The sequence below is a fragment of the Lactuca sativa genome, chromosome 4 (assembly GCF_002870075.4).
Source record: "Lactuca sativa cultivar Salinas chromosome 4, Lsat_Salinas_v11, whole genome shotgun sequence".
Taxonomy (NCBI): domain Eukaryota; kingdom Viridiplantae; phylum Streptophyta; class Magnoliopsida; order Asterales; family Asteraceae; genus Lactuca; species Lactuca sativa.
Window position 1 is genome coordinate 199,997,084 of NC_056626.2, and position 72,089 is coordinate 200,069,172.

The window sequence follows — 72,089 nt, forward strand, 5'->3', positions numbered from 1 at the left end:
CTTGAAGTAAGCTTGGATCTGGGAGTTTTGCATCCTTCTCCATCATTAGAAGGTATACAATTCATACCTTGACGACTTGTTTGCTAGATCTCATTTTTTGGTGTTTTTATGTTACTTTTTGGTCCTAAAAGTCTCATCTTGTACATGGTCTGTTCTTGTCGATTAGATTTGTCCTTTCAGACCCCCTCCTTGGTCCTAAGCCATAAAAATGAGGTCCCATTTGTTAGATTTGCTTTATGCATCATTTAGAAATTCTTAATGGATTAAGACCTTTTGTTAAGCACTTTTTTGACTTGTAAAGTCATAAAGTTGGATACTTTATGACTTTAGAGTATATTTGGACCTTAAATCTGAAATATAGACTTAAGTGCTTAAGACATTAAGCACTTAATAGAGTTTAGAGGCTGTGAGGGTACGCCCCGCATACATAGGAGTAGGTCCCGTATGCTCGATCAACCACCCCGATGACTGGTAAACTGCAAGGCTTCGTGTATGCCATACGTACCTCTGGAGTATGACCGCATACTCGCACTAGGTCGGCCTTGTTGAGTTGACTTGATAGGGTTGACTCAGTTGACTTAGTAGGTTTGACTAGTTGACTTTGACCAAGTTCAGCGTTGAGGGTATTTTGGGTATTTTAGGATTTTGATGGAATTGGTCACTCGGTGGAAACATGTATTGATCAGAGAGCTGGGATTTGGTGTCAGACCTCATCAGTTATGTTCAGTTTGCGAGGTGATTTTTCCTCACTATACTCTCGGGTGGAAGGCAGCAAGGACGGCCCCTTTCGATTGTTATCCTGGTTTATCTCATAATTGTTTGTTGTAGTGATCTGTTAAATATGTATCCTGGTATATAGGATGATGTTATGCTTAGTGGTTTGTTAGATCTGTATGACTGTCTGTATATGCTAGCTAGGGTTTGATATGATATATGTTGATATGTTGGATTGAGGCGGTCCTACTATGTGTTGAAGGCCGAGAGACCCAGGGCGTCCCAGATAGACCGCATGCCCGAGAGGCGTAACAATCAGGCCAAAGAGCCGGAGAATGTTCGAGATAGGCTGAAGGCCCAGTGAGGTGTATAGGTCACGCTGAAGGTTCTGTGGGCATACCAGGTAGACTGTAGGCTAGTGGGACATTTCAGTTAGACTTAAGTCTCAGTATACATGTTGTTTGTTGTTGTTATTATGATTGTGTGTTGTGTCGGTACTTTGGGGGAACTCACTAAGCGTTGGTTTACAATTTTGGGTTATGTTTCAGGTACTTCAGAGGATCGCAGGAAAGCTAAGGCGTGATCGTACACATCCTCATGTTTTGGACTTATGATTTTGGGAAACTCTAATATAGAACATGTTTTGAAAACTATGTTGTAAACAATTTATGATTTTGTGTTGGTTTTTAAAAGTTTAAAATTTTCATGATTTTTATGGATGTCACAGATTGCATCACATACACCACATTGTTCCATATTTTGTTGAACTCTGATGTAACCGGATGATTATTGATATACTCTGATTTATTTATGGTTTTTATGAAACGGTTTGGAAGATGGTTTTATTATAAAAATGAAATTTTGGTCTTAAATTTTGGGATGTTACAATAATTTTCTTGGCATTGATGAAGAGTCTTTTATGAGTCGTGGTATACCAAGAGCTTAGTAATATATATATATATATATATATATATATATATATATATATATATATATATATATATATATATATATCAAATAAAATGGGAGCTTGATATGTGGAACATTTCTATTGATAATTTGTTTTGTAGGAAATTAGGTGATGGGAAGAATGTTTTCTTTTAGAAGGATAAAGGGCGTTGTGATGTTATTCTTAACAATGGTTTTCTAGAATTGTATCAAATTGAGTGTGACGAGAATTGCAAGGTTTTGGATAGGTTGGTTATAGAAAATTGGGGATGTTTTTTCACGGATGTGGAAAAAGGAATTTGAGGAGAGGTAAGGAGGATGCTGAATTGGAGGGGCTGTCAAGTTTGGTGGCTGGTATTGCCTTTTCCTGTAGAGCCGATTTGTAGGAGCGGAAGGCTGGAAACATGAAGATTTTTTCTGTTAGATCTTTAAGAGAGTTGATGGCAAATAGTATTGAGGTTAATCGGATGATGTGCGATTTCATTTGGGCGATTTGGATAACGATTAAGGTTAACTGTTTTTTGTGGCGAGCTCTTTGTAATAGGATTCCGGTGGCGTGTAATCTAGTGGAGAAGGGGGGGGAAGATTGGTCTCAAATTTATGTCAATTTTCTGGGGAGGTGGAGAAATCAATTGATCACATCTTTTTAAATGTTCTTTTGTTGTTTAGATTTAGGCTTGTATGCATAGAAGGGGTTCCTTACTTACTTCGGTTCCTAATTCATGGATCTTGTAAAGGTCTAGTGTTCCATGGGTGCTGATTAGATGAAATAAAAGCTCATTTTGTTGTTGATTTACTTAGTCTTGTGGGGTACATGTAGAGCTCGTAACGATTAATACTACTAGAAAAACAGCCTTTTACGACGCACAATTAATGACACACACTGACAGACGACGCACATTTGTGTGCGCCTTAAAACTCAATGTCAGTTTTCCAAAATTTGGGGATAGAGGGCACGCATTTGTGCGTGCCCTAAAATTAATGTCAAACAAAAAAAAATTAAAAACACGGAGGTCGCTTATTTTAAATGTGTGTCGTCTACAAATGTTGCTTTATATTTTTTTTAACTAAATGCGCGTTTTTAGAGAGGGATCCTCTAAAATTCTCAAATTCTCAAATTTTGAATACCCCGCTTTTCCACTCTCTCCTTTGGATCGCCTTATCTCTCGTAAAATCGCACATAGCTATTCTCTCCCTCCTCTCTCTTTCTAACCCTAGACACAGCCACTGGCCATTCACGACAATGTCTTCTTACCCTTTCCTTCTTCCTTGCTACATATTTTTGACCTTCATTGGGGCTATCTTCTTCTCCCCTGCCGCCACCAACAAACCACAACCTTATTCATTACCCTAAAAACCAGACTAATATCTCACCTCTCATAATCTCTCTCATAACACTTAGGTTTTTGGCAATGAAAAAAATCGCTCTACTGTTGACTCTCTTGTTTATGTATTGCTATGGTCTTCTCAAATCAGATTTTCCTTGAGTGAGCTCACATTCAATTCTATGACTTGCCTTTCCTCTTATCTACAGACCTAATTACGACATCGAGATGTACGAATCGCTCTACTGTTGACTCAAATTTCTCGAATTTCTTTTGAATTTTTATATTGTTGAGCAGAACGAGAAGGAAGTAGAAATTACTGAGCATGATTTGTCATGATTTTTTGTTCTGCTTACAAGCCCTAGGTCCAATTTCAAGAAATATCTCATTCTATTCATGAAGCAGGTCCGATTCTTCTCTTCTGGTTGACTAAGGTATTTCGTGCTTCCCATTATTCATCTACTTTCTTTCCTTCCACAGCAGCTATTACCTGTAACTAGTTGGGGCATAGTTGATGAATAGTGGAAAGAATGGTATGAGGTATAACGGTCAATTCCATGTAAGAACATATGCACACAACGCATTTGATCAAATGTCTCTTTGAAGTTGTAACTTTGTTGGTTATAATATTGTGATTATCGAATTATCTAAAGTAATTCTTCTTATGTATGTTGCAGGAATTAGGTATTAACAAGATACTAATTGTTGATTGGGATGTTCATCATGGAAATGGTACTTAAAAGGCCTTCTATAAGGACTCCCAAGTGTTGTTCTTCTCTATACACAGGTAAATGATTAGTTGCCAATATTAATAATAATCTCTTATTAAAAATTTTGTGGTATAAAAAGCTATAAATAAGCAGGGATGAGTATGGAACTTTTTATCTGTGTGGTGATGATGGATCATATGACATGAAGGGTGAGGGAGAAGTTGAAGGGCACAATGTAAATGTTCCATGGGAGAATGAAAAATGTGGTGATGCAGATTATATTGCAGCATGGGACCATATAGTGATCCTTATTGCAAGAGAATTTAAACCTGATATAATTCTAGTTTCAACAGGATTTGATGCAGGTTAGTTCTACTTCTACTAACTCTCGGTGTTCATAAAGTTATGTTTTTGGGACTATAAATTTTCATTTTTGTATTTTTAAACATCTATTGGTGATCCTCTTGGAGGTTGTTGTATCACACCACATGGTTTTGCTATATTGTTGAAGAACGTTAGCACCGTGTTCTGAAAAATAAGTCAGAAAATTTCACTAATTGGACTCAAATTCAGACAAGTAACTGAAAAAAAAAATGTACTATGCTTAAATTTCTATAAGTTCAAATCACTTTATCGGATGCTGATTATCTTTCTCTGTTTCTTTTCAGTGCTCAAATAGCGGAGTTCAAGAGCTTGCACGAGTTATGATGGAGAAGAAAGGTGTTCCTGATATAATTGGTAATAGAATATTGAATTTTCAATCGCCATTGTTCCAATTGAATTCCGATTACCATATTTAGCTAATAAAAACGTATTTGCAATAAATAATGCAGACACCATTAACAAAAACAACAGACTATGGGAGGTTCCAGAAGAGGAATTCAATGTTGTGATAGATACTAATATGAAAGGAATAGCAAATATGTTACGCCACTTCATTCCTCTTATGATTGAGAAAAAACAAGGGATTCTTGTTAATATGTCGTCTGGGTAAGGAAGATCTGCTGCAGCACAGGTAAAATTTTAAACCAATAAAACATTTTTTTTCCTATTAAGTCTTTCTGTCTGGATAAAGTGTTGTATACACAAAGTCTTTCTTTTCTAGAATGAATAAACCATATGAATCATACTAAATGACCATTTTATCCTTAAATTCCAAAAACAAGATCAAAATATTCATCAATTTTAACATGAGAGACATTTGTAGGAAAAGGGTTAGTATCTCAATACATTAAGTCGGGTTATTTCGCTTAACCCATTAAGACAATTAAGTAAAAAAGAAACAACCCCTAGGGATGTTGTTGATAATAAGGGCATTTATGTCTTTTTGCAACAAGTGACCCCTTATTGTGCTTCAAAATGGGTGGTTGAAGGGTTGACCAAGTCAGTGGCAAAAAAGCTTCCAGCTGGCATGGCAATTGTTGCACTTAATCTCGGCATAATGAACACTCAGATGCTTCAATCTTGCTTTGGTAGTTCCTCTGGCATGTACCAGGCACCTGATTCATGGTAAGTTTTTTTTTTTGGCAAATTGAAAGAAAGCTTTTGTCTTTTAGGCTCTGTCACATTTGATATTTACATTTGCTAGCTCTTTATTTATACACCAACTATATTTAGATATTAGATTTATTTTAGGCTTTGCCAAATAAAAATATAAAAATTAATAATATGTCAAAAGTAAAAAAGCTTTTGTTTAATCGCTGAGAAAGGATTATATTTCTAAGATGTTAATGGGCTTATATGCTTTCATAAACAAAAGTATCATTTTGTCCAATGTTTTGTATTTTCTATTAACTTCGTGTATTATTTTACTAATAATCATACTGATACTATAGATAAATTAAGAGACTGAAATATTGGGGCAAAAGAGTCTTTTGCATACACTTACCACTTTACCATATCTCAAATATGAAATAGAATACAGAAACTTAATAAACGTCCACTGTTGGATATAGGGTTTTGGCACCGTAGAACAACAAAGTTTGGCAAATTTATATATTTAGTCACTCAAGTATTATTTAATGGTGGTAAATGATGGAGTTTAGCAATGGAAAGATAGTTATGGCATTGGAGGGACGATACAATCTCAACTCAATAGCAAATTCAGTACTTTCTTGTGAACAAGTTCTATTAGAAGACAAACATATTTTGAACCCTCTGACATTTATCCATTTGAATCAACTTGGAGAGTAATCACAGAGGTAAGTAAACATATTAATCTGAAATTTTGTTTAATCTTTTTCTGAATTTGAGAAATTTTCATTTTTTTATTATATGTGTTCAGGTGCCTGAGGAATTGAGTGCATATTGGGCGATACTTGCAGAGAAGTTACTTGAGAAGTTAACCAATAAAGTAACACCTCTAGTTAAGGTAACTCAACCCTCTTTTTTTTGTCTTTTTTGTAGTGTGTTTATTGATTTGAGTTGAGGTCGTGTATGATATATGTTGTAATAAAATGGTTACCAGTTATCTGTTCCAATAAGTTGAACATACTTACAGTGGCTGATCTAGTATACTGGAAGTGAGGTGCGTGGACCCGACTCAGAAGTGGGTCCCACCAACAATATTATAGAAAAAATGAATGCCAGGTCGGATTCTCAAGTACGCATGTGCAACAAGTTTTTTGCACCCTCATCAACGATATTATAGAAAAAAATTGCTTCGTACCATGTCTACCGATCTACCATACAATACCATCATCTATGTTTTTGTTATTATTCTTTGAGCCTCTTTGTATTGCTTTCAAAACACTACATGTACACACACACACGCTGACCTATGTATTTATATACTTTTATTTTTCTTTTAGGTTTTCATAATGTTTTTGGTTTTAGGCGATCTTGGTTCATGGGTTTCAACTGGTTGATATATGGGTTCACCACTCAACAGGCAACACCACAAATTCCAAGATATCAAAGCTTTTAGATATGTCGGCAGCAAGCAAGATCAAGAGTCTTTGATTTTTATCATTCTATTATGTTGATTCACATTGACTTGTTAACTAAATCTTGTGAATGGATGTGTGCAGGTTCACCTGTCCCGGATGTTGACTTGTCAAACATAATTGCCATGGTTGAAACCGTTCGTGAAGTCCTTCCCCGTGTCCCTAATGAATTAATATTGCGGGTACCTATCCTCTCTCTCTCTCTCTAATCCTTTTTATTTAATTTTTTAAATTGGACATGGACATGAACAAGATATGATAAAAAGAAAGGCAAGGGTGGTGGTCTAGTCAGTGGTCATTAGTCATTGGAGGGAGGTTGTGTGCTGACATCAGCCACCAAAACACACACAATGTCCTGTAAGATTTCAGAGCTATAGTTTTTTTGTATATAGGAAAAAATAAGTTAGACAAAAATGTTGATCAAATTATAGCCCCCCTCTCTCCACCTGATTGAGCTTTTAGGGAAAAATGAAAAACAAATTTGTTGTATGTATTATTGATTGAGATTATGTATGTGACTGATTCACAGGTTTGCATTTCTTGTTTTGTAATAATAATCAATTTAATGAAAGGGGTCTATTATGTGCGGCAAGGATAGGGAGAATGGAGATGGTCAAGTGAGATCCCGTTGCTTTTATTGGGGTCTAGTGTTTATATTTGGGACTTGATAATAAGTAGGAAAATGGCTTTTTGTATCGTATATCTTCAACCTATCTGGCTTCAAATGGTAGAAGTATGCTTCCAATTATTTTATTATATTTTTCCAAATTCATGAATCTATCTTATAAGATTTTGATGATTGGGATGTGATGTGAACAGAGCTGTGGAAGATTTTGATGATTGGACTAATAGGCTTATGTATAAAGTTGGAGTTGGAGTGAAAGGAGGCAATAGTTGGGAATCCTGTTTTAGCATTTACCCTATACAAATGCCTTCTCCATTGGAAATATTTTGAAGAAGAAAAAACAAGCTTATTTGATCAAATTGTTCAGATTATTATTTCAGCAACTGAGGCAATTCCTTAGACAACGGTGAACAAAGAACTATCTAAGACTAAGGTTGATCATGCTACATGGCCAATAATGATCTCTAGGGTCTGCTAGAAGGATTAAAGATTGCAGTTAAGCGTCTATCTAAGACTTCACGCCAAGGACTTGATGAATTTAAGCTAGCAATGTTTTACTTGATTTGGACATAAACCTTAAGATATCATATTTTGGCATGGCTAGAAGCTTTGGAGGAAAGGAAACTTAAGCAAAAGCAAACACACAAAGAGTTCTTGGCACATAGTAAGCAAGATAATGCAACTGTATATAAATTATGCTTCTCTTGAGTTCATTTTTTTATTAGATTTACTCAATATTGGAATAATTATTTGTATTTGACATATTAGTGAAATGAATTATCTTTGTTATTAATGGTATTTTATTTTGTATTATAAGATTTTTAATGTGTTATTTAATTTGAAAATTACTAAATCTCTTAAAATATATAATTTTTAAAACATTTAACTTTATGACACGCAAAAACGTGTGTCGTCCCTATTTATGACTGGGGCTTTAATTATACACAATGCGTGTCCTAAACGCGCATCGTAAGGTTAGACACGCAAATGCATATCATCTTCATTTATGACAGGGACTTCCTTGACATACATTGCGTGTCATAAACATGTGTCGTAAATGTGCGTCGTAAATAGAAGACGTGTAAAAGCGTGTCGTCTCTCGTAGGGGTGGCAAATCGGGCCATCGTGTCGTGTTTTTGTCTGACACGACATGACACTACAAAGTTTTATGTAACACGAACACGACACGACATGATGTTGTGTTTTTTTTAACTAACACGAAAACGAACCGATTAAAAAACAACAAACATGACACGACACGACAAAGGTAACATAATAAATAAATAGTTTATTTAATTAATATTTTAATCATACATAACACAAAAAATACAACAAACACGAAAAACACGACAAATAAATGCTAAATCGTGTCAATTTCGTGTCGAGTTTTAAACACGAACACGACACGACACGGCATCGTGTTTTTTACACTTAACACGAACACGACACGAACACGAATTTGAATTTTAGTTTCGTCCCAATTTCGTTTCGTGTCGTGTATTTTTGTCATGTCGTGTCAACAATTGTCACCCCTAGTCTCTCGTTATGATAAGGCCTTCCTTGACACGCATTTGTGTGTCATCTGAGTGTTTTACGACACATATTGCGAGTCGTAAAAGACTGTTTTTTCAAGAAGAAGAAAATATCTCCTTATAGAGAGACAAATGATATTCAATTGCTTTGTTTAATCGGTTAAAAATATATCTAAATTTAATTTTCTCTCTTGGCTCAATTGGTGTGTTTCTCTTTTTTTAATGGTTATAATCTGTAACTCTTGTTGTATTGCTTTTTTTCCCGCAAGCTTGTAGCTGACTTTAATGCATTTGCTGTTAAAAAAAAGTCCCTAAACATTTTTTCTGATTTGATCCTTTTGGGCTTTGGTTCGCTATTGTTGGTTAAATGATTATTTTAAAATAATTGAGTAAATGTTTGAAACCGTTTGTTTTGATGGTAAAAATTTGTTTCGATCCCAACTTTTCTTTTTGTGCTTGCATTATATATATGGAATTCTTTTATTGTGACTTTCATCCCAAATATATTTACCTTATTTATTTCTTTTTTCATTTATTTTTTATTAATATTTTAAATAAATAATGATTAATAAAACATTTGGGTCCCACCAGTCCACCATTTTCTCTCCCCAATCGACACCACCATCATCACCATCTGCACATCCAGCCGAACACCAAAAATCGTGTTTAAACTAGATATTTAATATCACCATCACCACTACAACGAAATCAATACATGATACTAAAATTTGAAACCTTGAATTAGGTTTGCAAACCATTTCTTATTAACATAGTGATTGTGTTTATTGATGACATATTCGATCCCCCGTATGTAACGCAAGAGATATTTGGGTAAAATATTTAAAGTACTCAAAAGCAAAGGAGTCAAGAGTACAAACATAGAAATATTAGGGGTGTCATGGATAAGATGCTATACATGAACTATAAGGGGTGTCATGGATAAGATGCTATACGTTTCAGACCGTTTTTAGATTCATTTAGGATTCATGTCCCGATCTTAGGGTTGGTTTAGACCTAAGGTAAAGTCTATATAGACTATGTAATTTGAAGATGAGATGTTTAGTGGATAGTGCTATCACCAATAGTTTATATATGAATACTTAGTGCTATCACCAATAGTTTATATATAAATACTTTTTAGGGTGTATGTAAAAACCAATATTTGATAGAATGCGGAATTTTCTTTAAAAATATGTACATATGTTTAAATATTTTTCTCATCTACAAGGTCCGAAGATATAACTAAAAGAAACCTTCTATTGGCAAACTACGATGGAAGTGCATGGATCAAAGAAATTAAAAACAATGGGTGCTTTAGATCAAGTTTCCAATCATTAAAGTTAATATGTAAATCTATCATCGATCATTAGTCAAACTTATAAGAATTTTAAGGTGAATTCCTTTTTTTCTATAAATAATAATATACCTAAACCAGTCACAACAAAGTGACTTTGAATGAATATAGCATAGATTTCCCGAATTGCTCTATACTTAAACAACGAGATAATGACTTAGAAGGATAATAAGGTTTCCAGTTTGTCCGTATTAGGTCACTAAGATTTTTTTTTTGTGCGTATTAGATCAATATGGTTGTTATTACCGTTTAGAAATAGTCATTTTTACCAGTTAAAACCGGTAAAAGGACTATTTGTAAGCGGTAATAACAACCATATTGGTCTAATATGCACAAAAAAACCTTAGTGATCTAATACGGACAAAAAAACATTAGTGATCTAATACGGACAAACTGGAAGCCTAATTACCCTCCTAAGTCATTAACCCTAATTATTTAGAAAACATCATTACTAATCAATGTGAGGGACTTGTTTGACTGAAAATAGTTGCTTCCATTTAAACTTATCTCACAACCTTTCCAGAACTTCTAAGTCTAAAAACTCATATGATTGATGATCTTCATTACATAAATATGCAACATTTTATCAGTAACTTTTTTTTTTGTCATTTAAACGTTTACATGAACACATCCATATGTACCAACAATCTCACTTTGATACCTCCCATCAATGTCTACATTTGATAACGAATGAAAATGTAAAACAAAGAGGGACTTGCAGAGGATGCATATTATCAATTATTTTATAAAAACAAGCCACAACATGAACTAAGAAACCGAAGTTGCAAAATGAATAAAAAATCAGCACATAAACAAACACATACAGACTATATACAACACATAAATGGAAGTTTATAAAGCATGAAACTTAATGACAGGAAAAGTAAAAAACTTAAAGGAGACTTTATAGAAAGAAAGATCACCCTTACTTGCCACAAATTGTTGAAGACATCAACAAGAAGATCAATATAATCATGGAATCCACATGTTGTCTGATCATGACTTCAGTAGATGAACTACTGAAACGTAAGAATTGCAATTGAACTCTATTAGCATTTGAAAAGGGAATTAGGGTTCTAGAGAAGACGAAGAAGGGTTTAAAATTTTTTTTGGACCATTTCTCGATTTGTGCGTGTCATCCTTGCGCAGGGGTCACGCTAATCTTCTCTGTATCGTTCCAATTTTATTGGATGTCTCCAAAGGGACGAATATAGATAAAGAGCTTCACCATATAAAGGAGTACCATGTTATATAGGATGACGCGAGTTCTAAGCGAACTAGTTTACTGTTCATGGTCATATATTCTCAATGTCTTTAAAATTAGGGTTAATGACTTAGAAGGGTAATTAGATTTCCAGTTTGTCCGTATTAGGTCACTAAGGTTTTTTTTGTGCGTATTACACCAATATGGTTGTTATTACCGTTTACAAATAGTCATTTTTACTGGTTAAAACTGGTAAAATGACTATTTCTAAACGGTAATAACAATCATATTGGTCTAATACGCACAAAAAAAACTATAGTGACCTAATACGGACAAACTAGAAACCTAATTACCCTCCTAAGTCATTATCCCCTTAAACAACCTGTGGGAGACTTGTTGGTAACGTTTGGTATATAGACTTTTGACGTTTCACTACACCAACCGGTGATAGCAACCTAAACTACAAAAAGGAAATTAAATAGTAATTTTGTGGGATAAATTTTCATGTAAGAATTCAAATGTACATATTCGCTCTTATCTAAGTTAAGAAAATTAACACGATTCTTACACGAAACCATAAGAAAAAGTGACATCCGTTCCAAATTTGATAATTTGTTTTATGGACATCTAATTCATAAAATATGTTTGTCAATGAATACAATTTATATATTTAGTCAACAAAAAATTTATATGATTATGAGACCTGAAATAATTATTCTTAAAAAAATTCCAAATGTTACTCGTGTGTGTATATTAGGTGATGAGCATGGGTGTATACAAATTCGATTAAGAGAAATATATGTTATATGTATAAACATATGTTTCGGTCATTTCTATCCAATGCAAAATCAAAGTAAAAAGTATATACGAAATGTATACTAATATAACTTATTGATCCATTTTCAGAACCTCACATTATTTGACCTCTATGACTATAGAGATTCGCATTCAATGACTTCAAGAGATGAAACATGGCCTCGCATTACATTACATTATGAAATGAAATTTGTTACTTTATACTAAATTACTCAAAACACCCTTTGAACACCTGAAGCAATTAGTAAATGTCTTCACCTTTGAGTACCACAAAGAGACGTTTGAATTCTATTTAACATATGCAAAACATACGTAGTATATTATTGCACTTGTTATTTGTTAAAATTTTCCTTTTACGGATAATAATCATAAAATCCACTAGGGGAATATACCAATGAAAATAAAAGCATCAGCCGATCATGACCGTTCATAAAAAGTCATCATATACTGCGGCTACGATCTGGTAGGATGTACGATGGTTCCACCTTATTAATTAGTCCTCACCACAGCTCCGTGAACACTCGCTCCACGGAATCTTTACCCAGCCTTCTCCAACATCCCCACCTACGATTCTAACTACTTAAAGTCCTTCCTGGCCCTCAAACACAGCTCTCTTACTTCTCTTCGTTGTTCTTCTCAGAAGATCAGGAGCTACTTTGAATATAGGTACGTATATACGTATACGCTTTCTGTATCTATTGCCACAATTTCTGTATCATTACTTTGTGAATCACAGATCTAGAAGTTATCGCATCAACTTTTCGATTTAATGCCTAGTAATTTTACGAATTTTGATTTTCCCCTGTCTATGTAGCTTCAAGAACGTGTTTTTTTTCTTTTTAATCCTTAATTTCAGACGATAATCCATCGTAATTTTGACGCTACTGGTGTTTTACTTGCTATGAATTGTGCGTTTTACCTACTTAGAACAAGTAAGGTGATTTGGCAAATGGCAATGTAATCAGTCATCTAATGATCGAGTGATAACATTAATCGGGCTTCCTTGATGATCTTATTTTTGTGTGACATTTATGTTTGTTGGACATTTAATTGCTACCACTGGTACATTTATCATCAGATTTAATCGATTTACTTGTCATGCTCATGAAATTTCCACTGAATTAAATCGTTGTATTACATATTTGATTCACAATTTTGGTTTCAGGGTATCAAATGGCAGCTACATCAGCAAATTCCCTTTCGATCAGATCAAAAACTCGTTCACTTCCACAATCAAACCCTCATGGAATCAAATTCAATTCACAAAACCATCTACACTACAACTTCAAATCATCCTTCTTAGGCTACAAAATCACCACAACCCATCAACAAACTCTCACCCAAACACAATCAAAAACCCTTAAAGTCAACGCATCATTCAAAGTCGCCATTCTTGGAGCTGCAGGAGGCATAGGTCAACCATTATCACTTCTAATAAAAATGTCCCCTTTAGTTTCAGACCTCCATTTATACGACATAGCAAACGTCAAAGGAGTAGCAGCCGATCTCAGCCATTGCAACACTCCCTCTAAAGTTCAAGATTTCACTGGAAATAACGAATTATCAAACTGTTTAAAAGATATAGACATTGTCGTCATTCCAGCTGGCATCCCAAGGAAACCAGGTATGACACGTGATGATCTTTTCAACATCAACGCGAACATAGTAAAAAGTTTAGTCGAAGCTGTAGCGGATAATTCCCCAAATGCTTTCATCCACATCATAAGCAACCCTGTCAACTCAACAGTTCCAATTGCAGCTGAGATTTTGAAACAGAAAGGCGTGTATAATCGCAAGAAGCTTTTCGGTGTTACAACACTCGATGTTGTAAGAGCGAATACTTTTGTAGCTCAAAAAAAGAACCTAAAGTTAATTGACGTGGATGTCCCTGTGATCGGAGGTCATGCTGGAATTACGATTTTACCCTTGTTGTCGAAAATGAAACCGAATGTTTCGTTTACTGATGATGAAATTGAGGAGTTGAGTGTTAGGATACAGAATGGTGGGACGGAGGTGGTGGAGGCTAAGGCTGGGGCAGGGTCAGCGACACTGTCTATGGCTTACGCAGCTGCCCGATTTGTGGAGTCGTGTCTTCGGGCACTTGATGGAGATAGTGATGTTTATGAGTGTGCGTTTGTGGAGTCGGAAATTACGGAATTGCCCTTTTTTGCATCGAGGGTTAAGATTGGGAGAGAAGGGGTTGAGGGTGTGGTGTCGAGTGATCTTGAAGGGTTGAGTGAATATGAGAAGAAAGGTTTGGAAGCTCTTAAGGGTGAATTGAAAGGAAGCATAGAGAAGGGGGTTGCATTTGCTAATAAGGAAAAGTGAGGGGTTGAAAATTGAAATGAAATTTAGGATAGAAGAGGTGCTATAATAATAACTATTAAAGTAAATAATAAAGTTGCTGTGAAAAAGAAAGCATCTTCGGTTTTGTCGACTTTTTTTTTTGAGGAGTGGGATATTCAATTATTCATGTTCGATTGGTATTGTTGTACAATTTTGTTGAGAGAGCAATGGGGAATAGAAATATATAATAACTTTGCTATGTTAAAATGTTGGTTTTGTGTTACTTGGAATGTTTGGGATTTGGTGGATTTGAGTATTCTATCCTAAAGTCAAGTGAGTGAATTCCTAACTTCTATCGATGAAATGTTTGGTTCACTGATTTTGATGGAGTTGGATTGAATAAGAATTCAATGGTTGAGATTTAATCTTAAAAATGTAATAAAATAAAATAAATAAATAATAAAAAAACAGTCACATTTTTGTTAAAGTAACCTTTTGTTCATTTTCCAGCATGGACAAAACTATTTAGGGGTATGATAGTCAAATCAGGTTATGAATATTGTATTCATTTTCTGTTTTAAGTTGTCATCTCTATCTTGTTATTTTTATCATTCGGTGTTTAAGTTTTTTGTTTATGTTTTTCAAAATATAACATTATTAGCTCAATATCCGAAACAAAAAAATAATGTTTCAAAAGAAATATGTACAAGAGCTTTGGAACAAATGGGAAAATCTTGAATCATACACATTTCCTCGGGCATGTTTATGTGGGCTTTCACTTGAGAGTGATGTCTTGCGTAGAATTAGATGGTTTTAGTTGGTTCTAATTAACAATTATCCAACAATCATCATTTTAATGATGCAATCGCAAGGTGATTTTAATGCCAAAAGTGATGGGTTTTATACAAACAATCCTATGTGTACATGAAACCCTAGATTTGGATCTATGTTTTCTCTATTAGATACACAACTTTATGAACACAAGAAGAACCCTAACATGCACCTAGGTATTTCGAAATCTATGTAGTAGAATGAATTACATACCTCTTGTTGTTCAATTGTAATAACAACACAAATCTTCAATCTCTTTGTCTTGGAAAGCAAGTACCACAAGTGTAGTACCTCTAATGGCTCACAAACACCACAAGCAAATGGAGAGGCAGGAGAGAGAGAGAGAGAGAGAGAGAGAGAGAGAGAGAGAGAGAGAGAGAGAGAGAGAGAGAGAGAGAGAGAGGGAGAGGCAAAAATCGGCTCTAGGTCTTCTAGGGATCAAGTGGCCGATTTTCTAAGGCCTAATGGGTCTTTATATAGGGTAGAGATTAGGGTTTCAGTCCTTATCCTTATCTGGTTACTTACCCACCAAGCAGCCCATAAGATAAGCCTTGAATCCTTATCATGGACGAATTCTAAGGCCTTATCACCTTGAATTCGTCCACCCCTTCCTTGGGGCAACCAATGCCCTATTTTGCAACTATCACATAATTACAATTCAGCCCCTCTAGTTTAATTAATTACATTTGATCACATAATTAATTCTTAATTAATTATTGACCAATATTAATTAAACAAATATGATTTCTCCTTTAATATATTATTCTTATAATATAGTAATAAAGCATAATAACCTCTTTCTCTATTATTTCTCCAGTCAAGTTGCTTTGGTGAAGGCAACCCAAAAGGACCATGCACAACCGGGTCAAGTACTTACCAAGTATGGTTACGGGCTTAGACACTAATCCAGTAGTCTCCCACTTGGATAAGTTTAGTAACCACAAATGTAAGTATAACTCGATTAGCAATCGTAGCTCTCAAAGACTTTGTCGAACTCTGATCTTATCAGCAACTTGTCCTTTAGATAAGGGATCGTACAGTACTCTGTTTTAGATATCGTGCGGACAATCTCATGGAACATAGTCATACTTATTGTCCACCAGCTTGTTTCTCGATCTCAGATTCATTTGACATAGAACTTAATTGAACACATCAACTCAATCCTAACCGGGCCCGACACATAAGTCAAATCAAATCATCGAGGGGCCCTGATATCGCTTTTACCCTCTTAGGATAAAAGAAACATATAAACTTCGACTTATATGCATTTACTACTCACTAATCAAATTATACACAACAATGCGTTTTATGACATCAATCTAATGATGCGGTTTCGTATTATCAATGCACAATCAATTAGCAAACAATAAACCATATATCTTGGTTTTAAGACCATATGATATTATCGTCTTGCGATCACTCGTGATAAATTCCATGAAGTGATTCCAGGAAGCGCGGGTTTATTCCAATGCTCAAAACTTATTCATAAGCACTCATGAATGTTGTAATACACCTTTGTTATGTCTAATACCTTTTAGACAATCTACACACTAATTCATGACAGTCTTCACTCATACCTACTTCCAACATATGAACGACTGTAGACCGTTTGAATAATTCGATTATTCTCAATTAACTCAATTATTCAGGAAGTCAAAACATGCAAAGCAAAATAATAGTTAACCAATCAACATAAGACAATAACTGTACTAATAAATAATACTCCTTTATTTAATCATTAAATGTCAATTAAAATTATCTATTACACGTTTCTAAACTTTCTAATCCAAACTAACATCGTCCTTCAGCCCAATGCTCCTAGCGTGCTGCAAGTGCTTAACCCTACTCAATCCCTTCGTAAGCGGATCTGCTGGGTTATCCTCTGACAATATCCACTTGACTACGAAGAGTCCTTCTTCTACCCGATGTCTAATAAAGTGATATTTTCTGTCAATATGTCGAGATCTACCATGATCGCTCAGTTCCTTGGTCAAGGCAACCGCTCCTTCATTATCATAGAAAATTTCTACAGGCTCCTTTATGGCAGGTACAACTCCAAGGTCTCCAATGAAGTTCTTCAACCATATTGCCTCCTTTGACGCTTCACTCACTGCAATGTACTCTGATTCGCACGTTGAATCAGCTACGGTTTCTTGCTTGGAACTTTTCCAAGTCACTGCTCCTCCATTAAGGGTAAAGACCTAACCTGACTGTGAACGGTAGTTGTCCCTATCGGTCTGGAAACTGGCGTCTCTATACCCTCGCACCTTTAAGTTGTCACTCCCTCCGAGGACTAGAAACCATTCTGTGGTCCTCCGAAGGTACTTAAGGATATTCTTGACTGCGGTCCAATGTGCTCTGCCAGGGTTCCCTTGATATCTACTGACCATGCTCAAAGTGAAGGCCACATCAGGGCGAGTACAAGTCATAGCATACATTATTGAGCCAACTGTGGAAGCGTAAGGTACTCGGATCATCTTTGCTATCTCGGCTTCGGTACTCGGACTTTGAGTCCTACTCAACTTGGCATTACTTTGGATCGGTAATTGTGACAACCCAAGTTGTTTCGTTACATTTCCCCGTTACCGTTAACGGAGTATTCCAGTTATAAAAGTTCCGTTAATTAGAGGTCATCAATTTAATAAACGTTTCATTTGCTTACATTTAATATGCCGTTAAGTCGTGATAAATGGGAATAAAAACACATAACACACATTTCCATTTAATTGGAAAATGTTAAGTTTTATTATTACGACCACTAAATCGGTTGCGACCAAAAGCCCCGTCTGACGGCAGTATCGGGTAGAATTCCACTGAGCTCCAACTCCTACCCATATATAAGGGGGAGTAAACTCCATTTGAGCTCTTTCCACCCTCTCTCTCTATACTCTCTCTAGACTCGTATTCGCCCCGAATCCGCAACCAAACGCTTCCAAATTGTAAGTCCGCTTACCCTAGCTTGTTCTAAACATTACTAGCTGTAGTTATACCCCAAAAATCGTCCAACAAGGCAAGGAGTAAGGAGTTTACGGCCCAAGAACACTCTAGGGCCGTAAACCCCTAAAATGATGCCAAACTTGCCTTAAAACTCACCCTTAAGCTTGGAAACTAATTGGGGATTTAGCCTAGGAGTGTTTAAACATCAAAACATAAAGTTTTAGGGCATAAAAGAGAGTTTACGGCCCAAGCACATGCTTAGGCCGTAAACACCTCTAAACCTTGTCAAAATGCCCCAAAAACACTCCCAAATCACCCTAGGGCTTAACACATAAATTAGGGGCTTATCCTCTTGGGTTTAGATCACTTAAACGTTAAGATTTGGTTGATTAAAAGGAGTTTACGGCCCAGACATGTGTCAAGGCCGTAAACTCCCCAAACCAAGCCAAAATGTTGGTTTTTGTTCCCCAAATGGCCTTAGACATTTACCATAAAATACTAGGATTGAAACAAGGGCTTAAACTCAAAGAATGGAGGGTGTATGAGAGTTCACGGCCAAGCCATAGAGCTTACGGCCATAAACTCTCAAAGATTGGTCATTTGGACCATAAACTCTAAAGGAATGCACCCATGGAACCCCAAACACCCCTATAGCCTTGAATAAATTACTAGAAGTGATATAAGGGCTTGAAACTTCACAAAACTCAAAGAATGAGAGTTTACGGCCGTAAACTCCCTTAGGAGTGTCCCTAGGCCGTAAACTCCCTAATGAAGCCCTTAGAAGCCTCAAACTCACTCATGCCTTTTTGGAAAAGTACTTAGAAAAATCCCATGAACAAGCTAGAAGCCTTAAGCACCCTAGAACCCTTCACCATAAGTTTACGGCTGTAAACTCATGGTGAGATGTCCATGGGTCGTAAACACAACTTTGGGAGTTTACTCTCGGATAATAAACTCCATTCCTAAGCCATACACACCTTTAGACGCTACCCGGGACACCCAAACACTTATCCAAAGTGTTTTCCGCTCCTTTGAGCACCTATATTTGTTTAATTAGTATTAAATATACTAATTGTATGTGAACATATGTTATCATATGTTAAATAGGTCATTGTGTGTGTTCGAGTCCTTGCGTGACACCGAACGCCCGAACGGCACCTTCGTCGGACCTACTTACACCAGGTGAGTTCATACCCCTGAATGAACCTTTTAAATGTTTTTACATGTTTTATAGGGGGGAATACAAGTTAAACATGCCAGTTATCATATCAATCACATGTGATTGATAACCCGCATGCACAAGATTTTACCACTGTACACTATTTTACCGAGTAGGACACTATAAATGACTTTCAACAAGGGTTTTCACTTGTTCAAGTTCTTAATTTTATTGCTTTATCAAAGTTCCATTTTCAAACTGATTTATGAAAGATTCCCAAATATTTCTAAAGGTTTTCACACTTATTTTACCAAAGAATACAAATGCAATTTTTCTGAGTATAAAGGTTTTTCCAAGGTTTTCATGTATACTTTTACTTGTTAGTTACTGCTGCTTCACTTATACTTATTTTTAAACTCCTACTTGATAACGCTTTCACTTTGTGATGCGTTTATACTTGGTATTGTCTCTATTTCGCTTATACTTGTAGTCGCTTATACTTGATAGACGCTCTTACTTCACTTATCGTCGTTTCCACTTCGTGATACACCTACACTTGGTACACTTATACTTCACGATTCGATTATCCCACTCTGTACGCTTATACTTCATGACTCGGATGCTCCACTGTACGCTTATACTTCACGACTCAGATTCAAACGTCCCAAAAATACGACCCGAAAATTTCATTTTTTAATATAACCAAAAATCATAAAATGGAGTATCATATAATAAAACCATACGCTGCGTATCTCAAACCATACTAAAATTCTGTGAGAAAACTATGTCACAACTGTATCAAAACATATCTAAGTAAACTGAATCAACTCCTAGGACAAAAACTGAAGCTGTGGTGTGTGCGATGCCATCATCCCGAGCTCTTCCCTTTACTTGCGGAAGTACCTGAAACCAAAAACTGAAACCGTAAGCACGAAGCTTAGTGGGCTCCCCCAAACTACCACATACCATACAATAACAAATAAAGCACATACTGGGCCTTGCCCACTGCATCAGACCGAAGTCCGGAACTAGCTGCATCGGACCGAAGTCCGGAACTGACTGCATCGGACCGAAGTCCAGAACTGACTGCATCGGACCAAAGTCCGGAACTAGCTGCATCGGACCGAAGTCCGGAACTGACTGGGACCTTGTCCCCTGCATCGGACTGGAGTCCGGAACTAACTGCATCGGACCGAAGTTCGGAACTGTCTGAACATAGCATATCATAAACACGTATTTGCTAACATAACACATATACTGCATTAGACCAAAGTCCGGAACACATAACACAAAACATGCTTGAATCACAAAGACATCAAGAACTCTAACTACTGCATCGGACTAAAGTCCGGAACTACTGTTAACTAAACGGGCCGACATTGTAGCCGTAGACCCGTTCCTACTGGAAGGAAACTCACCTCGTGAACTGGCTGCTGTGTGTATGGATTTGGAAGCTATCTGCTGCTGCTCCGGTATCTCCCCGGATACAATTCCATAATCACACTCAATCAAATACTAGTCACTGCATTGGGGTAAAATGACTCTCTTACCCCTGGTCAAAGTCAACTCTCCCGGTCAAAGTCAACCTACAGTTGACCTGACTCGCCGAGTTGGGCCGCCAACTCGCCGAGTCTCTATTCTCACTTCTCAACCCTACTCGTGGCTACTCGTCGAGTATAGCATCAACTCGACGAGTTCCCTTTTGATTCTAAAACTCAGGCAATCTGCATCCGACTCGCCGAGTCGTATGAACAACTCGACGAGTTGTTCTTCGAGCTAAGAAGATTGCCTTGGACTCGCCGAGTTGTATGAACAACTCGTCGAGTCCCTCCATTACTGAGTCTGACCTCCAACTCAATGAGTCCACTCTACTACTCACTGGTCCCCACTCGGCATCACTCGAAAAGAGGAAAATCGGGGACTCGCGACTCGACTCGCCGAGTCGTTCTTCCGACTCGCCGAGTCGATTGCATGCAGCTACTCTAAACTCGATTATGCTTGAATCCAGCGTATAAAACTTATAGATCTGGGCTCCCTTAGCTCAATTAGCACGTAAAGATTCTATCTTTACGTGCCCATAAGTATCCATGAAGATTATAAGGCTCAAAAGGCATAATAAAGGCTAGATCTAGGGTTCTCATGCAAAGCATCTTCAAAAAGGCAATAGATCCGGGCTCTACAACTCCTAAATGACCAGATCTAGGGATATCTTGACCTATTAAGGCATCCATTCGACTATAAGGTTTGAAAACTACATTAAAGTAGCCCTAGAAGTGTTCTAATGGAGGTTTTGAGCATAAAACAGAAGGATTCCGAGAAATACCTCAATGAACTTTGATTTTGACCTTGGATCCTTGCTCTACACCTCTTCTCTTTGATCCTTTCTTCTTTTTCTTCTTCAAGCCTTCAAGAATTCACACAAAACACATTAAATCAATCAAGGGATGGTTTACGGTTTCTCACAGCTCTCTGAGGGTGAAGGAGGCGAGTTTGGGGCACAATAACATGCCTTAAATAGTGAGCAACCCGGGGATTTAGGGTTTCTTCCTGGCAGGCAGACTCGCCGAGTCCCGAATATGGACTCGCCGAGTCGCCAACTTAAACGTGCTCGAAATCGCGTCCCTACTCGACGAGTCGGGCTATAGACTCACTGAGTCCCTCTTGAAAACTTCTAAATAAACATCATGGAAGCAACATACCAGAGACGGGTCATTACAATTCTCCCTCGCTTTACTCAGACTTTGTCCTCGAAGTCTGCTACGACTGAATCTGCAAATAACTCCGGGTAGTGCTCTCTCATCTCCTCCTCAGCCTCCCACGTCCACCCAGACCCCTTCCGGTGCTGCCACTGCGCCTTCACTAACTAAATTACCTTGTTCCTCAAGGTCTTTGTCTTCCGGTCCAGAATCGCGACCGACCTCTCAATATAATTCAGGCTGCTATCAACCTGAATATCTTCTAAGGGAACAACTCCTGACTCGTCCACCAAACACTTCCTCAACTGAGACACATGGAAAGTGTTGTGGATCTGGCTAAGCTTTGCTGGAAGATCCAACCGATAAGCAACCTGACCCACTCGGGCCAAAAACCTGAAAGGACCAATGAACCTGGGACCCAGCTTGCCCCTCTTTCGAAACCTGATGACACCCTTCCAAGGTGAGACCTTCAGAAGGACCATATCGCCCACCCGAAACTCCAAGTCTGAACGCCTCCTATCGGCGTAGCTCTTCTGCCGACTCTGCGCAGTCTACAGTCTACTACGAACCTGCTGAATCAACTCGGTCATCTTGAGCACCACCTCTGTGCTCCCAATGACCCGCTAACCGACCTCGCCCCAACAAATCGAGGTCCTACACTTCCTCCCATAAAGCATCTCAAAGGGAGGTCGATTAATGCTCGCATGATAACTGTTGTTATACGAAAATTCCGCTAACAGAAGATACGTATCCCAACTGCCACCGAAATCTAGGACACATGCCCGGAGCATGTCCTCGAGAGTCTGAATCGTCCTCTCGCTCTACCCGTCCGTCTGCGGGTGGAAAGCGGTGCTAAAATGGAGACGAGTACCCATCTCGTCGTGAAACCGCTTCCAGAATCTAAATGTAAAACGGACGTCCCGGTCTGACACCACCAATACCGGTATTCCATGACGTGCCACTACCTCCCGCACATAGATATCGGCTAACTTTTCTGCCGATATGCTCTCCTGGATCGGTATGAAATGAGCACTCTTCGTCAACCGATCCACTATTACCCAAATCGAATCTACCCCACGTGCGGTCCTGGGAAGCTTGGTGATAAAATCCAATGTGATGTCCTCCCATTTCCACACGGGAATGTCTAACAGCTGCATCTTGCCGTGAGGCCTCTGGTGCTCTGCCTTGACCTTCCTGCAGGTCAGACACCTTTCTACATACCAGGCGACATCCCGCTTCATGTAGGGCCACCAGTAGTCGGGTCGAAGATCTCTATACATCTTCGTCACCCCTGGGTGGATAGAAAATCGAGACTTATGAGCCTCGTCCATCAACACCTGCCGTACTCCGCCCCAGTACGGTACCCACACTCTCCCATGAAGGGTCAACAATCCTCGACTATCATAATCAAACGAAGCTACTCGACCCACTATCCTCTCACACTTCTGTCTCTCTTCTTTGATGCCCTCAACCTGAGCCTCCCTGATCCGTTCCAACAATGGAGTAATCACTGTCATCCTCAGACATAAGTCTCTGATAGGGGCTACTGACACCTTGCGGCTTAGGGCGTCGGCCACTATGTTGGCCTTCCCTGGATGGTAAAGGATTTCACAATCATAATCCTTCAGCACATCCAACCACCTCCTCTGTCTCATGTTCAGATTCGGCTGATCCATTAGGTACCTCAAACTCTTGTGATCTGTGTAGATGGTACAACGGACCCCATAAAGGTAATGTCTCCAAATCTTGAGGGAAAACACAACCGCCCCCAGCTCTAAATCATGAGTAGGATAGTTAGCCTCGTGAGGCTTCAACTGTCTCGAGGCATAAGCTATCACATGGCCTCGCTGCATCAATACTGCTCCCATACCTGTGATTGAGGCATCACAGTAGACTACAAAATCCTCTACTCCCTCTGGTAGGGTAAGGATCGGAGCCTCGCATAACCTCCGCCTGAGGGTCTCAAATGCTGTCTGCTGCTCAGGCCCCCAACGAAACACCACCGACTTCTTGGTCAGTCGGGTGAGCGGCACTGCTATCTTGGAGAAATCCTGAATGAATCTCCGGTAATACCCTGCCAACACTAGGAAGCTCCGAATCTCGGATGGAGACTTCGGGACCTCCCACTGCATCACGGCCTCTATCTTGGCCGGATCTACTAAAATGCCTTTCTGGTTGACGAGGTGACCAAGGAACTACACCTCGCGCAACCAGAACTCGCACTTGAAGAACTTTGCGAAAAGTCTCTCCCTCCTCAAAACTTCTAGCACCTCCCTCAGGTTCTCTTCGTGCTGCTCCTGCGTCTTGGAATACACCAAGATATCATCTATGAATACTATCACAGACCGATCCAGCATCGGCCTGCACACGCGATTCATGAGGTCCATGAACACGGCTGGAGCGTTGGTGAGCCCAAATGGCATCACCACAAACTCATAATGACCATACCTGGTCCTGAAAGCAGTCTTCTGCACATCCTCATCTCTGACTCGCATCTGATGATACTCGGAACGTAAATCAATCTTGGAAAACCAAGACACTCCCTGAAGCTGGTCAAACAAATCATCTATCCTCGGGAGTGGGTAACGGTTCTTCACCGTTACCTTATTCAACTCCCGGTAATCTATACACATACGGTGCGACCCGTCCTTTTTCTTCACAAACAAAATCGGAGCTCCCCAAGGCGAACTACTCGGTTTGATGAAACCTTTGTCTAGCAGTTCCTGCAACTGTGTAGACAACTCCTGCATCTCAGGGGGAGCTAATCGATACGGGGCCTTAGATATCGGCGCCGCACCCGGAATCAGATCAATCCTGAACTCTACCTGCCTCTCTGGAGGTATTCCAGGAAAATCCTTTGGGAATACATTAGGGTAGTCTCGCACTACCGGAACATCTTCTACTGTCACCTTACCCTTCTCCCGGGCATCTACAACATAAGCTATATATCCGGCGCAACCCTGCTGAAAATAGCGCCTCGCTCTCGCGGCTGAACAAAAAGCTGGTCCGCGTTGTGGCCTCTCGCCCTGAATCACTAACTCTCCCCCACTGGGAGTGCGAACTCTCACTAGCTGCAGCTCGCAATCAATCACCGCCCCATTGGGACTCAACCAATCCATGCCTACTATAACCTTATTCCCTCTCAGGGGAATAGGGACCAAGTCCACCGAAAACTGCTCGTCGAACAACTGAAGAGAACATCCTCTATGCACTCTGGCGACCCTCACGGTCCTGTCATCTGCTATCTCAACCTCTAGTGGACAATCCAGCTCCCCAGGAGCTCTACTGAATCTCTTGCTAAGCGCTAGCGATACAAACGATCGGGTAGCCCCCGAATCAAATAATACTGTAGCAGAAATGCCGTTCATAGAGAACAACCTTATACAAAATATATAATCATAAGCAATAAACAATGAATAATAATATAGAGATGAAGGGAAGATACATACCCGTCACCACATCAGGAGTCGCTCGTGCCTCCTCTGCTGTCATCTGAAAAGCTCTACTCTTCGCCACTGGCGCCTCGGCTCGGCCCTGCCGGCCATCTGTAATCCTCAAAGTAGCAGGGGTAGGTGCAGTCACCTTCCCTGCTGCAGCTAAACTCGGACACTGGGACTTTTTATGTCCCCTCTGATTGCACTGAAAGCAAATCAGATCTGATGCTACAATGGCGGTAGCAGGGGCCGTACAATCCTTGCTCAAATGCCCAGTCCGACCACACTTGTAGCAGCCGGAACTCCCTGCCTTGCACACCCCATCGTGCAATCTCCCACACTTTCCACATCAACCGTGGCTCTGCTGACTCCTGGATCTGTGATCTGAAACCTTGGGCTTTTTGCCCGAACTACCTGTACCCGAAACCGCCTCCGGTTTCCTCTTCTTCTCCATCTCAAGGTCAATCTCCCTCTCCCTAGCAATCATGTCATCCAGCGTTTTATAGCTGGACCGGCTCACAAACTGGCGGATATCGCTCCGCAACATCTCATGATAATGGGCCTTCTTCATCTCCTCATCGGCTGCATACTGAGGAACAAGAAGAGCCCTCTCCCTAAACTTGGCGGTGATCTCCGCCATGGTCTCTGTAGTCTAGGTGAGGTCCTGAAACTCTCTAGCTAACTGCTACACCTCAATAACCGGTGCAAACTCCGCCCTGAACCTGGTAGAGAAATCAGCCCAGGTCATGGCATCTAGCGCTGCATCATCTCCAATGGTATTTCCGACCTCTTCCCACCAATCCCGTGCCCTGTCCTTCAGAAGACAGGACGCCAATCTAACCTTGTCCCCCTTGGGACACCTGCTCGTACGGAAAGCGTTGGCCACATCTGCCAACCATCTAATACTCGCTATGGGGTCCCGCGCTCTGTGGTAATCTGGAGCTCCACATGCCCTGAACTCCCTGAAAGTAAGTGTGCGCGACCCCATCATGGCCGCCACCTCGGCACGGAAGGTGCCCAATCTCTCATCCATCAGCTCTAGGATACCCTCCTTGATCAAAGCGAAGATCACAAGAGTCTGCTCCAGTATGATACGAGTAATCTCTGAAGAAAGAAACTCTCTGGTTTGCTCATCCATACGCTCGGCCCCCGAGCCTGATCCTGATCCCTCCCCGGCACCAGTACTGCCGTCTGCTAGCCTCGAACGTAAAACCACCATTCTGAAACACATCATGGCAACATCAGAAAACTGAAATATCTCAAGGGATCATTGATACTACTACTAGCTTCCTGGTCTTGCCTCAGCCTTCCTTGATTCGAGTACGGATCCTCTGCTTTCAGTAGTACGGGCCCATACTACCTTCCACATCTATCCGTACTTTCCTCAAGAACTGCCTTGACTCCACCAAGTCACTACTACTACTACTACTGATCTCTGCTACTCTCATCCTAGGCTTGCCCTAGGGAAATCTCTGACTCCACTCAAACCAGTCCTCAGCTGCTGAAGGCCTCCTTATAATGCTAATTAGCCATCACTTGAATACCATCACATGTGATGAGGCTCAGATAATCCTTCGAGTAAAAAGCTCGTCCCTACAACGGTTGGACTCAAACAAGAGCTGCGCAATAGGGCCAAATCCAACACTCTGAGATTATTCAACCCTGATTACATGTGACATGATGTATTCACCTAATGGCTAACTCCCATCACTCGGAGTCCCACAAAGCACAAAGCAAGCAACATTCGAACACTAGAAACTACTCAAGCAATTCTATCCTCATAACGAGAAAACTGTACTAGCATACAATGCTAAACTCATACTATCAGGCATAACCTAAACAGGCTATCCTACTGCTGTCTACTCAATACTAGCATGCAATTCTCATAAAGCTGAAACACATATAGCAGGCACATAAGGAATCCTCCTAGATCCTTTGTCCTATACTAGCATGCTGTTCTACTGAAACTGAAACTGAAACTGGAACTAAAACTAAAACTGAACTAATAAACTTGTATGGGTAATTTGGGAGTACTTACTTGAGCTCGGCTGATCGCATGCACCACACCCTTATCTCGTTTAAAAATTCTTTTCTTTCTAAGTGATTTTCAAAATTCTTTCGAAAACATTTTCCTTTTGAAAATCATTTTATTTTTCCCTTAGTTTGAGTTCAGATACACCCGGAAGTGTATCCGAATCCCTCAAACCATGGCTCTGATACCAACTTGAAACGTCCCAAAAATACGACCCGAAAATTTCATTTTTTAATATAACCAAAAATCATAAAACGGAGTATCATATAATAAAACCATACGCTGTGTATCTCAAACCATACTAAAATACTATGAGAAAACTGTGTCACATCTGTATCAAAACATATCTAAGTAAACTGAATCAACTCCCAGGACAAAAACTGAAGCTGTGGTGTGTGTGATGCCATCATCCCGAGCTCTTCCCTTTACTTACGGAAGTACCTGAAACCAAAAACTAAAACCGTAAGCACGAAGCTTAGTGAGCTCCCCCAAACTACCACATACCACACAATAACAAATAAAGCACATACTGGGCCTTGCCCACTACATCGGACCGAAGTCCAGAACTAGCTGCATCGGACCGAAGTCCGGAACTGACTGCATCGGACCGAAGTCCGGAACTGACTGCATCAGACCAAAGTCCGGAACTAGCTGCATCGGACCGAAGTCTGGAACTGACTGGGACCTTGTCCCCTGCATCGGACCGGAGTCCGGAACTAACTGCATCGGACCGAAGTCCAGAACTGTCTGAACATAGCATATCATAAACACGTATTTGCTAACATAAAACATATACTGCATCGGACCAAAGTCCGGAACACATAACACAAAACATGCTTGAATCACAAAGACATCAAGCACTCTAACTACTGCATCGGACTAAAGTCCGGAACTACTGTTAACTAAACGGGCCGACATTGTGGCCGTAGACCCCTTCCTACTGGAAGGAAACTCACCTCCTGAACTGGCTGTTGTGTGTATGGCTCTGGAAGCTATATGCTGCTACTCCGGTATCTCCCCGGCTACAATTCCATAAACACACTCAATCAAATACTAGTCACTGCATTGGGGTAAAATGACTCTTTACCCCTGGTCAAAGTCAACTCTCCCGGTCAAAGTCAACCTACAGTTGACCTGACTCGCCGAGTTGGGACGCTAACTCGCTGAGTCTCTATTCTCACTTCTCAACCCTACTCGTGGCTACTCGTCGAGTATAGCATCAACTCGACGAGTTCCCTTTTGATTCTAAAACTCAGGCAATCTGCATCCGACTCGCCGAGTCGTATGAACAACTCGACGAGTTGTTCTTCGAGCTAAGAAGATTGCCTTGGACTCGCCGAGTTGTATGAACAACTCGTCGAGTCCCTCCATTACTAAGTCTGACCTCCAACTCACTGAGTCCACTCTACTACTCACTGGTCCTTGCTCTACAGAAGGATTCCGAGAAATACCTCAAAGAACTCTAATTTTGACCTTGGATCCTTGCTCTACACCTCTTCTCTTTGATCCTTTCTTCTTTTTCTTCTTCAAGCCTTCAAGAATTCACACAAAACAGATTAAATCAATCAAGGGATGGTTTAGGGTTTCTCACAGCTCTCTGAGGGTGAAGGAGGCGAGTTTGGGGCACAATAACATTGCTTAAATAGTGAGTAACCCGGGGATTTAGGGTTCTTCCTGGCAGGCAGACTCGCCGAGTCCCGAATATGGACTCGCCGACTTACACGTGCTCGAAATCCCGTCCCTACTCGACGAGTCGGTCTATAGACTCGCCGAGTCCCTCTTGAAAACTTCTAAATAAACATCATGGAAGCAACATACCAGAGACGGGTCGTTACACAGATATTTCACTTATACTTCAAAAGTCGGTTATTCCACACTGTACACTTATACTTCACTGTATGATACCACTTGATACACACTCAAGCGTAGTTAGATGTATGTTTGTGCTTGTATAGATGCATATAAATAATGATTGAAGGACTTAGGAAGGCTTGTCCGCCCTATTTCCTTTTCTTCGTTGAGATGTGGTCTGGTGGGATCGGATGTCCATCCGAAGGTCGTTTGATTCATTAGTTATATATTATGTACACAAGCATAGACATACGGGTTTTCTTCAATCAATTCAGTTAAGAGTCTCTACCTCTAGGTCAACACTTACATTAGAAACCCACTACCCACTGTTGGGAGTCATTACCCACTATTTGGGATGCATCTTCGGGACACGGTCTTCTCCGTCGTCTAGTTGGTAACCAGAGTCTCCTGTAGGGAGAGCGGACATTGTGTGTATAGATCTATACGGGATTGACACCCCTGCACCCTGACTGCTAGCTACAGTCCACGGCTCACCAAGCCAAGGGGTGACAAATGTCACATTATATAGACGCTTGTAGGGCGTCTGGTACTCTAGTGTCGGTTAGTATGGTTACGAGTATTCCGGGTTACCTTATAATTCATGGCCTTAAGGTAACGGAATTTCGCCAACAATTTACACTGTATGCTGGTAATTCATGTTCAGAGTCACACTGTTTTGACCTTACAAGACGTATCTTTCATTTGATGTTGTCTGGGGTCTGTCTCCTCTGTTTTGACCTTACAAGACGTATCTCTCATTTGATGCTGTCTGGGGTCTGTATCCACTGTATTCACAGTATTCACTGTGTTCACTGTTTTAGACCTTGCTAGACATATCTTACATTTGATATTGTCTGCGGTCTGTATTCACTGTTTTGGAGCTTACCAGCTGTACCTTTCATTTGGTACCTTCTTGGGTCTTGGGTCTGTAATATGTCATCGACAACCAATACGAGGAAGCTAACTATACTCCCACTGGCTTTGACATACACACATGATTCATCTTCGCTTCGTACAAATCCAAACTCTTTGACTTTCTCATCGAAGCAAAGATTCCATCTGCGAGATGCTTGTTTAAGTCCATAAATGGACTTCTCAAGCTTGCACACTCTATTCGGATGCTTCGTATCAACAAAACCCTCTGATTGAGCCATGTAAACATCCTCATCCAACTTCCCATTAAGGAAAGCGGTTTTGACATCCATTTTCCATATTTCATAATCATGAAATGCAACAATGGTAGCATCACCCTAATAGACTTTATTTTAGCAACTGGTGAGAAGGTCTCATTATAGTCAACTCCAGGAGTTTGAGTAAAGCCCTTCGCAACCAATCGTGCATTATACGTGTGCACATTCCCATCCATGTCTGTCTTCTTCTTGAAGATCCACTTGCACCCAACCGTCTTACGTCCGGGCACATGGTCAACCAAATTCCAAACTTGGTTGTCATACATGGACTGAATCTCGCTGTCCATCGCCTCTTTCCATTTCGTAGACTTCGGGCCTGCCATGGCTTCCTTATAGCTATTAGGTTCATCTAGATTTACTAGTGTACTATCACTAATATACGTGTCCCCTTCGGTAGTAATATGAAACCATACAACTGGGCTTGAACTCTAACTCTTTCGTAACGTCTAAGAGGTAAGGATTCGTCAATCGGTTCAACCGAAGTGTCCTCCTCGGGTTGAGCGCCAGCGTTAGAGGTTCCTTTATCGCTTGACTCTTGAATCTCTTCAAGATCGATTTACCTCCCACTGTCCCCTTGGCTTATGAGCTCTCGCTCTCGGAAAACCCCTCTCCTCGCAACGAAGACAACATTGTCACTCGGTGTATAGAAGCGATATCCAAAGGATTTCTGTGGGTAGCCGATGAAAATACATCGCTCACTACGAGGTTCGAGCTTGTAGTGAGTCTCTCGTCTTACGAAAGCCTCGCAACCCCAAACCTTGATATGTGCCAACGAGGGAGCTTCCTCTGTCCACATCTCATGAGGTGTTTTGGTAACCTTCTTTGTAGGGACTAAGTTAAGGATATGGGCGGCAGTCTCTAAGGCATACCCCCAGAATGAGATAGGTAGTGAAGCACGACTCATCATGGAACAAACCATGTCCAACATGGTTCAATTATTCCTCTCAGCCACACCATTCAACTGCGGTGTCCTAGGCGGCGCCAATTGCGAAACTATTCTGCATTCCTTGATATAGTAGTGGAATTCAAGACTTAGGTACTCTCATCCTCGATCGGATCGAAGCATCTTGATTTTCCTGCCCAATTGATTCTCCACTTCTTGTTTAAACTCTTTGAACTTTTCAAAGGTTTTTGACTTGTGATTGATTAAGTAAATATACCCATATTTACTATAATCATCGGTGAAAGTCACATAGAAGCGGTTCGCGTCCCTTGTGGTGGATCTAAAAGGCCCACACACATCGGTGTGTATGAGATCCAATTAACCCGCACCCCTTTCACAAGTGCCAGTGAAGGGTGACTTGGTCATCTTTCCAAGTAAACAAGACTTACACACATCATCGTCCCTAAGGTCGAACGACTCCAAGACTCCATCCTTTTGGAGTTGGGCTATGCGTTTCTTGTTAACATGTCCAAGACGACAATGCCACAAGCATGCTTTATCCAAACTATTGGAAGAATCCACACACAATACATCATTTTCTAGGTTATCTACAACCATAACAGTTTCATAAATTCCATTACAAGGTAATGCTTCAAAATATAAAACACCATTTAGATAAGCATAAATCGACCCTTTCTCATTATCAAACGAATATCTAAATCCTTGTCTAAACAAACCATGAAATGAAATTATGTTTCTTGCCATATCTGGTGAATAACAACAATTATTTAAATCTAACCTAATCCATTACTAAGTGCTAAAGAATACACTCCAATCTAGGTGACAAGTGACGATCTTCTGTTCCCCCTGACTAGATTTATTCTTCCACGCTCCACATGCCTATCTCTTCTTAGTCCCTGCAAATCAGAACATATGTGAAAACCACATCCTGTATCAAGAACCTAAGAAATAGCATGTGATGAATCATTAAATTTAATTGTTGAAATACCTGCGAAAGACGGCTTGATCTTCCCATCCTTGATGGCTTGCAGATATTCCAGGCAGCTTCTCTTCTAATGCCCTATTTTGTGGCAATGATGACGCTCTGCCTCCTTATGGTTTGAGTTGGGCTTAGCAGAAACAACTTTGGTTCCACTAGAAGAGGTACCATCTTGGGGCTTTCCCTTGTGGTGGCTCTTTGAAGGAGCCTTCCTTTTCTTGCCCTTCCCTTGCCCAATGGCCAAAACACGAGCAGCAGGTGGAGTGGGAGTTGATGCAGCAGACTTGTCCTTGAGGTTGCTTTTAGCAGTCCTTAGGAGTCCTTGGAGTTTGCTTAAGGTGACCTCTTCTTTGTTCATGTGGTAGGCAATCCTAAATTGGTTGTAGCACGAGGGAAAAGAGTGGAGAATTGTCACACCCCAAAACCATGAATGGCGGAAACATTCTTGGGCAGAGGACGTCATGTACAATATCACAACAATGAATAACGGTAAACAAGCAACAACATCATCCATTGCATTAATAATATAATTTCATACATGTGTGTTCTGTCAAGTTATATAGACACCAAAATATACATATCAAAAAAAAAGATGAGTCTTGAACGAGCTCCGTCTTCTCAAAAGCCTGGCACCTATACCTGTCTAGTGGCGACTTGAGAATACAAGTTATTTTGAAAGCGAGTATCAGCTTTGAAGCTGGTGAGATCATAAGTATATTAGTGTCTTAGTTTGTATGAAAGCATTTGTAAGATGTTTGTAAGATGTAATGTATAAGTTTTGTAAAGTTTGTGTTTATTTGAACTATGCTAGAAAACCCTATGTTTCCTACTAAGAGTAGCCTTCTACCAAGGTATCTAGTAACTGTGTGTGTCTCTTGTAAGAGTGTGTATTTTCCCAAATCTGACTATCATTAACCAAAAATATAGTTTTTACATTACCGTGCATCGTGTGAATGTTCACGAAGTGAATGTAATGGGATCAATATTATAGTACTGTAGTGTTGTATTAAGTAACTACTGTTGTACTAACTACCTTAAACCAATTGTTATTTAAAGTACCATGTGATTGGCCTGTACCCTGCTACTGACTCAATAGTAAAACGACCATGTAAGACGCCGTAAGAAATGACATTTGGCACCCATAGACTTACAAGTCCCACTGTAGCGAGCATCAAGGTGTAGGATAGTCAATCTAGTATAGATCTATACACAAACTCATACGCTCCCCAATTAAGGAGATTCTGGATACAAAAACGGTCATGACAGGTAGTGCCATGACCCGTTTAATGGCTCACATAACTGAACGTAATGTATATGTAATGTATGTGTTACCTGTATTGTGTGTTCTTCCTCTGTCTAGCCTGTATGTTTGTTGCTCATCACTATGTATTATGTTTGTTTCTCATCACTATGTATTAAGACTCATGTATGAACTGACTCTTTGTATGATTCATTGTTCTTGTATTAGTATTAGTAAAACCCTAAACTACGCCTATTGTAGTTTACTAGTAATATAACTTGTACGTATGAACATGGAAGTATACCCTTGCTACCCAAGGGTATTGAATTGAGTGGAAGGACCTTTTATGACTATATATGTACACATGATATATAACTAATATTTAAACGACCTTCGGACGGACACCCGATACCCCCACCAGACCACATCTCAAGCGCGAAAAGGGAATAGGGCGGGCAGGCCTTCCTAAGCTTTTTAAACATTGCTTATATAACTATACATACCTAGACATGCAATTGATAATAAGTATAACAGAGCTTAAGTAAATGTATTTGATAAGTATAGGAATTTGTAAAAACAGTTTGATAAACAATTTGAACAATAAGGAAATCACTGGTTTTGTAGTTATTAATCACATGTGATTGATGTAATAACTATAAGTATTTGACTTCTATCCCCCCCCCCCCCCATAAAAGCATTTAAAAACATTTAAACCATTGATTAAGGGGGTATGAACTCACTTGCAGTGAGTGGATTGGATTGAAGTGTCGGATGCGGTGCTAGGTGACAAATGGAGACTTGTACACACGCATGAGCCTAGGTATCATATAATGAACATATATATAACTAATCAGCCAATTTATAACTAATAAATTAAGTCGGTACACTCTAGAACATGAAAACACCTTGTTTCAAGTGTTAAAGATCACAAGGGTTGCATCCAAGTGTTTGTAGGGCAAAGCTAGAGTGTTTGGGGTGCAAGGATAACTCCTTTTGAGTTTACGGTTTTCATGACCATTACCCAAGGAGCTTACGGCAGTAAAATCAAGGGTTTACGGTCGTAAACTCTATACTTTATGACCATATGTTGTTTTGAGGTTTTACAAGTCCTTTGAAGCATTTCTACTTGGTGGTTAGGCCTTTGGAAGGGATTAGGGAATTATTACACTCCTTAGAGGAGTTTACGGCCCCATGGTCATTTCCTTTTGGGTTTACTACCGTAAACCCATATGGAAAGTGGTACTGTCATATTTTCAAGTCCTTAACTCATCAAGGTAATTGTCTAGGTTAGATTTTAAGCCTAAGGAAGGAATATGGTCCAAATAAACTCACTTTAGGGTGTTTAGGGTTTTGGGAGATCCCCAAACCATAAACACATAAAAATGATGGACTTTAGTGTTCTTCAAGGCTTAAACACATCAAGGGAAGGTTTAGACATCAAATTAAGGCTAGATAAAGGACTTAGGCACACTTTGGTGCCTTACTTGGTGTTTACGGCCCAAGAACATTCTTGGACCGTGAACACCTTAATCCTTGTGTTCTTGGTACATTTTCTTGATGCTAACATGTAATGCAAGCTTAATAAGACTCAAGGATGGAAGCTTGAAATGAGCTAAAAATCCAAGAACACTTAGTGTGTGTTCTTGGTGTTTTTTGGAAATCTAATCAAAACACAAAAATGGATGGATGAAAATATGTACAATCACTAGATTAAGTGTTATAACAACTTGAAATGGCTAGAACACTTACAAGTTTGAAGATCTTGAATTAAATCTTGGATGATACTTGAGAGGGTTTTAGATGTGTTCTTGAGAGTAAATGTAAAAATGACTAGTTTAGGGAGTAAACTCATGCTTAATGCATGAGTTCACGGTTTTTGGAAGATTTTTCGGCCCAAACATAAAAGTTTGGCCGTGAACTTCTAACACACGAGGTGTTTGCGGTTTTGAAATTTCAAAACTCGAGATGGCACTTCCTTTCACCCGTTCGTTTAAAGAATAATATTTAAATAATCAAACGAACTTTAAATTTGCTAAAAATAAGTAATAATGTAATTGACTTATAAATTGAAGTGATTGAATTTTAGGGTTTGACCGATTGAAAATTTCGGGTTGTCACAAGAATGATGTCGATAGCCAAATCTTCCCCAAAGTTAACATTTAACTTGCGAAGACGATCAACATACCTCTGCATCTTTTTCAAATACGAGGTTAGGGACTCTCCACTCCCCATCTTAGCGGTGATCATGTTGGTGATGATCTCATAGCGCTCTTGCCTTGCGCTTTGGTGGTACCTCTCCAACAAATCTTGGTACATTTCATAGGGATACATGTCCTCATAGGACTTTTGGAGTTCAAGATTCATAGTGGCCAGCATAATGCAATGGACTTTCGTTGCATCACACTCATGGGCCTCAAAGACGACCATTTCTTCGGGAGTAGCGATTTCCGGATTGATCTTTTTGTGACATCCCGTCCAATTAAATAAATAAGTAGATAAAGATTTATTTAATGAATAATAGCCCTAAAATAATTAATATTTAGCATGGTGTTGGTATTGGGGAGCCAATTGTCATAATTTTAGAATTTGGGGGTTAAAACCGTAAGTTCCAAATTGGTTTTGGGAATATTTATGAAGGCGGGGACTGAAATTGTAAATAATTTATAGAAAAGGGGTTGCTTGGTAAGTTTAGATCTAATTTGTAAAGAATTATGGAATCAAGGGTTAAAAGAGAACTATTGGATTTCATTTGTAAGAGAAATGTTGAGGATGGGCCTGAAGTGAACAAAAGAGCATAAGTTTAAGGGATATGGGATTAAACCCGTTTATTCCCTCGTTGCATCGTGAACCCTAGCATATAGGCGCCACACATGAGTTTTCATACGCCATCTATCCCTCCTCACTATTCCGATTAAGGCAAAGGTGTTGCATGCTGCTGTGTTGAGCGCCGCCCCAAATGTCGTTGCCGGTGATGATGTGCGAAGCCGGAGAGATCCACCAGAATCCTTCGACGGAGTTGTGAGTTTTTGACGGCTGAAAACGCTCGGTAAGTTGGCTGCACTCGGATTCTTCTCCGTCTTTCATCCGTCCGGTGTGTGTGTGTGACGAGGGTACGCCCCAGCTATCGCTGTCGGCCTCAACCGCCAATACCAACACCTTTAAGAGCTGCCTGGTGGCTGAATGAGTCGCTGTTGCTTTTCCGGCGACACATACTGCCTAAGAGTTGGTTGTTTGGGCGCATGCTAGGGTGTGGGGGTTGCTTTCGGTATTTGAGGTGTGGGATATATGTTTATGTGGCAGAAAATCCATTGCCACCACCTCGTGGTGGTGGCTGCCGCCTCCTGCCACCGCGTCACCACCACCAGTTGCTATATGGTGGTGGTTGTGTGTCTTTGTTGTGATAAGTATGTGATTGCCTTGTGGAATGAGCCTTGTGTTAGCATCTTTTGGTAGAGGAATTGAGGGAAAAACCACCACCACCACCGTGAGGTGGTGGCTGCCGCCATGAGCTGCCAATGACCACCACTACCTAGGGTGGTAGTGGGTGGTGCTTGGCACTGTGAACCCTAATCGGCCCAAATGCTTTATTTGGGCTTGTTGGATGGCTATTGGGCTAGAAACCCTAATTAGGGTTTGGAAAACCCTAATATTTGGGTTTGTTGGTTTGGGCCTATTGGGACCCGCATTTGGACCAATGGACTGAAGTAATAACTCATGAAAATTTTATTGTATGATGGCTTAGTGGAATCATGGACTTAATGGGTTAAGTGACAAACATTTAACCCTAATCATCATTTTATGTGGGAACCCTAATTTTTACTTGGGCCGTCTGTTGATCCTTTTTATTGGGCTTTGGTGATTGAGCCATTGATAAGCCATCCAAAAGCAGTCATGTGGACTAGAAAATTTAGATGGGATTTAGGGTAAGGCCGTGTGAGGGTTTGGGCCTAATTTGGAAAGTTGGGCCATAGTTAGGCCATTAGAGGACCCTTGTGAACTCATTTGATATTGGGCCTTGGTGGGCCCATCAGGCTTGGACTATTTATGGACTGGATTGGTGGACCATATTTAACCTAATATGTGAAGGTTTGGTCTTGGATCCTAATGAGATTAATTGTGGGTTTGACTTAGTGTTAGAGGCCGAAGTACAGCGGCATCATTTACAGGATCTGTCCGCCATCCGAGGTGAGTCTTCTCACTATACTTACCCGTGTGGTAATTTATGTGTGACCGGAGGGTCTTATTCGTGTTGTTGACCGGAGGGTCTTAATTACCTTATTGACCGGAGGGTCTTAGTATATTATCGACCGAAGGATCTTATTGTTTATAAGGTGTCATGTGTTATCCTGCATACTGTCTTTGTGACTTATGCTGTTATAGTAATCTGTGTATATGTTGATCTTATGTGTTTACTTGAGTACTGTGATATCTTGTATTGTGTATATGTGATTTATGCTATGTATGAGTATTATGAGCTTACAGAGTTAGGACTAGAGGGTCCCAGAGTTAGGACCAGAGGGTCCTAGAGTTGGGACCGGAGGGTCCCAGAGTTAGGACCGGAAGGTCCACCAGAGTTGTGGGACTGGAGGGTCCCACTGAGACACATTGACCAAGAGGGTCTTACAGAGTTATAGCCTCAAGTGGCTAATGAGTTGTATGTGATATTTTGGGGAACTCACTAAGCTTCGTGCTTACCATGTTATGTGCTATGTGTTTCAGGTACTTCCCAGTGTCACGAGAAGGCGACGGCTCGATTGTACACATGCGATAAAGAGTTATGTTTTGGAGGATCCTAGATCATTAATTAAACAATTATGGATTTATGTTTTGTTAATTTGATAATTGGGATTTTTTTGAAATGTATTATGAGCATTTTTGTGATTTAAAAATGAAAAAGAATTGTACGAAAAATTCACGGTGTTACACTTTTCAAGCTTCTTGTCAAGGACATATTCTTTGTCTTTGTAGCGAGCAATCATGCGAATGTATCTTATCCACTCGTTGAAATTCGATCCGTCAAATGTCACCTTTTGACATAGGCTCATTAGCGAGAATGAAGCAGTAGCAACATTGTTGGTGTTTGCGTTAGACATCTACAAATAGAAAGGAACAAAGTTTGATTAGAATTGAATCCCTAATTAAACACCCAAACTGAGAAATTAGGGCTAGGATCCAACAACATTATTTACATATTAGAAAAGGGATGCCGTAATCCAACATGCAAATCATTTGGAGGTAAGTGAATGATGATTCATTAATTCTTCACCATGAAAAACATAAAGGCTTAGGTTTTAAATGTATTGAGAATTCCTAGATTCCTTTTGAGATTCATTAAAATTTTCAATGGCATGTTTAAATCTGGATATGCCCTTCTCGTTTGTGACTGGGATGCCGAGGATCACAAAGCGGGTGTGAATAACCATGAAAATGTACATGGTGCCCTCATTGTTACAGTCACCTATTCGATGTGTTGGTTAACCACACACACTCCATCGAACTATGACAAACAATGAGTCACCCTCTGCCACCTTTGCTTAGAACCAATTAGTGTGCTGATTAACCACACACACTCCACTAACTTCTTAGCAAGGGTGCAAAGTGTAATTTCATGGGATTGCATCAATTCAATTTTGCATAAAGTAACTAGGATTGTGAATTTTGTAAAAACGTTTAGTTACTTTATATAGGTTCATTATACTTATTAATGAAGAGAGGATTTCCCTATCCTACCCGTTCGGCTAACGACCCTCCCCCAATCAAGGAAGCGGTGGGTAAGAGTGGATACCCATTAAACGACCATTTTATAGGCCATAACCTTATACCCACCTTATAGATCGGCTTCGTGAATGAGGCCTACTAACGGCAAGACTAGCATTTTAGTTATACACACACACACACACACACACACACACACACATATATATATATATATATATATATATATATATATATATATATATATATATATATATTAATCTTGTAATAATATAATAGTATAGGGTGTATTTTAAACATTTTAAAATACTAGATTTTTAATTTCAATTTAAAATTTTCGAAATTTATAACCTTTAAATTAAAATTTTATATATATTAAAACTCTTGATTTAATAATTATCTAAATTAAAAAATTAATTTGAATTACTAAATCATAAAGGATTATCTTAAATTAAACAATTAATCTTATCTTAATCCCTTAAATCCCTCTATATTTCGAAAATCATGGGATGGGATAATTCAAAATCTTTAGTTACCATATTTAACCATTCCTCACTTGGTCCAAAATCTGAGGCCAACTAATAGCATCAAAAGCCTAAAATGGCCCAACTTCCTAATTGGCCCAACACCCATCTTAGGCCTAATCCAAGGAGGCCTAAACTCCTACAATATACCAAAAGCTCCAAATGGGCCCAAGCACTAAAAAGGTCTACATATAGAAAATTAGGGCCAAAGAGGCCTAAATGCCCAAAAATCGCATCTCATGTCGTGACTAGCCTTGGACACCTCATGAGAGCTTACTCAATCAGATCCCAACTCACCACAACTCAACATAGCTAACCCGACCAAGGAAATGTTAATGGGGCTACCCTCATGTTGTGAGAATCCTTTCTCACGTACTGATCCCCAAACGGATAACCCGAAATGGGACCAAGGCTTCTCACGTCGTGAGACCATGTGTTATCATGTCGTGAGAACATTATAATGCTAAAAAATCCAACTTTTAAGTCCTTAATCCATTAAGCCTTCAATCCTATTCCTTTCAGAAGCAAACAAGGACTCCAAAGGCTAATAAAAACGATTACTTGATGGAAATGTATGCCCCATGCATGTCCTAAACTCATCTTAGGTCAAAATGACAAGAAATGGCCCCAAACTCAACCAAGATTCGTAAATTACAACCTCACTGTAGATCCAGAAGACTAAATCATAGAGAATGACTCATTGATCCATAAACTTTCCAACTTTATGGATCCCAAGTATGCAATCCAACATAAACATGCAAAAAGGAGCTTAGAACTTAGATCTAGCATTTTGAGCTTATAAAGATTGGATCTTGGATACTTACAATGGTCCAAAATGTGCACATAATGATGATGAAGTCTACTTGCTGAACCAACAACCTAGAACCTCTTCTTATTCTTCTTCTTCTTCTTCTTCTTCTTCTTCTAGCCACCAAAACACCAAAATGGATCTAAAATCACCAAGTTGGATTAGGGTTAGGGTTTTTTGAGTTAGGGGAAGGTGGAGGCTGAGAAATGAACCCTAAAACTAAGATAAGAGGGCTTAAATACATGGGAAACCTTAAAACTTCATGGGTTTGGGCTGTAACGCTTTTGACGTCGTGAGCTCTTATTGCTCACGTCGCGAGCTTAGTGCTAGATGGAATCTTCATGCGGCCCTCCTCACGTCGTGAGCCTCCATGCCTCACATGATGAGGACCCCATTTTCACCAAAATCAAACCTTTTGATCCTTTAAAACCCTAATTCGAGTCATCCAAGGAAACGGATGTTACAACTCTCACCCAGTTAAATTAGATTTCGCCCTCGAAATCATTCCTCACCATCCCATACATGCCAGACAGCTTGAGCAACTCAATCACAACCCCGAGCATACAATGGCCTTCCCAAAGGCAACCGCACCCAACCTTAGCATAGCTCCTAAAACTACACAAACAACATATCCTTTCTCAACTTAAATCAACCCCCTTCCCCCTCCCCCTCCCCATGAATAAATAATCACTTCTTCTCTTTCTGAAATATGTGATCTTGAACTTACTTGACTCCCCAACAGACCGCCTATACCGAACCACTGCTAATTCCATTCACTTTCATTCATAAGAACACTTCCAACCGTTGGTTATCTTGTTGCTTTTACTCAGAATAGAAACATTGACCATCCATTACTATAGAGCACCTTACTTGAAAGAGGGATTATATAATCCTTTGAGTAGAAGACCCATCCCTATAATGTTTAGACTCAGACGAGAGCTGTGTAGCATGGTCGAATCAATTACTCTAAGATTTTTTAATCCAAGTTGCAATTGACTAGAATACTCACCGGATAACAAGAGACTCCACGCATAAGTTCCCATTCACTGATACCATGTCGGGCTCATCTTGATGCCCCCCAGTTGCTTTCCAAAAGCAGTCGAGACCTCCCTAGTCCCAACTTACTTGCCGAATACCGATTCACCGGATTTCCACCCAGTTGCTGAGTCAAATAGATTTATACAATCGCACCATGCTGAACGAAGGTCTCATATGACAAGAATTGTCTTAGCTATCTCTCCACTATGGCTCCAATAACCTTTTTGACCCAACTGATCATAATCAACCATCAAAACTGGCACTACCAAATCCAATGCTAAAACTAAATGCTGCATGACCAGTTATAGTCTTATATCACAACCGGCCTCATACGACCCACCACTTTCTTAATTCCATGAATGTTGTGGCCTTCCCACAGTCTCACAACCTGATCTACCCAGGTCTATGTAACAACCCGAAATTCATATCCCTAAATGTAACCCTTTTGGCAACCCGTTCCGATCATCCAATCGCCGTTTCCGATTTTGTTTCCTTTTCCGACCTTTTATTAAGTCATTAATGTGGATTTTTATTTTATGACTTAATAAGTGTATTAATAACCTTAGAACTCATTCTAACGTCTCATATTAATGATCGGAACATTTCTAGAATCAACTATATCGGGTTACGGCAAATTGGCCGGGTGCGACCAAAAGCCTCGTCTAACGCCGGTATCGGGTAGAATTCTACCGTGTCCCGAACTTGGACACTATTTAAAGTGATCCAAGTCTCCATTTTGAAGATTTTGCTTCATTTTACGACTTTCACTCCAACCTCTCTCCTCAAACTAAATTTAAGGGTCAAAATCTCAAGTTTAAGGCTTCAAATCACCAAGGTACCTTCCCTAAATTGTTATGCAACCTCTCTAGCCTTCAAATTCGAGTTTAAACCATGGATTAGGACCATTACCATGAGTTTACGGCCCTAGAACAATCCTAGGCCGTAAACTCATATAAAGGGGGGGGTTTTTGGAGCAACAAAACCCTTCCAAACCTCAATTGGACCTTGTATATGGCTAGATGACTTTATGAAATGGAATTAGAATGCCTCAAACCATGATTTAAAGCTTTATATATGATTTTACAGCCCTGGTAGGTTCCTAGGCCGTAAACACATATTTAAAGGGTTTTAAAGCCATTTAACCCTTCCAAGACACAAACAAGACTTAGATATGACTTTTAGAAAATTAGAAATGGACCTAGAACACCTTAAACATAAATTTTGAAGGGTTTGTGTGAGTTTACGGCCAAGGCTTGTGCTTGGTCCGTAAACTCCTTAAACAAGGGTGTAAACTCACTTCTAAGGTGTTAGAAAGCCATCCAACACCACCAAAAGCCTTGGAATAAATCATAGGACCAACCAAAAATAGTTTAAGGGCTTTAAACACATCAAAACCTCACATATGAGAGTTTACGGCCATAGAACATGCTCCATGGCCGTAAACTCCTAAAAGGATGTCAAATGGTGCCCAAAATTCATTTCTAGGCTTGTAGGAATTTTTAGAATCACATGTGATTAATTTTGGGACCTTAAAAACACTTATTCAAGGGAATATGAGAGTTTACGGCCATAGACCCCATGCCAAGGCCGTAAACTCCCTTAAGTGTTGTATTTGGTGATTTTAATCCATTCCAAGCCTTAGGTAAAATTATTCCAAGCATTTCCAAGTGTTAATATCCATTTGTGACCCCTTAAACACCATAAATCACCCCACCATGAGTTTATAGCCGTAAACTCATGGGGAATGGGTGTTTACGCCGTAAACTTCATTATGGAGTTTACTCTTGGGGAGTAAACTCAAATTCCAAGTCCCTCGCTTCAATTCCCGTCCGTAGATGTCACCCGGGTCACTCTAAACACCCGTTTTGAGGTGTTTTCGTTAGTTGGAGTGTGATTTCATATCTAATTAGAGTTTATGAATTTAATTAGATATATTTGTATGCCATTTCATATTACATAGGAACCTCGCGTGTTATCAGGCCTCGATTCGACGTTTAGCATCCGAAATCGACACATATCCGCGTCCGGTGAGTTCATACCCCTACCCTTTTTCATTGGTTTTTCAATGTTTTCAAGGGGGGAATACAAGCAAAAGTACAAGAGTATTTTGTACTTAAACTGATGATTTCAGTTAAATGGTTTCATAATTATACACTTTTAAGAATTGAAAACCTTTTAACAAACTGTTTTAACTTGCAGTGTTGTTTGTTTTAACCCAATTTTCAATTCTTATCATACACTGTTATATTGTACACTTTATATATGATTATTCACACTTATATTGATAGAACACATAAAATATTGTAATGTCTGTAATAAAACACTTAGGTTCGAGTGTAAAAGACAGACACCATCAGAAAACATAAAACATCTGTATGTTCTTAACAATACACCTAGGCTCGAGTGTGATAGATAAATACCATCGTTACACACAAATCAACCGTAATGTCCTTAATAAAACATCTAGGCTCGAGTGTAAAGGACAGTCATCATTTAGATAACACCTAGGTTCGAGTGTAATGTCCTTAATAAAACACCTAGGCTCGAGTGTAAAGGACAGTCATCATTTAGATAACACCTAGGTTCGAGTGTAATGCCCTTAATAAAACACCTAGGCTCGAGTGTAAAGGTCAGGCACGTTAGAACTTAGTTAGTTGTAGATACTACTTCTCTAGGCGAGAAGTAAAAAGTAATCTTAAATATTGGAGACACGTCCTCTGTAACACTTCCTCGGCACGAGATAGTGGGGGATTACCCATGTAACCAGAATCTCCGTACGTAGGAGAGCGTGGCTTGAGTGTATAGATCTATACGGGATTGACAATCCCATACTTGGCTGCTAGCTACAGCCGAACCGAAAGGTTCTAGGGTGACGAAAGTTATAGAAAGGATATTGACTACAACTCGAGTCATATCCAGTCTGAGTATGGTTAAGGACTCGCAATCTAGATTATTAACGCCTTAGTCTCATTTAATAGCTTTATATTCGTAGTAAAGATAATGTACGTTCAAGGATGACAGGCACACCTACACACACAGTCAGGAAAAATGGGGTTTTCCTGGGGAAAACACCGAACATAACCAGAACCGGTAAAGATACACACATACACAGTCAGGGAAACATGGGGTTTTCCTGGGAAGGACACCAAACATAATCAGAATTGGTAATAGTTCACACACACACACACATTTAGGAGAATCTGGGGTTCTTCCTGAGTAACAGTAGTACGTAACTAGAAGAGTGTAATAAGTTAAAAAACTGAACTACAATTCACAAGAACAATCATGTTTTCATTGTACATCGTTTACTTTACTTTCGGATTTGGAAACTAACTTTACATAAGAAAATATGGGATTTTCTTTGATAACCACTTTTTCAGGAAACCAAAGGAACTCGTACAATTTTCAGAAAAACTAACCGCTTATGAACTCACCAGCTTTATGTTGATTTTCAAACCGCTTGTATTCTCAGGTCCGTGTTAGACAGGTACCCGAAGATCCTTTTGTGCGAAGACGGAGTTCTCGGAAGACTCGTTTCGTGTTGTTTATATATACTATGTATCACATGTATAACTTTTGCTTTTGAAACAAATGTAAAACTTTCATATATGTAAGGTAATGGTTGATTTACTTTACTTACTATGTACATTGGATTTGATACTCAACGTGGAGTCAACCCCGGAAATGTTTCCGCCTTCGGTTTTTGGGGTGTGACAGATTGGTATCAGAGCCCTTGTTTATAGTGAATGAAGTATACCAAACCTTACATGGTATAAAACTATAAACATCAAGGGGCCTAAGTGCTCTGAACTAAAAGTATCCTTCAAAATATAAGTATTTTCAAACGTATATAAGTATACCGACCCGTCGAGATCCGTAACTACAAGTAGAGCAGAACATAAGTAAATGGGTGTTGTACACTATGGTTAAACCTGGGCAGTTATGTAGTCGTGTCTAGGATCAATATAGCCTGGCCAACTATATTCATTCGAGACACGACCAACATGTGCTTGGGAGTGACTGTGGTATGCAGCATGCCTAAAACTTACCCTAATACCACAAATGTCGAACCAGCGTCGTAACGAATCATGAAATACTATGGGAGTATTTCTCGATCCAATCCTTGGTAGAAATCCTCGTTCATGCATTGTTCTTTGATCATTCCCTTAGCGATAATTTTCCCTCTTGATAACTCTTTCCTGCTTTATCGCTTATTCAACATATATCTGTCATATCTCTTGATTCAATTCAGAGGACTTATCATCCTCTCTTTCTTGATCTTATTAGATCAAGATGCCTCCAAGAAAGAGACCCAGATCCAAGACCAACAACCCTCCGCCACCACCTCCTCCCCAAATTGATCCTGTAGTATTCCAGGCAGCTGTTACAGCCGCAGTGACAACTGCCATGTCTCAACGGAACTCTGGCGGTTCCGGTGGTTCGGGAGGTGGTACCCAAACCCAAAACCATGAAAGTAGTCAGGAACGCCGGAAAGAGGGTTCCTATAAGGATTTCATGAATGCAAAACCCCCGTCCTTTGATGGCACTGGAGGTGTCATTTCCCTCATCTGATGGTTCGAGAAGATCGAATCCATCTTTGAAATCTGCGCCTGTTCAAATTCAGACAAGGTGAAGTTTGCCGCTTGCACCTTTATTGACAAAGCCTTGACTTGGTGGAACGGCCGAGTCAAATCCTTAACCTTACCTGTAGCCAACGCCATGGGTTGGGAAGCCATGAAGGAACTTCTGCTGGCTGAGTACTGCCATCGGGGCGAAATGCAGAAGTTAGAACACGAACTCTGGAACCTGAAGATGAAAGGTTCCGACATCACTGCTTAAACTTCCAGGTTCGACGACTTGGCAGTACTCTGCCCGGGAATGGTTACCCCAAAGAGTAAGAAGATAGAGAGATTCATCTGGGGTCTGACCCAACCAACGAAAGGAAACGTCATAGCCGCGAGGCCGGATACATATGACAGTGCCAAACGCTTAGCACAGATCCTAATCGATCATAGTAAGGACCTTGAGGAGGCAACTACCACTCCTGAGCCGACAGTGAGGAGTGGGGAGAAAAGGAAACTTGGGAAGAAAGAGAAAAGTCAGGCATCGCACGAGTCTTCGAAGAGACAGCAAACGGTGGCAGTTCACGTTGCCACTTCCCCTGCAACGATGTCTGTTGATAGATCCTCAACTCGAAAACCTGCCAGTAAGTATGCTGGAACCCTTCCTAGTTGTGACAAGTGCAACTATCATCATCTTCCTTCCGGTCCATGTATCGAAGTAATTTGCAACAAATGTGGCATAAATGGTCACATGGCGAAAAACTGTAAGACACCAACTCAATCAACGAGTCAAACCTCTGGAGCGAGCATTGGTCGGGCCTGCTATGGTTGTGGAGAAGTGGGGCATCTCAAGCGAAACTGTCCCAAGGCTGTAACACCTGGCAACACCGGAAGAGTTCTAGCGATAGGACAAGAAGAGACAACCACCGATCCCACTGTTGCCACAGGTATATTTCCCCTCGTTAAATTTATATGTCTGTGAACCGAAAGAAATTCGTTAACCATCCATTTGAACATTTTCTAACCCCCGTCGTTTGCGAGTAACCGAAAATGTATATCTTCGAGATGGTTATCACGTGAGAAACGAGAATGCTTGTGTCGTATCCGTAGATTGTATTCTCAATCCGAGCGATTATTCTTTCCATTCGACCAATTGTCAAACTTTTTATGAAATGCTTTGATGCCACCCTTAGCATGTAATGACCGAGCCTCATTCATGCTGTCTTTCCTAGTTTCGAGAAAGCCATTCGTTCTAACCTTCCTACGAATCGACTCTCATGATCTTCGTGCATCGAAGCTTAAAAAGTTTTCCCCTGTATCTCTTGTCCGAGTGATCACCAAGAAACGAGAAGTCTACGATTCTTTCCTCGATACTGTTTTCAAAGAATTCTTGAGAATTCTTTCCGAACGCGTAGTCCAGTCTCGCATCGACCTAATCCCAGGAATTTCCTCGTAACCAAACCTCAGTAATCACGATGTGTGCAAGTCAACAATCAGGGCATGATACGATCACTACGAGGTAGTAGTGGCGCCCTTCGGTCAAACCATTTTTCTTGGTCATGTAGATAAGCAAAGCAGTCATACTCGTAAACCTTTCCAAAAACTAAGGCAATAAAGAATTAGTCGACATCGGGAACACCCATGGAAACCTGTCGATTCTTGGGTTCCGCCGACTATAATCGTAGACTCATGTAGAAGTTTCCCTTAGAACCATCGGACCCTTAGTTACTCTGCCATGTGAAAGTGTACCCACTTGTTGGAGGTCTTATCCTGGAAAGACATAGTATGCCTTGGGAAGTGCGGAAATCTTAACTTATGAAACCTTAGACTCTTCGAGATCCTTGTTAGGAATTGATTCCATAGCCCTCTCCGAGCTATCTTCAGGACTCAGTAGCAACCATCTGGTGTTCCGCATCTTTATTCGTAAGGCTTGCCGACCTGACGAAACCTTAGTAAATTTCTTTGAGGAGATGAAAACCAATGAAAATCCGAACCTTCATGTTTGAATCAATTGAGATTGTGGATTGAGAGGTTAACCGTGTGTAACAAAGCCACAACCTGACAGTGAGGGTTCGCTAGAATGTTAAGCGGAGACCCGAAGCAGTAGATTCATCCTTATATCTCTTTTCACTTCGTGATCTGTGTACGAATCTTTGAATTTCGGGACAAAATTCCCTCTAACGGGGGGATAATGTAACAACCCGAAATTCATATCCCTAAATGTAACCCTTTTCGCAACCCGTTCCGATCATCCAATCGCCGTTTCCGATTTCGTTTCCGTTTCTGACCTTTTAGTAAGTCGTTAATGTGGATTTTTATTTTATGACTTAATAAGTGTCTTAATAACCTTAAAACTCATTCTAACGTCTCATATTAATGATCGGAACATTTCTAGAATCAATTATATCGGGTTATGGCAGATTGGTCGGGTGCGACCAAAAGCCCCGTGTCCCGAACTTGGACACTATTTAAAGTGATCCAAGTCTCCATTTTGAAGCTTTTGCTTCATTTTACAACTTTCACTCCAATCTCTCTCCTCAAACTATATTTAAGGGTCAAAATCTCAAGTTTAAGGCTTCAAATCACCAAGATACCTTCCCTAAATTATTATGCAACCTCTCTAGCCTTAAAATTCGAGTTTAAACCATGGATTAGGGCCATTACCATGAGTTTAAGGCCCTAGAACAGTCCTAGGCCGTAAACTCTTATAAAGGGGGGGGGGGGTTTTGGAGCAACAAAACCCTTCCAAACCTCAATTGGACCTTGTATATGGCTAGATGACTTTATGAAATGGAATTAGAATGCCTCAAACCATGATTTAAAGCTTTATATATGATTTTACGGCCCTGGTAGGTGCCTAGGCCGTAAACACATATTTAAAGGGTTTAAAAGCCATTTAACCCTTCCAAGACACAAACAAGACTTAGATATGACTTTTAGAAAATTAGAAATGGACCTAGAACACCTTAAACATAAATTTTGAAGGGTTTGTGTGAGTTTACGGGCAAGGCTTGTGCTTGTGCCGTAAACTCCTTAAACAAGGGTGTAAACTCACTTCTAAGGTGTTAGAAAGCCATCCAACTCCACCAAAAGCCTTGGAATAAATCATAGGACCAACCAAAAATAGTTTAAGGTCTTTAAACACATCAAAACCTCACATATGAGAGTTTACGGCCATAGAACATGCTCCATGGCTGTAAACTCCTAAAAGGATGTCCAATGGTGCCCAAAATTCATTTCTAGGCTTGTAGGAATTTTTAGAATCACATGTGATTAATTTTGGGACCTTAAAAACACTTATTCAAGGGGATATGAGAGTTTACGGCCATAGACCCCATGCCAAGGCCGTAAACTCCCTTAAGTGCTGTATTTGGTGATTTTAATCCATTCCAAGCCTTAGGCAAAATTATTCCAAGCTATTCCAAGTGTTAATATCCATTTGTGACCCCTTAAACACCATAAATCACCCCACCATGAGTTTACGGCCGTAAACTCATGGGAAATGGGTGTTTAGGCCGTAAACTTCATTATGGAGTTTACTCTTGGGGAGTAAACTCAAATTCCAAGTCCCTCGCTTCAATTCCCGTCCGTAGATGTCACCCGGGTCACTCCAAACACCCGTTTTGAGGTGCTTTCGTTAGTTGGAGTGTGATTTCATATCTAATTAGAGTTTATGAATTTAATTAGATATATTTGTATGCCATTTCATATTACATAGGAACCTCGCGTGTTATCAGGTCTCGATTCGACGTTTAGCATCCGAAATCGACACATATCCGCGTCCCGTGAGTTCATACCCCTACCCTTTTTCAATGGTTTTTCAATGTTTTCAAGTGGGGAATACAAGCAAAAGTACAAGAATATTTTGTACTTCAACTGATGATTTCAGTTAAATGGTTTCATAATTATACATTTTTAAGAATTGAAAACCTTTTAACAAACTGTTTTAACTTGAAGTGTTGTTTGTTTTAACCCAATTTTCAATTCTTATCATACACTTTTATATTGTACACTTTATATATGATTATTCACACTTATATTGATAGAACACATAAAATATTGTAATGTCTGTAATAAAACACTTAGGTTCGAGTGTAAAAGACAGACACCATCAGAAAACATAAAACATCTGTATGTTCTTAACAATACACCTAGGCTCGAGTGTGATAGATAAATACCATCGTTACACACAAATCAACTGTAATGTCCTTAATAAAACATCTAGGCTCGAGTGTAAAGGACAGTCATCATTTAGATAACACCTAGGTTCGAGTGTAATGTCCTTAATAAAACTCCTAGGCTCGAGTGTAAAGGACAGTCATCATTTAGATAACACCTAGGTTCGAGTGTAATGCCCTTAATAAAACACCTAGGCTCGAGTGTAAAGGTCAGGCACGTTAGAACTTAGTTAGTTGTAGATACTACTTCTCTAGGCGAGAAGTAAAAAGTAATCTTAAAAATTGGAGACACGTCCTCTGTAACACTTCCTCGGTATGAGATAGTGGGGGACTGCCCCTGTAACCAGAATCTCCGTACATAGGAGAGCGTGGCTTGAGTGTATAGATCTATACGGGATTGACAATCCCACACCTGGCTGCTAGCTACAGCCGAACCGAAAGGTTCAAGGGTGACGAAAGTCATAGAAAGGATATTGACCACGACTCGAGTCATATCCAGTCTGAGTATGGTTAAGGACTCGCAATCTAGATTATTAACGCCTTAGTCTCATTTACTAGCTTTATGTTCGTAGTAAAGATAATGTACGTTCAAGGATGACAGGCACACCTACACACACAGTCAGGAAAACATGGGGTTTTCCTGGGGAAAACACCGAACATAACCAGAACCGGTAAAGATACACACATACACAGTCAGGGAAACATGGGGTTTTCCTGGGAAGGACACCAAACATAATCAGAATTGGTAATAGTTCACACACACACACACAGTTAGGAGAACATGGGGTTCTTCCTGAGTAACAGTAGTACGTAACTAGAAGAGTGTAATAAGTTAAACAACTGAACTACAATTCACAAGAACAATCATGTTTTCATTGTACATCGTTTACTTTACTTTCGGATTTGGAAACTAACTTTACATAAGAAAATATGGGATTTTCTTGGATAACCACTTTTTCAGGAAACCAAAGGAACTCGTACAAATTTTAGAAAAACTAACCGCTTATGAACTCACCAGCTTTATGCTGATTTTCAAACCGCTTGTATTCTCAGGTCCGTGTTAGACAGGTACCCGAAGATCCTTTTGTGCGAAGACGGAGTTCTCGGAAGACTCGTTTCGTGTTGTTTATATATACTAGGTATCACATGTATAACTTTTGCTTTTGAAACAAATGTAAAACTTGCATATATGTAATGTAATGGTTGATTTACTTTACTTACTATGTACATTGGATTTGATACTCAACGTGGAGTCAACCCCGGAAATGTTTCCGCCTTCGGTTTTCGGGGTGTCACAGTCTAATCCCATGTGAAGAAAATCACAAGCCAGATCATAGATTTTCCATGCTCTCATAGCTACTAAAAAACGACGAATGTTACTGGCCACCCTGCAGTCTTACAACATTCCCACGCTATCTGCCAACCTAGTGAATGCTACGAGCATCCCCGTAGTCATACAACACTCCTATTTTTCCACGGCCTCTGCCCATGGTCTTACCGCTCATCTACCAATCCATCCAGACTCATCTTAAGTCGAACACACATCTGACTATACTCCAATCAAGTGTTCGGGTCATGCTTCGAACCCAAATTCTTAATCAGACAAGAACATGCAGAGAGGCTCTAACACAACCCTCAACCTAGATCCATCTAAACGCATGCGAACCAACACAAATACGATGCCAACCAGCTGTTGGAAGTTCCCCGAACTCCCAACTTACACAATCCTAGATCCAGACGGCCACTTGAGTCGTCTTACCTCCCGACTGGGATGTGAACTCATCCTAATTTCACATCTAATTCATCTTTCAGAATATGAATGATTCTCCCCCACTTAGATTCGCCAAAGCTCTCCCAATCCACAAAATTTGATGCATTCCCAACCCATCTTACCTCCTTATAGTTTGAACCTCCAACAACATGCGCTTACAAATACTAGCGTTCCATCACTAGACAATCCTATTGACCGCACAACTCTTGAAATCTAGATGATCACCCCCGAAATATCAGCAAATCCGACAACCCCGAACACTTCCCATGATACAACACCTGAATCCTTAAGTCCTATATGCTAGTGACAAGGAACATAACCTTGCAATAAATAAATTCGCTAGTGCTCACAGTGACCAACCAAACTCATGAAACTGTCACCACCATCTTCTTGCTACTGCTCCTTCCCTAGAAACGGTAATTATTGAACCCAAAAGTTCTTCCATAGACGACTTCCGATTCCACCAGATCGAACGCAATACAACCGAACTCTACCTTCATTGGAGAACGGACACGCTAATCCGACCATAAACCTTCCAAATAATACCCCAGAACTGTTCCCATCAAAGAATCAAAACAACAACCAAACAACTAAAACCCACTCAGCTAGATACAACCCACTGATGACTCTTGGCATGAAAAATGGCATATGAAAATTCTTAATGATATCATCCAAAAAATAACAGAGAACTAGCCAAAGATAATGCTTACCCAAACCGATACAAAATTTCCAAAGTGATATAAATACTAATAATAATCAAGAAGGAAGCAAAAGATAACATACCCACAATAGAACTCGCTGGAACCCTGGCTTCCCCCGACTAACACTGAAACGGTCGACTCCTTTTTGTTGGGGCTCCTTCCCTACCCTTAAGACCATCAGTGATCCTTAAAGTAAGCGGAGCAGGTGCACTCACTGCTCCACCCCTCAACATCGGACAGTCGGCCTTTTTGTGGCCCACTTAGTTGTAGTAAAAACATAACGGGCTTGCCCCCTGAGGTCAATCTCGACTAACATGACCAACCCTTCCATACTTGTAGCAGCCCATGCCACTAGAACGACGAACCCATCGTGCTGCTTCCCGCACATGCTGCACTGACCCCGACCCGATTGGCGCCTCAATCGTTGATCTGAAGTGTTGGGTTTTTTCGAACGACCCTCCACTTCTTGCACCTGATTTGGCCCCTTTTTCCTTAGGTGCTCCAAATTGATCTCTCGCTCTCAGGCTCTAGAAATCATATTATTCAGGGTCTTGCACCCTGAGATACTCACGAACTCCCTGATGTTAAACCTCAGCATATCATGATGCCTTACCTTCTTCATTTCCTAATACACTGCATACTGCGGAACCAATAGAGTCTTCTACCAGAACTTGTCAGTGATCTTTGCCACAGTCTTAATAGTCTGGCAAAGTTCATGAAACTCCATCGCCAACTATTGTACCTCAATAGCCAGCACGACTCAACCCTAAACAAGCGTTACAAACTCATCCCAAGTCATCGTCTCCAAGGCCTCGCCTCCCAAGGCGATGTCTACTTCCTCTCACTAATATCGAGCTCTGTTTTTTAGAATATAGGAATCAAATTTGACCTTCGACCGCTTAACGAAGAAACTCATCCGGAAAGCATTAGCTATATCTGCTAACCACCTCCACTAGCAATGGGGTCCTTCTCCCCAAAGAACTCAGGAGCTCCACAAGAACAAAATCCATGGATGGAAAGAGTGCGAAATCCAACAATAGCGAAGACCTCAGCATGGAATGCTCCTACACGCTCATCCAAAATCTCCAAAATCCCCTCCCTGACCATACCAAAGATCACAGGAGTCTGGGTCAAAATACCCACTGATAATTCTCTGGCTGCAGATCCGCTAAAATCCTCACACTATCAATCACAAAATAACATCCAGTTAATAATTGGTTCACAACCCAAAGCTAGGGTTCAAGTACAATTGTCTAACGCTCAGGGTAAAAGTCCATTTTACCCTTTCCTTACTTGGCCCAAAATCTAAGGCCCACTGATAGCATCAAAAGCCCAAACTAACCTAACTTCTTAATTATCCCAAACCCCATCTTGGGACTAAACAAAGGAGGCCCAAACTCCTAAAACATACCCCAAACTCCAAATGGGTCCAATCACCAAAAAGGCCTACATACAGAAAACTAGGGCCCTACAAGGCCCAAATGCCCAACTCACCACGACTCAACATAGGCAACCTAACTAAGGAAAAGTCAACGGGGTTGGCCTTACATCGTGAGAATTCTTTCTCATGTCGTGATCCCCAAACAGATAACCCAAAATGGGACCAACTCTTCTCATGTCGTGAGACCCTGTGTCATCACATCATGAGAACAGTCTGATGCTAAAAAAATCCAACTTTTAAGTCCTTAATCCATTAAGCCTTCAATACTATTCCTTTCAGAAGCTAAAAAGGACTTTAAAGGCCAATAAAAATGCTTACTTGATGGATATGCATGCCCCATGCATGTCCCAAACACATCGTAGGTCAAAATTACAAGAAATGCCCGCAAACTCAACCTAGATTCATAAATTACAACCTCACTCTAGATCCATAAGATTAAATCATATAAAATGACTCATTGATCCTTAAAGTTGCCAACGTTATGCATCACAAGCATGCAATGCAACATAAACATGCAAAAAGGAGATTAGAACTTAGATCTAACAATTTGAGCTCATAAAGATTGGATCTTGGATACTTACAATGGATCAAAAATGTAAAGTCCCAAAAATATGACCCAAAAAATTCATTTTTAAATTAATAAAACCAGTATTCTAAAAACACCATCATAAAAATCCAGATAAAACAAATGTGTCAATTATCACATTATATCAGAGTAAATCAAGAAAGTGCGGAATGAGGTGGTGTGTACTCTGCAATCATCCCGAGCTCTTCCATTTGAAAACCGAAGTACCAAATTCTTAAACTAAAAATTGTAAGCACAAATCTTAGTGAGTTCACCAAAATACCACATACCATATATACATAACATATAAGGGGCCTTGTCCAATGAGTATAAAGGGCCCCGCCCAAACTCGCATAACGGGCCCTGCCCAATAACGAGCCCCCTAACTAGCATAACGGGCCCCGCCTAATGACTACAACTGGCCCAGCCAATGAGTATAACGGGCCCCGCCCCAAATGATATAATGGGCCCTACCCTAACCTATATAACAAAGCCCGCCCATAAACAATTCATATAAAACATATACTCATATAAAAATGCAACACATGCGAAAATCACAGAGATAATAGCATACCGTACAATCATCGGGCCCTGGCCACTAAGTATAACAGGCCTCACCCAAACATGGATAACGGGCCTCGCCCACATACAAATCTTATACGCATAATCAAATACTAGCATACAGGCTACCCAATAGGCCCTACCTAGTAAGTATACAAGCACATACACATACAAGAGTCACGCAGACATCTAACACCCTACATAACAACCATATGCCAACACCGGTGCCTTTGACCCGATAAACACAATGAGGAAACTCACCTTGCACCGCCGAATCTCACAGAAGAAATCTCTAGCTACTGTCCCGTTAAGATCCCCACGCTATCAACTACCAAAATAATCATCCATTAATAAATGGATCCCGACCTACACTAAGTGTCCAAATTAGGGTAAATGAAGTTTTGACCCTTTGTCCAACTTGGCCAAAGCCTAGGCCTAAACCACTAATGCAAAGGCCCAAATAAGGCCTAATTTTCCAAATTGGGCCCAAACTCTTTCATGGGCCTTAAACCAAGTTCCAAAATATTCTTAGCCCCAAAACTCCTGAATTCTAATTGCCCAACAAGGCCCAAAGGTCCTAAGTCCAAAAATGGCCCAAACTGAAGACCACTAATCTGAGGCCTAACCTGTAGAGTATGTGTGAAACGACCCAAAAATCCTGACTAAAAATTTCTTTTTAAAACATTACTAAAACTAGATTTATAAAAACGTATCATAGGCCATAACATAACTTTCGAGTATTAAATTCAAAACATAATCTCATTATCATAGTCAAACATTCCCAGGCTAACTGACTATGGTGTGTGCACTGCAATCTTCCCGATCTCATCTTTTGAAAACTGAGTACCTGAAACCAAAACTGAAAACCGTAAGCACGAAGCTTAGTGAGCTCCCCCAATCTACCACATACCATACAATAACATATAAAGCACATACTGGGCCTTGCCCAATGTATCGGACCGAAGTCCGGACTAACTGAGGCCTTGCCCCCTGCATCGGATCGAAGTCCGGAAACAAACTAGGACCTTGTCCCCTGCATCGGACTGAAGTCCGGACTAACTGGGGCCTTGCCCCCTGCATCGGACCAAAGTCCGGAACTAACTGAACATCACATAACATAAACATATCAACTAGCATGAACACACATATACTGCATACTGCATCGGGCCGTAGCCCGGAACACATAACACGTAAATCCTGTCTGAGCCACGAAGGCATCAAACATACTAACTACTGCATCAGATCAAAATCCGGAAACTACTGCTAGGTAAACGGGCCAGCATAGTGGCCTTAGACCCGTTCCTACTGGAAGGAAACTCACCTCGTGAACTGGCTGCTGAGTGTATGGCTCTGGAAGCTATCTCCTGCTGCTCCGGTATCTCCTCGGCTACAATTCCATAAGCACACTCAATCAAATACTAATAACTGAATTGGGGTAAAATGACTCTTTTACCCCTGGTCAAAGTGAACTCTCCCGGTCAAAGTCAACCTACAGTTGACCTGACTCGTCGAGTTGGGCCGCCAACTCGCCGAGTCTCTATTCTCACTTCTCAAACCTACTCGCGGCTACTCGTCGAGTATGGCATCAACTCGACGAGTTCCCTTTCGATTCTAGAACCCAGGCTATCTACATCCTACTTGCCGAGTCGTATGAACAACTCGACGTGTTGTTCTTGAGCTAAGAAGATTGCCTTGGACTAGTCGAGTTGTATGAACAACTCGTCGAGTCCCTCCATTACTAAGTCTGAGCTCTAACTCACTGAGTCCACTCTACTACTCACTGGTCCCCACTCGGCATCACTCAAAACGGGAAAAATCGGGGACTCGTGACTCGACTCACCGAGTCGTTCTTCCGACTCACTGAGTCGCATGCATGCAGCTACTCTAAAATCGATTCTGCTTGAATCCGGCACATAAAACTTATAGATCTGGGCTCCCTTAGCTCGATTAACACGTAAAGATTCTATCTTTACGTGCCCATATGCACCCATGAAGATTAAAAGGCTCAAAAAGCACAATAAAGGCTAGATCTAGGGTTCTCAAGCAAGGAAACTTCGAAAAGGCACTAGATCAGGGCTCTAACACTCCTAAATGAGCAGATCTAGGGATATCTCGACCCAACAAGGTATCCATACAACTATAAAGCTTGGAAAATACATTAAACTAGCCTTAGGGGTGTTCTAATGGAGGTTTTAAGCACAAAACAGGATAATTCCGAGACATACCTCAATGAACTCTGACTTTGGCCTTGGATCTTTGCTCTACACTTTCTCTTTTTGGTCCTTTCTTCTTTTTTTTCTTCAATCCTTCAAGAATCCACACAAAAACACTTAGATCATACAAGGGATGGTTTAGGGTTTCTCACAAGCTCTTTGAGGGTGAAGGAGGCGAGTTTGGGGGCACATAACATTGCTTAAATAATGAGCAAACCCGGGGATTTAGGGTTTCTTCATGGCAGGCAGACTCGTCGAGTCCCGAATATGGACTCGTCAAGTCGCCGACTTACACGTGCTCGAAATCCCGTCTCTACTCGACGAATTGGGCTATAGACTCGCCGAGTCAACCCTCTTTAACTTAGGGTTTCTCCTTTCCTTTCTTGATCTTTATGACTTCGGGTGTTACAACTCTCCCCCATTTAAACTAAACTTCGTCCTCGAAGTTCTCTATGTTGAACTGACCTGTAATCCGCCTCAACACCCTGCCTGGTGACTTTAACCCTTTTGACAATCACTCCAGCCACTCACAGTGCTGGTCACTACTGTTGGTACATACTTAACGTTACTTCCTCCGACTGAAAATTCTGTTACCCCTCATCCGCCTACCGGATACACTGAGACCACCCTGGTCCAACTAATCTACCGATAAATGAGTTACCGGACTCCCACCGGTCCCTACACCCCATCGCAACCTACTAGTTGCTTCCAGCGACTTCTGAAGATACTTCGATTATATATAACTGTTCTATCCACTCTGACGCTCATACTAAAACGATGCTGCTGGAACCAACTTACTTATCTCTCATCTGATTACTCAACTCCTATTAACTCAAGCCTTCCATCCTGAAAGAAAAGCTACGTGCCTAGCTATCCTTACAGTTCACTTATACTTGGCAAAAGGCTGAACTGATCCTGCTGAGAGGGACTTTCCATTTCCAAATCAACCAGCTATACTAATACTGACCCTCACACTGCAACTATCCGAAACACAGAACTGCCTGCAACACCAAACTGCCTAAAACACTGAACTGCCTGAAACACTGAACTGCCTAAAACACTGAACTGCCTGATACACTACACTGCCTGAAACACTGAACTGCCTGATACACTGAACTGCGTGAAACACTGAATTGCCTGATACACTGAACTGACTGAAACACTGAGTTCCAACTCAACTGTGGAGTCAAAGGACTCCTCACTTAGTCGCTCCCACGACTTCTGAACGAAATCTTTCTCTAGAACTAGTTTCCACTAGTTATCCTGTTACTGTTTCTCTAAAAACCTTCCGATCCACCGATCAGGTCCAAACGTCACATCCTGACATCATCAATTCCACGACTAACAATATGATGGCTCCCAGACTAACGGTAGCCCTTAACATACCCGAACCCCAATGGTACACTGCTACTCTGATCTCATAACTGTGGTGACGATCCGACTGTCGAATCTCCGACTTAACCATAACTGAACCATTTGGAAAATCCGAAATCTAACTCGTGGATTCCTATATCTTCACTGCTGCACCCGAACTGGTGGGTACTACTATTTCTCTCGCGTCCAACAACGCGCTCATGCTGCCTACCAACCTGATAAAGGCCACGGCTACACCCGCGGACTTACGACTCTCTAATACTATCTGGCTGCTAGTGAATGCTATGGCTACCCTCGCAGTCTTACAACACTCTACTACTATCTGACTGCTAGCGAATGCTACGGCTACCCCCGCAGACTTACAACACTACTACTACTATCTGACTACTAGTGAATGCTACGGCTACCCCCCGCAGACTTACAACACTACTACTACTATCTGAGGACGTCCTAACTATCCCTAGTCCTGCTAGGGATTTCTCATCCTGATTTCTCAAAACCAGCCCTCAATCTTGAATACTGCATCAACCTCGACATCTTATATCCTTGATATACTTAGCGCTTCGTCGAGGAATTCTTCAGCTTGGTTCCCAAACCAACCGTCTACTAATCTGGATACAAGAAGCTATTGTTGGGAAGTTTCCAAACTCCCAACTCCTGAATCTACACAATTCTGCATGCTGACTCTGTCACTGGCTACTAATACGAAAGCATCTCTTGCTAACCGTTCTCAGGATCCTCATTCCGACTCACTTGAGCCCTATAGGTGGTCCTCCAATCCTGGATTCCCAACCAGCTTCTAACCATCTCGATTACATGAACTAACTGCTGGGAAGGTCCTCGAACTCCCAATTCTTAACTTCTCAATCCATCAATCACTGTGCTACTATCTTTTCTTCTCAGAGGCCGCGCACTCATTCTGGGTCTATGTGGCTCTTATCCTTGTATACTCGGAGGGTTCTCCCCCACTTGGATTCAGCTAATTCCTTACTGCTCACTGGTCGAAAGGATTCCCAGCCTTCCTTCCATTAAAAGGGCGATATGCTGTCCGCCAACGTTTACCCTTGCCAGCGCTCCAACTAACTCTTACCAGATCCGCACCCTTCTTGCTATCTGCTGAGCACCCTTCAATCCTTAACTGTATTTGCTTTAGGGACTACATCCCGAGAACCTGCGTTTGGGGTGCACATGCCAACCCACTTCCTTACTGACCGCTAGCTACTCCACTAAAAACTCTGGATTATCACTACTGAGAATATAACTGATCATTACCTGACTAACACCTTCCGCAAGTAGTAAGGCACTACTGAATCTTACACACACATGTTACAGTCACCGCATCTGAAGTAACCTGATCTAGAGGGAACGAACTCCAATTCACCATTCTAATCCCATGGTATGCAGATGGCATAAAACTCCGTCACAAGTAGGTAATATAATACCTCCAACACATATACTTATTGATATCAATGCAACAGCATAACAAATAATAAGATGAATAATAATTGACAGGGAGGTAAAAGATACATACCTCCATCACTCAGCGCTGCTCGAATCCTTGCTGAAATCAACCGGAAAACTCGGCTCCGAGCCGCGGGCGCCCTTGCCCGGCCCCGGCAACCACTGGTTGTACTTAAAGTCCCAAGGGCAGGAGCTGGCACCTGCCCTGCTGTATACAAACTCAGACAGTGGGCCTTCTTGTGGCTCCTCTGACTGCAATGGAAACATATCGGATCAAGTCCCTGGGCAATGGTAACAGTACAATCTCTGCTAAAATGGCCAATCTGGCCGCACTTGAAACATCCAGCATCGCCCCCACTTCTACGCCTGCATGTACCCATGTGCGTCCTACCACACTTCCCGCATCGACTGCGGCTCTGATACTTCCTCGTCCTCAAATTCGACCCCTTGGGCCTCTTGCCCGAACCTGCGGCTCCCTGAGTTTCATCCGTTTTCCTCTTCCTTTCCGATTCCCTTCCCGTCTCTCGCTCCTGCGTTACCTTGTCGACACCAGTCATCGACTGAACAACAGTTGTCTGATCCTGGAGCTTCGCAATCAACCTATCAGTGATCCTCACAACCATGTCGGGCAGATCCTCGCGAATGGCTCGCGTAACCTCCTCAACTATCCAATCATGCAAAGGTCTCTCTTGGAGACAGGGTGCCCCACTCACTCCTGTACCCTGATGGCAAAAACTAGAAATGGGATCTCCTTTCCCGATGGATCCCTGAACTCCATAAGAATTGGGGTCTAGACGAGCCCCAATCTATCCTGAAACTATCCCGGCCTTAAAGGCCTCAAGATGACTATCCATGAATTCCACAATGGCCTCTCTAACCGAACCGAAAATCACTGGAGTCTGATCAATGATGTTGCGCATGATCTCTGTGGAAATGAAATCCCTCATCTGATCCTCAAGCTGCCCAGCTCTAGAGCCTGAGCCAGATCCCTCCCCGGCACCTGAACTTCCAACTAATATCTCGCGCAACGTCACCATGCTGAAAATATAACAAATCCTGATCAATTTACACACTACTGCTGAGGGATCTCTCACACACTCTACTAGTTCCCTGGTTTTGCCTTGGCCCCTCTTGAATCGAGTACGGATCCTCTGCTTTCAGTAGTACGGGCCCATACTACCTTCCATATCTATCCGTACTTTCCTCAAGAGTTACCTCAACTCCACCAAGTCCCCTTTTCTCTACTACTGATCTCTGCTACTCTCATCCTAGGCTTGCCCTAGGGAACCTCTGACTCCACCCAAACCAATCCACAACTGTTGAATGCCTCCTTGTAATGCCAATTAGCCACCACCTGAATACCATCACATGCAATGAGGCTCGGATAATCATTCGATTAAAAGTCTCGTCCCTACAACGGTTAGATTCAAACGAGAGCTGCGCAATAGGGCCAAATCCAACACTCTGAGATTATTCAACCCTACTCACATGTGATGTGACATATTCACCTAATGGCTAACTCCCATCACTCAGAGTCCCACAAAGCACAAAGCAAGCAGCATTCAGATAAAGGAAACATACTCAGGCAAAACTATTCTCATAACAAGAAACTGTACTAGCATACAATGCTAAGCTCATACTATTAGGCATAACCTACACAGGCTATCCTACTACTGTCTACTCATCACTAGCATGAAATTCTTATCAAGCTGAAACACATAAAGCAGGCACATAAGGCATTATCCTAGATCCTTAGTCCTTTTCTAGCATGATGTTCTACTGAAACTGAAGCTGAAACTAAAACTGAAACTGAAACTGAAGTTGATACTGAAACTGATACTGATTCTGATAATCATAACGTAACTTGTATGGGTAATTTGGGAGTACTTACTTGAGCTCGGCTGATTGCATGCACCACACCCTTTTTCTCTTTTCAAGTTATTTAATTTCTAAATATTCTTTTTTCTTTTTCTAAAACTCTTTTCTTTTCTCAAACTCCTTTTTCAAAACTATGTTTTCCTTTTGAAAACCTTTATACCAATTCCTTAGTTTGAGTTCAGACACGCCCGAGGGTATGTCCGAATCCCTCAAACCAAGGCTCTGATACCAACTTGAAACAACCCAAAAATCCTGACTAAAAATTTCTTTTTAAAATATTACTAAAACCAGATTTATAAAAACGTATCATAAGTCATAACATAACTTTCGAGTATTAAATTCAAAACATAATCTCATTATTAGAGTCAAACATTCCCAGGCTAACTGACTATGGTGTGTGCACTGCAATCTTCCCGAGCTCCTCTTTTGAAAACTGAGTACCTGAAACCAAAACTGAAAACCGTAAGCACGAAGCTTAGTGAGCTCCCCTAATCTACCACATACCATACAATAACATATAAAGCCCATACTGGGCCTTGCCCACTGCATCGGACTGAAGTCCGAACTAACTGACTGGGACCTTGTCCCCTGCATCGGATCGAACTCCGGACTAACTGGGGCCTTGCCCCCTGCATCGGACCGAAGTCCGGATACTGACTGGGACCTTGTCCCCTGCATCGGACCGAAGTCCGAACTAACTGACTACAACCTTGTCCCCTGCATCGGACCGAAGTCCGGACTAACTGGGGCCTTGCCCCTGCATCGGACCAAAGTCCGGAACTAACTGAACATCACATAACATAAACATATCAACTAGCATGAACACACATATACTGCATACTACATCAGGCCGTAGCCCGGAACACATAACACATAAATCCTGTCTGATCCACGAAGGCATCAAACATAATAACTACTACATCAGATTAAAATCCAGAAACTACTGCTAGCTAAACGGGCCGGCATTGTGGCCTTAGACCCGTTCCTACTGGAAGGAAACTCACCTCGTGAACTGGCTGCTGAGTGTATGGCTCTGGAAGCTATCTGCTGCTGCTCTGGTATCTCCTCGGCTACAATTCCATAAACACACTCAATCAATTACTAATAACTGAATTGGGGTAAAATGACTCTTTTACCCCCTGGTCAAAGTCAACTCTCCCGGTCAAAGTCAACCTACAGTTGACCTGACTCGCCGAGTTGGACCGCCAACTCAACGAGTCTCTATTCTCACTTCTCAACCCTACTCGCGGCTACTCATTGAGTATTGCATCAACTCGACAAGTTCCCTTTCGATTATAGAACTCAGGCTATCTGCATCCAACTCGCTGAGTCATATGAACAACTCGACGTGTTGTTCTTGAGCTAAGAAGATTGCCTTGGACTCGCCAAGTTATATGAACAACTCGTCGAGTCCCTCCGTTACTGAGTCTGACCTCCAACTCACTGAGTCCACTCTACTACTCACTGGTCCCCACTCGGCATCACTCAAAAGGGGAAAAATCGGGGACTCGCGACTCGACTCGCCGAGTCGCATGCATACAGCTACTCTAAACTCGATTCTGCTTGAATCTAGCGCATAAAACTTATAGATATGGGCTCCCTTAGCTCGATTAACACGTAAAGATTCTATCTTTACGTGCCCATATGCACCCATGAAGATTAAAAGGCTCAAAAAGCACAATAAATGTTAGATCTAGGGTTCTCAAGCAAGGAAACATCGAAAAGGCACTAGATCAGGGCTCTAACACTCCTAAATGAACAGATCTAGGGATATTTCGACCCGACAAGGCATCCATACAACTATAAAGCTTGGAAAATACATTAAACTAGCCTTAGAGGTGTTCTAATGGAGGTTTTAAGCACAAAACAGGATAATTCCGAGACATACCTCAATGAACTCTGACTTTGGCCTTCGATCTTTGCTCTACACTTCCTCTTTTTGGTCCTTTCTTCTTTTTTTCTTCAATCCTTCAAGAATCCACACAAAAACACTTAGATCATACAAGGAATGGTTTAGGGTTTCTCACAAGCTCTCTGAGGGTGAAGGAGGCGAGTTTGGGGGCATATAGCATTGCTTAAATAGTGAGAAAACCCTGGGATTTAGGGTTTCTTCCTGGCACGAAGACTCGCTGAGTCCCGAATATGGACTCGTCGAGTCGCCGACTTACACGTGCTCGAAATCCCGTCTCTACTCGACGAGTCGGGCTACAGACTCGCCGAGTCAACCCTCTTTAACTTAGGGTTTCTCCTTTCCTTTCTTGATCTTTCTGATTTCGGGTGTTACAACGTGGGGTGTACTCAGCTCGTATGCTCAGCGTACTCGCCTTAGGGCTTATATGCTAAGTGTACCTGCTTGTACGCCCAACGTACTCCTTCACTTAACCAACTTCCATTTATAACTCTTAATTGACGAGGACATCAATGCAAAACTTAGATCTTACTTGCTTGGATTGATTTATCACGTAAAGTTTCCAACTTTATGTTCATGCATGGCTTAATGTAGCTCTTAAAGCTCAAAAGAACGGAATAGATGACTTAATGCATGCATGAGACCATAAACCCCATAAAGTTTGCACCTTTAAGCATAATGAACCCTCCAAATATCCAGATCTACAAGACTTAGCTTCTAAAATCGACTCAACCCATCAAGACAAACCAAAAGGGGACAAAAGAAGCATAAAACCAAACTACGAAAGGATCTAAGATGGAGAAGACAAGGTATGAACTTGATACCTTAAAAGAATTGAAAAAAGAGTGATGATTTTGGATCTTTTAGCTTCACACTAAGCAATGCACCTTCAATCTTCTTCAATCTCTTTAAAATGAGCAAAATAAGCACCAACTTCTCATCAAGAGCCCAAAGACACAAAAATGGAGGATAAGGGTCTAAATATAGGGTTTAGGAGGTATGGAGGCTGGTAAAGATGCCAGCCCTAGGGACTTAATTAGCTTAAAAAGGGTGCAACATCTCAAAACTAGGGTTTCATTAAACCCTCGTATGCCTAGTGTAATCCTCGTATGCCCAATGTACGACGCCTCGGTCTCATGATCAATCCCTCTTAGTACGCTGAGGGTACACCAGTGTACACCCTGCATATTGAACTTCACATTATTATGCTTTGCATACTTCGTTTGTAAGCGCCCGTACTAGGCTTATCCTTACACCCTATAATCCTTCAAAGGCCAAAACTTCTTCATTATAAATCCGATTTTGGTGATCCTTATATCTATAAAAAGGTAACGAGAAACTCTATGCTTTTATCAGCTCATACTGACCTTAAAATTCCCCGAACAAAAATCCAATTTCCATAAAAGCCCGAGCTGACACTTTACCCCAATACCCCTTGGATCTAAAACACAAATCGAACACCTCGATCATCTAAATTATCTCACCCACATCCAAATGGGTCCATATCTCATTTCATCAAAGGTTATAAACTTGATACCCAATCTTTGGTCACCACTCCAAAATAGGTAACGATTCGGGATAGGGCATTACAATCTCTCCCATTGAACTTAGATTTTGTCATGGAAATCATTCCTTACCATCCCAGGCATGCCAAAGATCCTAGGCAACATGGCTAAAAACCTGAGCATACCACAACCTTCTGAGAGGAGAGTGAAACCAACCCTAGCACGACTCTCCCAACCCAAATATGAATGAATCCTTTCTCAGCCTAAAACGATCCCATGCAGAATAACCATACCTACTTATCCTGAAATCTGAAATCTCGAATTGATCTGAATCCCTGGCAGACTACCCATACCGAAAAAATTCTAATTCCATACCACTTATCTCCCAAACTAACTGCTGAAATTCTGATTACCTGGGGCTCCTACTAGAAAATAGAATCACAGATCCAACGTTACTGTCGAAAACCCTTCATATAACCAAAGGGATAAATATTCCTTTGAGGGAAGGCTCATCCTGATGATAACAATTCCATGAACATAATGATTAACACGAGACAAACTAGGAGATGAACCTTTTAGTGCTGAACAAGACACTACTTCCTTTAACGGCCGAACCGACATACTGCTGCTGAATTTCTGAAACCCCATACTTACCTAACCACCATACATATAGAACCAATACAAAACACAATCGCAAGAGCTTTATCTATCATCAAAATTGAAGCCATCCTTTTAACGCTGAACCCTTCAATTGATACCCTTGGTATACATATTACTGAATCATATCCTGCTGAAATGAAGACCTTGCACATAAACACCCGTGATTCCCAATGCGAGTTCCCACTAAGAACCAGCTCGGTACCTAACTCATAACTCAAGATTCAAGGATGTACACTTGCATTTCACCAGAAACCTTCTGATTCATGGCAATCCCTCACTAAACCAGGATATAAAGATTCCCAAACCGTCGCTGAGACTACTAGCCTTGCACTTGGTCCAGCCACCAGGTTCCCAAGAGTGCAAAAACCAAACCAACGGTATCTACTAGGTCCCACTTGCTTTGCCAAATACATTTGGGCCGCGCCCACAGGTCCCACCCAAACTATGCCACAAAGCGGGCCTCAACCAAGGGTCCCACCCATCTACATCCATACAGGCCAGACTCTGCCTCAGACCCTAATGGTCCTCAACCTAAAATAGATAAATGCTCTCTGACGATCTTGATCATCGTGCCCAAGGCATGAACCGGTCCCCTATTATACTCATGACCACCCCAAATGATAGTCTACCTCAAAATGGTGAATCTTACGATCCCATCACAGTCTCACTACACTTCTAACCAACCATGGTTGCCACCCATGGTCTTATTACACCCAAACCATCAGAACTCACTCGTCCTGATTCGAAACCTGCATCCAACAACATCCAATTCGATGTTCGGGTTATGCTTCAAACCCCTAAAGACTTCATCATACAAGAACAGGAAGCGAGGCTCTAACACAACCCTCATCCTGGATCCATCCACAAGCCTTCTATAAAGAAGATGCCGACCAACTGTTGGGAGTTTCCCGAACTCCCAACTTACACAAATTCAATCCGGACAGCCACTTGGGTTGTCTCTCCTCCTGACTAGGATGTGAAACTTTCCCTAGTTCCACACTCGATCCAATTCTCGGAAATTCTGATGGATTGTCCCCCACTTGGAATCATCGACATTCTCCAATCTCACAAGACTTGATGGTTTCCTAACCCATCTTATCTTCATATACATGAACTGACTTTGACTTGCACATACTAATTCTAGCATTCCATTACTAGTCAAACCCGATGGTCGCCCAACTCCTGGAATCCAGAAGAATACTCCTTGAAATCTTAGCAAGCCCGATGCTCATAGTCACATACAATGATACCGCGCCAACTACTTTAAGTCCTTTATGATGGTGACTTAATACCATAACCCTTGGGAATCTTCACCCTAACTTCTCATCCTCAAAATAATCTCTGAATTCTAACCAGATATAATCCTTGCAATAATAAAATTACCCTAACACTTCCAATGACCAAAAAACTCATGCGATTGTTGCGGTCACTTTATTGCTACCGCTCCTTCCCTAGCAACAATAGTGATTGAACCCAAAGTTTCTTCCATGGACAACTATCGATCATACCAAAAAAAATGCTAAAACGAATGAACTTTGACTTTATTGGAGAACTAACCAGCAATTTCGATCATAAACCTTCCAAATGATACCCCTGAATTGACCCCACCAATGCATCGGAATAAAAATCAGACAAACTGAAACCCGTTCAACAAGATACGAATCACTAATGAATCTTGGCATGCAAAATGGCATATACCAATTCTTGATGATATAACCTAGACAATAGCACAAAACTAAACCATAGATAATGATAACCCACCAAGAAGAAAGAAAAAGACAACATACACGCAATAGCAGCTGATGGAACCTTGGTCTCCCTGACTGACATTGCAATACTTGGCTCCTCCCAGCTAGGGCTGTTGTCCCATCCTCACGACCATCAGAGACCCTCAAAGAAACCGGAGCAGGTACACCCACTGCTCCACCCTTCAACATCACACAGTCGGCCTTCTAGTGGCCCACTTGATTGCAGTGAAAACATAACGGGCTTGCCCCCCCCCCCCCCTCCAAGGATAATCCCAACTGACATGACCAACCCTTCCACACTTGTAGCATCCCATGCCCGTAGAACGACAAACCCCATCGTGCTGCTTCCCACATGTTTTGCACCGGCCCTGACCCTATTGGTCCTTCAATTGCTAATCTGAAGTCTTGGGTCTCTTCACTGGACCCCCAACTGCTTGCACATACTCTGGCTCCCTCTTCACCATATGCCCAAATCAATCTGCTGCCCCCGAGTTACCCCGACCATCCCATCATTCGACTAAACAGCCGGGGTCTGACCCTAGAACCCGAATACCAATCAATCAGTGACACGCCCAATGATGTTGGGTATCTCCTCGCGTAAGGCTCGTAAAATATCCACGACAATCCAAACATGGGATTGACCTCCCTAAAAACATGGTGCATAATCCGCCTCCGATTCCAAATGACAAGAACTAGCAATAGGATCCTCCTTCCCGAGTGCTTAACACCATACCGAAAAACAACATGCAAATGATCACGACATACTCAAGAATCCTCATCCCACATGTTTCCTAGATTGTCTGAAGCTTTCCCTGATTCGAGTTTGGATCCTATGCTTTTAGTAGTACGGGTCCAATACTACCTTCCACACATATCTATACTTTCCTCAAGAATCATACCAAATCCTCTAAGTCACCTTCTCAAACTGATACTCAAATACTCCCTATGTAGTGCAAACAAACCCACTGAAGCACTACCTAGACTTTCCTAGGTTCCTGACCTCACCCTGCCATCAATTGCTAAAGAAATCCCCATAATGTCACTTACCCATCTCATGAATACAATCAAATGCAATAAATCTTAGATAATCCTCTGAGTAATAGACTAATCCCTACAATAGTTAGACTCAGACGAGGGCTGCACAATGCGGTCAAATCTGTCACTATGAGATTATCCAACCTTCGCCACATGTGAATTGATATATTCACTTAATAGTTAATTCACATCACTTATGAGTTCTACAAAGCACAAAGCAAGAATCATTCGTGCAATAACATTCCAAATCATAGGATAACCATGAACATCCAATCCCACATACTACAACTCATACTAGGAACTGCCACTCCCGCTTCTGACTACCTTACACATATAAATCATACCCAATCTAGCATTCCATGCTCCCTAGGCTACTAGGCATCACATATCAGGCCAAAATACCACTAACTGATCAGAACTAGCATGGAAGTCTATAATCTCATACAATAGGCATACAAGGCATCTCTTCTAGCATTCTATCATGCAAACACTGTGCATATCCTTAGCCCTAATTAGCATGTGATTTACAGATTTGTAAATAAATCATATTAGATAACATGTATGGGTATTTTAGGAAAACTTGCATGAGCTCGGTTGATTGCATGTACCATACCCTTTCTTTTATTATAAAACTTCTTTTTCCCCTTTTAAATCATTTTACAGTTTTGAAAAACTTTACCGAATCCTCAGTTTGAGTTCAGACACACCCGAGAGTATGTTTGAATCCCTAAAACCAAGGCTCTAATACCAACTTGTAACGTCCCAAAAATAAAACCCAAAATTACGTTTTTAAATTAATAAAACCAGTATTCCAAAAATATCATCATAAAAATCCAGATAAAAAAAATGTGTCAATCATCATAGTATATCAGAGTAAATCAAGAAACTGCGAAACAAGCTGGCGTGTGCTCTGCAATCATCCCGATCACTTCCATTTGAAAACCAAAGTACCTAAAACATAAACAGAACACCGTAAGCATAAATCTTAGTGATTTCCCGAAAATTCCACATACCATACATACATAACACAAAACGGACCTCGCCCAATGAGTATAACGGCCCCCGCCCTAATTCACATAATGGGCCCCAACCAATGATTATAATGGGCCCCACTCAATGAGTATAACGGGACCCACCCTAAATCATATAACAGGCCCCACCCACATACAATTCATATAAAACATATAATTATATAAACATGCAACACATGTGCAAATCACAAAGATAATAGCATAGCATACAATCATCGGGCCCCGCCCACTAAGTATAACAAGCCCCACCCACATACAAATCATATTCTCATAACCAGATACTAGCATACAGGATAACCAATGGGCCCCACCTAGTAAGCATATAAGTAAATACACATGTAAGCGTCACACAGACATCTAGCACCCTACATAACAACCATGGGCCGACATTGGTACCTTAGACCCGCTGAACATAGTGAGGAAACTCACCTCGCACTGTTGAATCTCACAGAAAGAGTCTCTAGCTACTGTCCTGGTAAGATCCCCATGCTATCAATATAATCATCCAACAAAAAATGGATCCATACTCATACTAAGTGTCCATACTAGGGTAAAAGACATTTTTTTCCCTTTGCCTAACTTGGACCAAAGCCTAGTCCCAAACCACCAATCCAAAGGCCCAAATATGGCCTAATTTTCCAAATTGGGCCCAACACCTTTCACGGGCCTTAAACTAAGGTCCAAAATAATCTTATCCCCAAAACTATTGAATTTTAATGGCCCACCAAGGCCCAAAGCACCTAAGTCCAAAAATGGCCCAAACTAAAGACCATTAATCTGAGGCCCAGCCTGCTATGTACTGTTGGGTTTTGAGCATTCTAACAATACTAAGGTGTACATGCAACCCTAGAAAACCTTGGATCTATGTTTGTCTAAATACATGCAAAATACTTTTCCAAGGTTCATAATCCTATCTAGCATGGATAGGGAACTTTAAATATAAAAGATGGCTAGATTTATGTACATTGTAGTTGATTTGATTCCTTGGAAACCTTGTGAGCCTAGCACCCCAAGTGTGGTGCCTCAAATGTCTCACACAACACCAAGTACACTTGGAAAGACTTAGAGAGAATCTATAACACTTCTAAAATCGGCTAGCCCTCACTTGTTCATTTAGTGGCCGATTTTGGTGTGCATCATATTGTTTATATAGTGTGTTACATCTAGGGTTACACCATGTAAACCCTAATGTGACATGCCTCTTCATTTCCATGACCCACGGGTTGTAACTCCCATGGAGCATCTTATGAACCTTATCCTAACTTGATAATCCATGGATCATTAAGCCCACTATAAAAGTATGAGTGATTTACATAATCAAATCATATATTCAATTAGTCACCTTTTGATCACTTAATTAATTCTAGATTAATTCTTGATCAATACTAATTAAATAAGATTATAATTAATATATTATAGCTTATAATATATAAATAAACCACAAGTGTTAATTCTCTCATTTTAGTCTATCCAAATGCATGATGCCATACAACCCAAATGGACCATGCCAAACTGGGTCAAGTACATACCAGAAATAGTTATGGACTTAGACACCTTATCCAACAGTCTCCCACTTGGATAAGTCTAATAACTATATCTGCAAGTATGACTTCAGGAACCGATCAGTAGTCGTATCTCTTTCAAGGTCTCGCCGAACTAAGATGATGATGATACACTATTTAAGATAAGTGATCATATA

General features: G+C 40.8%; 1 protein-coding gene, 1 non-coding gene and 1 pseudogene across 2 annotated transcripts; 2 read left to right on the plus strand and 1 right to left on the minus strand.

The window, feature by feature from the left end:
- The first annotated feature begins 3,501 nt into the window (after window positions 1-3,501).
- Window positions 3,502-5,210, plus strand: LOC111877744 (NADPH-dependent pterin aldehyde reductase-like; annotated as a pseudogene).
- Window positions 5,211-11,251: 6,041 nt separating this feature from the next.
- On the minus strand, window positions 11,252-11,359 carry LOC111877769 (U6 spliceosomal RNA). The gene has a single exon (XR_002845530.1). It is a non-coding gene; the product is annotated as a U6 spliceosomal RNA (small nuclear RNA).
- A 1,324-nt stretch (window positions 11,360-12,683) lies between these two features.
- Window positions 12,684-14,742, plus strand: LOC111877758 (malate dehydrogenase, chloroplastic). The gene is made up of 2 exons (XM_023874265.3): window positions 12,684-12,839; window positions 13,339-14,742. The coding sequence occupies exon 2, from the start codon at window positions 13,347-13,349 to the stop codon at window positions 14,499-14,501; it is 1,155 nt and encodes a 384-aa protein (XP_023730033.1). The 5' UTR covers window positions 12,684-12,839; window positions 13,339-13,346; the 3' UTR covers window positions 14,502-14,742.
- Window positions 14,743-72,089: the final 57,347 nt, after the last annotated feature.

Coding starts and splice junctions, on each gene's coding strand:
- LOC111877758 (XM_023874265.3), top strand. CDS start 13,347: ATGGCAGCTACATCAGCAAATTCCCTTTCGATCAGATCAAAAACTCGT.